The 60,948-nt window shown below is 43.4% G+C and overlaps 1 protein-coding gene across 1 annotated transcript; it reads left to right on the plus strand.

The window, feature by feature from the left end:
- The first annotated feature begins 5,877 nt into the window (after window positions 1-5,877).
- Window positions 5,878-60,566, plus strand: sema6cb (semaphorin 6Cb). The gene is made up of 18 exons (XM_070911332.1): window positions 5,878-6,019; window positions 9,506-9,620; window positions 10,665-10,722; window positions 14,194-14,250; window positions 14,675-14,776; window positions 19,427-19,517; window positions 20,433-20,555; window positions 21,774-21,862; window positions 22,062-22,279; window positions 23,254-23,385; window positions 23,657-23,812; window positions 25,942-26,118; window positions 26,602-26,739; window positions 33,661-33,738; window positions 43,878-43,936; window positions 44,432-44,482; window positions 47,628-47,783; window positions 58,838-60,566. Exons 1-18 carry the CDS (start codon window positions 5,878-5,880, stop codon window positions 60,157-60,159), a joined length of 3,264 nt encoding a protein of 1,087 aa, XP_070767433.1. The 3' UTR covers window positions 60,160-60,566.
- The last annotated feature ends 382 nt before the right edge of the window (window positions 60,567-60,948 follow it).

The following is a 60,948-nucleotide window of genomic DNA, read 5'->3' on the forward strand; positions in this document are numbered from 1 at the left end:
ACATTATACTGACACCAGGCAGTTGACATACTAATCCACGAACTAAAGGACTGCGGGGACCATTGATTTTCTATTCTTGGTAAAAGGCAAGAAGCCAGCCATCACTCCTCTTTGACCAGGGATGCTAATGGACTTTTTAGAATGTTGCCACGGAGATCCCCTGGAGCCATTCTGTTTTTGCCACTGCAAGGCCTTTGAAATATACCGAAATCCCCAGCTCCTTTTATCTGACATGTTTGTATTCAACAGCCCAGCTTAGATGTCTCGGCTATGTCAAGTGTTTATACACAGCATCTGCCTGGTCAGTGACAGGTAACACTGGAAGTCTAAACTCTGACATCTGATTTAAGAATGAAAGTAGAGTGATGAATAATGGTATAAAGTATAGGTATATCAGTGTTGAACTCCCATTTTGGAGTTTATCAGTTACCATTTATTTGTGTCAAACCTTTTAGTGTCCATACACACAAGTAATGGTTGTTTTCAATATCTTTTTTTTTGTTGAAATCATCGTCCGAACCCTCAGAAAAGGTTTGAAGCAGTGCTTTGAAAGACCATTTAATAAAGTTCTTGTTCTAAACGTTTAACCCCTTTAATTTCAGCGCCACAGGCTACACATCTTGATAAACTGTAGTGATCTTTTAACAATGCTTTTAAAATCATTCTCAATTGGAGCTAAGTTGTAACTACACTAGAATGAACTCGCATGTAACCCCTGTCCAAAAACTGGCCCATACAATCCCCCTCTGTGTCCTGTGGGGGGGGGGGGGGGGGGGGTTGTGCTCTCAATTATTGCCCAATGCTACTTGATCCCAATTCCAATTTGCCTCGATGCTGTCTACGTGGTCGGAAATCTAATTTGTAAAGTTTCTCCTGTCAGAGAGGAGTTGAGTGCAGAGTTGAAATGACTGCCGGGTAAAATATTGATGGTCAGTATTCACTAACTACTGAGGTACATCCCTCAGGATATTTCGTTTTTTACATCATCTGTTATGTTTGAATGTCAGCTCCGACCGTGCAGATGTCAACTCGTGGAAGGATGTGAGCACTAAGAGAAAAACAGCTCTGTGCAGACGGTGATGTGCTGTGTGATTCGTGTCATGGGACTGCAATGAGATTGGTGGTCTGATGAACCTTCCAAAAGGGGTTTGCAGAGGGACAATATGGCGCAGGCCTCAACAATGAAATGTTTGTCTCACAACGCACCGTTCATATCATGTGCTGTTTTTCCTCCTGTCACATTAAAATTCCCATGTGCTTATTTTCACAACAACAACAAAATAATCATCAGACAGATTTGTATGTACTGGTCTGGAAAACCAAGGAAAGCTAGACAACTTGACACCCCGTTATTATTCCCTAATGCTAATGGAAAATACATTTGTAGGCATCGGAAGTCTTTCTCTTTTCTTCATTATTTCATTTTTCAATATGTGGTGTTATACAGGGCAGCTTTAGCTTTAGCTTTCACTGTAAAGATGTCTTTAGTGATGTAAACTGTATGTGACCATTTGGTGATTTGTATGAATTATATAGCATCATTACCCTTCCAGTATATTCTACAACCAGGGTATGTCTTTTTTTGTCCCCTTTTTGCTTATGTTGCTGTCTCTGTTGCTTTAATACAATTATAAAACCGAAATATTGTGTCCTCCAACATACTTTACACTTGACTTATCATCCGGTTGCCATATTCATGGTGTTGTTATAGCACCACCGCCTGCTGAGAGAAGAGGCTAATTTGGCTAATTGTGTCTGAAATTATCAAGGAGACCAGGGATATGGTCACTCATTATGCTGGCCAGTGTGTACCACAACTATGTCAGAGTGGGGGATAGTGGGGCTTTAAAACATTTCACAGCCGAGGGGCTGAGGGATTTTCAAGTGCACAGAGGTGTGAGGCGAAAGGTATATTCTATTCTGTAGCTATCAAAAGCGAGTAGATTAGCCTCACCACCACTGAAGCCCTGGTGAGGTCAGGGAATATTAGAGGGTGATTCTGCATCAGGATTATGCTCCACTGTTTAGTTGTGTGCAGCAGGTGTTGGCAGAAAAGAGACCTCCCGAGAGTGGACAGGTGCATACTGTGCAATGCAGTTGATTGAGGATAAAACTGGAATTTGGAATTTTAAGTGTGACTTTTTATGGGGCCCTTATTCCCAGCCAGGCGGGGGCTGTGGAACATATTTACTTGCAAGAGTTTATGTATGAATTCAAATGACTCCATGGACTCATCCATGCCAACAAATAAAGACCAAGATTCTCTTGTTATTTAAGTCTCGTTTCCGCATTAATGCAGTTGAAGGCCTTGAGACTCCAAAATTCTATGCGGATACATCTTATCAATCCGCAGACGCAGCGCCGTTAATCCAAATGAATGTCAGATAATCAATGGCGATCCCCAGCGTCCCTGAAACCCCTTTCCCCCAAAGAGGCCCAACTGCCAATGTCTCCCAGATGGCTTAACAAGTCCAGTTCATTAAAAACAAAATGATCCGAGCCCTCCCGACCAAGAACACAGAACACAGAGGGCAAACATAAGATGGGATAAGCGGTGGCTTATTTCCCTTCGACAGCTGTCAGCTCATCAGCCGTCCACTCCCTCCTCAGCCTGCACAGAAAGTCATTAACTGATTAGACTTTGTGTTAGGTTAAATTAAGAAAGTTCAGAATTCCAGAGGGGAGATGCATTGTTGACGCATTTACATGGGAGGTAAACACGGGAGCTTGGCGACAGCAGGTGTGTTTCTGCCGTGTCCATTTGTGTCGAAAAGGTCAAGTGGGATAAGAAGCCATTTCGCTCCAGTTGTGCTCTCAGGACGATGCCAGCGCTGGAACAGAACCAAATCAGAACCTTAACCTTTGATATGGGCATCGTTCAGCTGTTTGTTGCATATTTCAGTCGAATTAAAATGTCAAGATTTTGCTGAATATAGTCATTTACCAGCAGGTCACTAAAATATAACAACATATAGGACGCATTAACTAGGGCTCGGTGTCTATAAGATGCTTTTTTTCAATACCTTACTGCATATGAACATATTTTTCTCCCTGCAGTTTTTTTATCATATAAGATAATCCAAATTCTGCACATATTTTCAATGTTATGTTTTACTGTCATGACACAACTAATTAGATTGTGTTAAACTAACGAGATTATGATTTAAAGTAGCAAGTGTCTTACAAGCCAAGTACATGAGCCACAACTACGCAACTTAAAAGCAAGTCTGATGTAGTGTTTCATATGCGGTGTGATTAACAAGCGTGGTACATATGGAGCAGAAATGTGCTGTATGCTGTGGGCTTCAGGTGCAAGACTTTTCTGGTGAGCAACAGGATTCATTGATGAGTTTTTTTCTGGGTCTTATTTAGTACCCTATAACCCTCAACAACAAACTGTAAAGTGTTTGTTAGTGTGGCTGACACAGCATTTCTCTTCATTGTGAAAGGAGTTGACTGAGGGCTCATGAATTTGTTTTTACATCATCACAGACCTTTACTCTTACTTGGCCAGCTCCCTCTGTGACTGGTTCCCCTCTGGAAAATGGCTGAAGGCCACGGCAGTTTAGACTAACCGGTTCTACAGCGACCGGCAGCCGAAGGAGGAGGTCGTTTTTGTTTATCACATTGTGTCAGTGTCGGCGTCTACGTCTGTCTGTCTGCTGCTTACTGACACAGTTTTCTAGGTGCTGTAATGAGATGGCAATCAATTCTTTCATCCTGAATGTGATATGGCCTCCCGTCTTGTCGTCATGCATTTCCTTGTAGCTTAAGTGAACTCTGTTACTTTAACGCAGTAAAGCTTGCTCAGGATAATGACAAAGCCATCAAGAGACTGCATGGCATGGTGTGTCTTGGCTTGTAGTAGAAGTGTTAGCTTGAGTTTCAGTGTATACGACTGGTCTTGCATAAGCTCTTGTACTCACCATGGTTGTCTTGTTTTGCATGCATCATCATCACACTGTGCTGGCAGCCTTCCTTTAGCTAAGTGCCCAGGTTGTCAATAAATTATCTCTGCCTTCCTTCCTCACAAGGATATAATGTTCCCTTGATGAGCTGCTTATATTGTTCGGTGGCTGTCTATACATATTCATGTCAGAAGTGAACTAGTAATGTAGATTATTTGGTGTTTGGGACTCTTTGCACGGTGTTTAACAGCTGTTTTATGGGTTATTTAAGCATTCACATGACCAAAGTTCTTTCAGCTATTTTTTCTGCCCTGAATATTTTTGACATTTTAAGGGATTTGTCTCTTGCAGCAATGTCACTATAACATAATCTGTTCAAATGGCTGTCCTCCGCGGCAGGAAAAAAACCCATCCAAATCATGGCATATGAGGCTAATCCATCAGGTATATTGTCCTCATATATCGCCTAAGGCAGGCCACACAAGCTGTTGTATTTCACAAAGTAAACACAAGCAGACACCCGCCCACTCCCCTCGATTTATGGCATTGTGATCATCGCTTGACCTCATTGCTAAATGCAGCTTTCTCCTCTGCATTTAAATGAAGCAGACTATTATCAATATTGATGACAGTTCATGTCTCTGTTGACTTAATTTTCTGCTCCCACTTAAAACCATGTGGCCCAAGTCTCATTGCCAAGCGACACTTGGGAAGGCTTGTAAGAACCCCCGTGGAGGACACATTGCCCTTAATAAGTTGGCGGTGAGCACAGGACATGGCAGTTCGAAGTTTGTTTCGACAAATCCCTCTGCCATCCATCTGTCACTGTCAGATTTCAAACAGAGGTGGAAATGAACGTTTGTGCAAGCTGTTAATTATTCCCACATAGACACTCAACGGCAACTTTTATCTAAACTTTGTTTTGGGAGAGCCATTCTGAGGACCCTTTCGTCAAGCAAGGTATTGAAAATGGTAATATGAGCCTTGAATTGATGCAGGTGGACGAGGTTGCAACATCTTTTCGTGCTGTCGTTGCTGTTTTCTGTTCCACGTTTCTGAGATCACTCGCCAGAAACTGTTCTATCTTTATCTTTGACTATTTTACTTTTTTTAATGTAAGGGTCTGATCCCAGCATGTATTGAGCGAGAGGCCCAGCACACCTTGGATACCTCAGGGCTTACACATGTAGACAACCAGCCACATTCGCACTACCGTTTGGAGTTTTCCGTGTTTCTTTTGACTGTGATAGGAAATTCACACAGAAAGGATTAAGCTAACCAACGGATTCAAACCCAAGACCTTCATGTAGGTGTTTTAAAGATGCTGTTTGAATACGCACATACAGACCTTGTAACCGGAGTAGTAAACGCTACTGCCAGGGCCTGGTGTCATGTCGGCTGGTGCGACGTGTTCTCTGTGTAGGCGAAGGTTTAATTGTGCCAAGTCACCCATGAAAGACATGGCGGCAAATTAGGCCGTTGTCCCGGTGGTCAGGGCCCCAGCAGCCCGCCTCCTCTCCTGGCTGCTTCCTTCCCTGTGTCTGGTTCTGTCTCAGACTCCTTCTACCTCCTTTTTTTTTATGTGTGTGTGCACTCTCGCATCTCGGTGATTCAGCGGACACTCAATCACATCGCCGCATTGACACAAGGCATTGCATGCTAATAAGAACTTAGCTGCCACCTTTAAGCATTGCTGCTGTCATTGTTCAATCACGCAGTTTAATCTTTACCGTGATGTAGAAGTATCTTGATATACTGACCCAATGCAATGTAAGGGTTAGGAGTTCTGTAATATACTCCAACTTCTAGTATTGGCTCCAGCAGTATGTATTCACTGTGTGATTGTTAAAGCACAGAGGTGGCTCAGATATGCTAACCGTCCTAACCCTGATAACCTTGTTTCATTCTAGGTGGGAGGTGAATCTGCTGTGGGCCATGTGTTTCTGGTGAGGTCTCATCTTCTGCCAAAATGAGGCTGATGCCCGGCTCGCCTCGACCCGTCCTGCCAGCCGTCCTGGCTCTCACATTAGCCACCTTCTTACCTCAGCTGTCCTCAGCAGCCACGCCGTTCCCCCAAGACCTGGAACCAATCAGCATTGTGGGCAGAGAATGTAAGTTCAAAATCTGTTGTGTTGCCATGGTGATCCTTGTTGCAGGAGTAGATGTAAAAGTAAACCGAGGGTCACTAAGGTATTATATCTCATCACTGGGGAACACTGCTTAGAGAGGTGGATGTGTTTTAAGGGCATGTTTGCTGCAAGTAAATTTGCAGAGGTTTATTTGGCTGCTGGCATATTCATTCCTTTAGTTCTGTTTTGTTCGCTTGGTGTGGAAAAAAAGGCCATTTCAACTCAGGAAGCAACACCGGCATCATTCTTAGTCAAAGCTGAGATATGGTTTTGTAAGGAGCGAGGGTCTAATCCTAAACTGTTCTTGGATATGAACCTTATGTGCAAGTTTTTATGCTTCAAGAAGAAGGATTTTGACATGTTAATGCTAGCTGAGACTCTTTCAACATCTGCATCACTTTTCGTTACACCATAAGTATCTGGAGCGGACCGGACCGTCACCAGAGTTTGATTTTCCTCTGCAGGTCAGTGTAGCCCTGATGATGCACAATGACAGTCACCAAATCAATGCGTTAGCTGTCCGTCCATATGACTTTCTATTTGCACCTGTTGTTTAGTTTGTGATGACTCTGTGTGAACACAACACAGACCAGAACTAAAAGGGCATCAATGGATCATTTTTTCCCTTCGGTTCACACCAACTAGGCCAAACTACAGGTGTGTAAAAGACCTCACATATTGATATAGACCAAATTAAATCACATACAAAACAACATTTAAAAACTAAAATGTCTAACAAATTCTGGTTTTAATTTTGACAAAATCATTTTGCATAACAATAACACAACAATCACAATGCAATTAAAATTACCATGAAGACTAATATTGAGCTATCGTCCAGTCCTCCTGTGACTGCTGCTTAAGAAAGTAAAACCTCAGCACCAGCAGTTAAGATAAGATTTTCACTGAGGACGATCTTAGACATCTATGACACTCTCAAGACACTGCTTCATCGGACCACCCTGGGGACCCATCAATGGCACCCAATCACTGGGGAGATCCACGGAAAAGGTCCTGGCTACTAAATGTAATGGCCCATAATTGATTTAAGAGGTGGCTGAGACCATGGCCCACACACTGTAATTGATCTATCTGGAAGAGAGTAACGCAACCATTAGCAGAAATAGCTGCGCTAATAGTGCTATATGTGGAGCTCCGTCCCAGGTGTAATGAGAGCAATTTGTTACCTCTGGTTCCAGCAGGTGACAGTGTGACACAAGGTCCCTCACAACTCTGTGAGACGTCCATTATGAATTGTAGTACTTCATCAGACTGAAGTCTATGAAATTATACCTGAGTCACTACTTCTTTTGGAACGTGGGCAGAGACACACACTTTAACACACGATGGTCCATCTCATCTACCGCTCATGAGATGCCAGAGCGCAATACAGTGGTTTAAAATACTATGAGAAAAGGATGCACAAGTCTGGAAAGTTACCAAGATGGCAGTCATGTCATCTCTTCTCTGTCTGGCAAGATAGATTATTGGCCAACAAAGTGCTGTTTATTAAGGCCTGCAACGAATGCTGCGATGAATCTTCTGATAATTCTCTTGATAAAAAGCTGCCTCCTGGGCTCAGCACCACCCAATTGTGATTGGTTTAAAGAAAAACAAACAAGCCAGAGTGTTTTTTTCCCCCCATCCCCGAACGACGATGGGTTGAGCTAATAATAACTAATAATTGCAAAGCGTTGTTGCAAATGAGGAGCTCGGTTAAACTTTCTGGCCGGATTCAGGTTGCACCTTGTGCCAACGCAGTGGTCTCAATGAGATGAATGAAGAGCCTCAACTTTTAATGCAGTGCCAATGTCTGAATGCAACCTCCGGATGTAGGATTCTGGCTTGATTCAGTCTTTGGCCAGCAGCGTACATGTTCTTCCGGAGGCAGTTGTCTTAAATAACTCTGGGCGCCTTCACCTGCTCTTGGATTTTGCCCTGAGCAGTGTCCCAGCTGCCCCCCCCCCCCCCCCCCCCCAAACTTTAGAGGATTTGAAAGTGCTGAAGAGTAATTAGAAATCCTGATTTGCCAGGGGGAGGATAGCGGGGCAGGCCGTCGAGCCGCTGGGAGTCTCTTCACTAGACAGCACAGCAAGGTCCACTGCTCAGCCAGACATTACGCGTTTAAATCTTTAAACAGTCGATTCAAGACCAGTGGTTAGGGAAACGAACAGCTCCCTGTAGAGAGACTAATTTCAGATTGTGGTGTATTTCTAGCGGGGATTGCTAATTCAACAGCAGACCAGGTCAGATGGGAGGCTGGAGGGCACTTAATACAGTACTTTACTGATCCAGAGCACCATGGCCTTGAGCTGAATCGCTGCTTGGTAAAAATAAATAAATAAGGAAACAGCAGGGGAAGTCTCTGTGATGTGAAAGACAGCCTGGTGTCAGTATTGAGCTGGCCAATTTTATTTCTGCCTGGAGCATCCTTTTTTTCTTTTTTTCTTTTTTAATCGAACGTTTGCAAGGCATGTCCATCTACTGACTGGCTGTCATTCTGTTATTTAAGTAGTGGACAACATCTCCCTTTGTTTAAATTAATATCTCCCTCCAGAGAGTTAGACTGTTTGAGTAGAAAAGGGCAAGATGGAATTAAAATGCAGAGGATGAAGAATTAAAAATTAAAATGAGCCACGGTGCAACGTAGGTTCATATTATATCACTGTCTTCTCTTCAAACCACATCCCTCAGTTCATCGTATCTCCGTTTTTTTTTGCTGCACACACATCTTTCCTCTGAATCGTGTACTTAATGTATACTGCCTGCAGTCATGTTTTGTCTTTTTTAACCACCAGATATCATTTGTGATCGAGGTTTTCAGGGCGGTTTGGTCACAAACTTTTTTAACGAATTCACGACAACAATAAGCTGAACTTATTGACCTCAGAGACAGACGAGTGCTATCTAAATTTGGGTTAATCAGACGGACAGGTTTTCCATTGAGATGGTTTTGATTTGTTTCCTTGTCTTCACTTGGCACGGCCCCCAGATGTGTTCAGATATGTTTACCAGGAGCCATTTATGTAAATCAGACTGACTTCTCTGACACAACCAGCTAATTTGCAACTTTGGATGCTTTTTTTTCCCTCTGCTCATCCACCTCCACAAGTGCACATTAGCATACAGTGTATGTTCAGTGTAGTTTTCAACACAATAGGCCAAATTGTAATCTTGGTTTAGTGTTTCTTAAACTGCAAAGGTGTAATTTTGTTTTTTTTAAGCTGCTGATTTGTGTGGATAAATGTTGAGCCTTTGTTTTCCTACTGTCTCTTTACAAACGTGAAACTGACAAACAAAGAGAGCTGGCCTGCGCTGTAAACAGTTCGCTCATATTTTTATTATTTGTCATTAAGTTAAGACCTCAAAGTGAAATAATGTGTTTGTGTTTGCCGAGAAGGTAAGCTGGTATCTTTTGATATCATTGGATCATTTTCTTTTTCCCTCTTCGTCTCTTTACCCCCGCAGCCTCCTACCTCTACCCCAGCTTCCAGGGACTCATGTCGGACAATGACACCGTCCGCCTGGGCCTGGACTTCCAGAGGATGCTGAGGATCAACCACATGCTCTACATCGCTGCCCGGTCAGTCAGCACTGCTCACCTGCTAGTTCAACGTTTCAAAGGATTTGATGTAGCTCTGTTTCAGTCTTTACTGAGGGTGAAAATCTGACTGGGATTTCAGAGAAACTCTTCATGTACCTACGCAATTATTTTAGCTGTCAATATTACAAACATTTGTATACTCATTTCTTTCTTAGTTATTCAATCCATTAATGCAAAAGATTATTATCATGAGTTACCAGCACCCACAACTTTATCCATTGAGTTCTTATAAGCTTCATCAGCAGTCAAGCAGTAAGAAGAATAACAACAAGTAGAATGTGATAAAAACATGAGAAATTAGTGGATATTTTACTGAGAAACCTTCGTATTAGTGATAGGGCCTTGAAGGCAGAGAGAGTTTTAGCACTTCCAGGGCTCAACAACAAACTCTAATACTGTTGTGAGCAATGGTCAACCTTCAATGTACCCAAACTTGTTGTTACAGTGTAAGCTATCCCAGGAAGCAACTCCACACCAAACTGCATTTTCTAGTTTTTCTAGTTCATCTTTCAGCCTAATTGCACGTTGCTCCCCTCTCGATCAAGATGTCGAAGGTTAATTATCTCAAAACTACAAGGTTGCACCTCCTCTGCCTGTTTTCATTGTGCAAAATAAATTCTGCTCCAGTATTTGGCTCTGTCTCAAACTGCAGTGCTCTCGCTGCCAAGAGCCCCGTCCAAAAGGTATGGAGATTCTTAATGTACCTAAATGGACTTAATGTTTTCCACAGCTGCATACAACAAAGTGCATGCCTCACTTCACAAAGTGATTCATATGAGTTGTGGCGATAGTTGGGAAACTTTTGGTGTTGGAAAACTTTTGTGAGGTTCTGAAGTCTTAATCCACCTTCCTCCCTCCTGTTGTCGAACAGCTTTGATCAACCCTTTCTGGTGAAAAAGCCGGTTTTGGTGAAATGGTTGGATCAAAGGCTTATGGAGCTTTGCATTCAAAAAGCGTCAAGGCTGACAAAAAGCATGTGGAGATGGTCCCACTAATGGTGTCTTGACTCTCTATCTCTTGCAGGGACCACGTGTTTGCCATCAATCTTGCCGCTTCATCTGAGCAGATAATCCCTCAGCAGGTAGGAAAGTCCGTCCACAGTCGTGACTGACAGTGTTCTGGTCTTCACTGTTGCCATTCTCAGTCACCTCTGTGTTTAATGTTTGGGTCCAACATATAACCTCGATATCCACGTATATACTGTGTTTAATGTGTAGCTCGTACATGCCACCTGCTTTCTAAACCTGACCTTCTCCTCAATGCAAAAACTCAAATCCAAGATGGATTCTTGGCTCTGACATTCGGGGACTGTTTGATACGTCTTGATCCTTCAGTTTAAATATCCAATTCAATTACCAGTAGAGATTTTGAATGACTTGACATTTTTCTGCCGTTAATGAAATAAAATAAAATTGGTTGTAGGATTCTGTGGCCATTAAATGAACGATAAGAGTAAAGAAAATCTTTCACATGAAGGCTGCTTGTCAATAGTGATATTTTGGATGACATATAGACCTATACCTGTTCTAAAGAAGGAGTTTAATGCAAGGCAGTGCTCCTTAGACTTTAGACAGCTTTTCTGTTCTTGTTTTTCTGAGCCACACTCTGTTTTTCCAGAAAAAAAAACTCCTTGTAATGTTTGTATCTCATTGTTTTCCTTGCTACCCTTTGCCTGCCTTTTCACTCAAGTATTAAGCAATCTCTCTTCAGACATATATCCAAGACAAGTGGAGCGGGGCTCTTCTGGCTTTTGAAGTGCTGTGCTCCCTCCTATCTGAATCCCATTTGTCAAACATGATTGCACTTAAATAAAAGCCCTCCTAGGCCTGGACTTTTGTTTGCTTGTATTTAGATTAGCCCTAAACCCGGATATTCATTCTGATAAGGCCACCGCTCCATGTCAAGGAGATCTAAACTATTGATTTGGGTGTAGACTGTGGCACAAAAAAATGGGAACTTCTGAGCGCTACAGTGTTAGTCCATCTTTCTTCAGTTATGTTATATGAGAACATAAATATTGAATGTTTTTTGTATGATACATTTTTTAGCCGTTCACTCAAACGTCTCCCGCCTCCAGTGTGACAGCAGGAACTGAGTGGAAAATGACCCACTCTCGCTCCTATTCCTCGTATCCATCTGAGCTCAGTCGTTAGTCTGACTGACTCATATCACCAGAAAATGGCGCGTCCTCTTCATTACAGATCCATTCCTTCACTCTGGCTCATTTTTATACTAGCTCTTCATTTTTCACGTTGGGTGCTCATTCACATTCTCCCCTTCACTGATCTCCCCGGGCCTGGGTGGCCATAAGTAATTATTAGTAAACCAAATTGAGCGTGGACAAGGCAGGGCCTATTTCCATAATGCTGACTCCTCCTGAATCGTGTCAGATCTTCACAAAGTCGTGCCCGAGATGTTCCACGCGTGGACCTGTAGGGAAGAGTGCTGGCTTTAAAGAGAAGTCTCACATATGCTGCTCACAAAATGATTGATACGTTAGTCCTCACTGTTCTGACTGAGCTTATTGATTGTAATATTTTGTGGCTAGAATTTCTTGTGTTTTACCAAAAATGAAACCGATGAAAGATGTGCAACAGCATGCATTGCTAAGGGCATCTGTCCTTGAAGGATAAAGCTGGCAGCATTCTATATTTTTCTTGTCCACTTAAAAAACAATGAACTGATCCCACTAACAGGTATTGCCACTGTTGCAGTGGTTGACAGGTTCCTTCATTACCACATACACTGTCCTGCTGATGTAAAAAACGAATTAATGAAAATAGTCCCCAACAAATGCACTATCTACTCCTTTTTGAATAACGTTCATTAGAAACTGCAGCGCCCAGGTGTTTTAGGAAATTACTGAGCCTTTTTAAAAAATGAAACTACATATTTAAGACCTATTACCAAAGAGGTATGTCTGCAGAAAGAACCAATAGGCTTGGGGCTAAGTGCTACAGGAACAATTGGGAAGTCAGAAAATATTGAGAGAATGATTAAGGCAATGTTGGTTTTGGCCTTTTCAAGGAATTTGTTGATAACAATTAGAAAAATATAGAATAACACCAGCCATATCCCTTAATGCATCCATCATAAAGTGCACAGTGGAAATGAAACAATGTTGGTTTAGTTCGAAGGTGTAAACCAGGAAGTCCTCCACCATTAAAGTGTTTCCCTGTTTTCCTGCCAGTTATATTGCATTCATCTGTTCGGAGTAGTTTCTGATTTGACTGCTGGACTGAAAGCTATCTGACAAAATGGAAAATCAGCCCTGAGAACAGGAGAATAAGATGGCCTGTGGGACAAATTGTGTTTCAGGGACTTACGGTCCAAGCGGAGTGACCCCTCTGCTCCAATATGGCATCAAAATTGATTATACCACAGGGTGACTTATTGTGAGGTTGTAGTTGAGAACACCTTGAGTCGAATATAAGACCTAAACAGCAATCTAAGGCATAGGACTTGGACCATCCTTGATGCATGATATTTTCGTCTTTTTTTTCATACAGAGGAGGCACGTTGAGCAATAAAATATCATGTATTCACATCAAAACATTTGGAATCCCCTTGGTCTTACAGCTAGCGTTAGCAAAACTACAGACTCGAGGAAGTAATTAAAAATATGCATATGTGTAAAGGTTTGAGGATAATTACCTATTATACATTTAAAATAATTATAGTGCTTGTGAGAGAACAAAGGTGGGCCATCTGAAGAAAAGTGTACAGGTGAGCCAACATTCAAAAGTGGCTGAAAACCGAGACCTGTTGGAGTCACTATTGGCATTGAACCCTCGTCTGAAGCATCAGAGGAGTGGCCTTAAGCTCCGACTCGAGAGCAGATCCCAGTCATGCTGCCCTGCTGCTGCTTGGAGAGTCCATCCCATAATGCCCAAGTGCTGATATGTCACCGAGTGAGACGTCAAGCTGCTCAAATACTGCGAGGAGCTGTTGGCAAAAGAATCTTCTGAATGACTTGGAACTGAAACTGAAGTGTACACAACCACCAGCATCCTCAGTGGTATTTATGAGCTCTGAGAAAATTCTGGTCCGTAAATTATCCGACTGTGGAAGGGAGCACATTAAACCTTCAACTGGCAGAGCTTGTTAACAAGTTGATGGATCTTTTTCTACAGCAGCCCACTGGACGACTAGCACTGATACAGGAGGTGTGTGTGAAGACTAAGGGCAGGGCTTTCGGCCAGCAGGTTAATTGGAGCTAATTGGCTGCTGCTCATATGGACAGTGAAGTGATGCAAACGTCCTTTGCAGATTCCCTCGTGTGTGTCCTCAGATCCAGAGTTATCCTGCAGAGTGATTTTTATCACTGAGCAAACACAATGTTTCGCTGCCCATCGACACGCCGCGTACGCCGCCGCAGGCATTCCCGATATTTGTGTTTGTTTTTCTTCGCGACAGTTTATTGAAGTTAATGAGATTTTCATCACAGCTGTCTCGTAATAGCACTTGAACGATTGGGAGCAACAAAAGCTGGGATGGTGAGAAACAGCTTGTCTTTGAGCTGACAGTTGGCTGTCTGTTCATTTTTTTTCAGAAGCTGACTTGGAAGACGAAGGATGTGGAGAAGTGCACTGTGAGAGGGAAAAACAGCGTGAGTATTATCTTCCAGTCGCACACACATCTTCCTCCCTCTCTGTTTTTGCTTGCGGTTTTATTTCTCACTCCTTTCGCTCCTTTGCTTTGCCTTCGTTTCCAGCACAGTGAAGTTTTGTAATATGCAAAGGTGTGCAGGTAGCTTATCAGGATCAGCAGCCCATCCATCAGGAGGCAGACTGGGACTTTCAGCATAGCATTTTCTCCCCAGAGCAACAATGAAACCACAAGAATCAGCCTGGGGATTACGATAATGACTGTAAAACAGAGAGAAGGTTGTGTGTATGTGTGTCAGCCAGTAAAATGCTGTAAAATGTCTACCTGCTGCAAGTCCTGCTTTCACTCTGGCGTTGGCGTGCCAGGAGCCGACATGGACCTGGTCCCGAATGTACAATAACATCAAGCTGTTTTCCTCCTGACAGGACGAATGTTACAACTATATCAAAGTGCTGGTGCCGCGCAATGACGAGACGCTTTTCGCCTGCGGCACTAATGCCTTCAACCCCACCTGCCGTAACTATAAGGTGAGATAGCGTGCTGCTGTGTGCTGCCTCCTCGCCTCGAGGGATCATATTACAGCTGTTAATGACATGTGTTTGCTTCTGTGCTTGTAAGCTGTTTTAGTCGTATCCTGTTATTTAAGTTGCTAATGTGAATGACAATCTGCCAACTAAACTGGCATCACATTAGCGCACCGCTGGCTTTTTGAGAAAGTGTCATTGTCAGGGATATCATGTCATAAACACACACATGAACACTGGTCACGGAGGCTCACACGCAGCAGATGTGTTATACATCAGTGAAAACGGCAAAATCCTGCATGAAGCCACAGTTTTACACACATTGCAAGACATGCAACCTACAGGGCGCTAGACAGCAGAGCCTGAGTGATAAAGGAACTTTAAGGTCAATATTGTTATTTGAGAATAACAAACATCTGATATAATTATTAATATTTGTGTTTGAATTAATTATTATACATAGCTATAAATAAAAACAAGTCAAATAGATCAGATAAATAAAAGAAAAGTTAACGTCAGATATAAAACACTGTGAGGTTGTGCACATCTACCAGTAAGAGCAATACACTGATAAACAACTAGAGCCCGAACAATAGGTAAAATACTGTTACCACTTGGAAAAGGACACCTACACAAACGCTGCTATGAAGACGGGTCATACCAGGTTGAATGCAGCATTTATCAGCTATAAAAGAAGTCTGGCAGTCTGACGATATAACAAACTGCTGAGAGCTCAAACCGCAGGCGCATATGTGGAAATAACTGGAAAATGATTAAATGTAGGTCTCAACAATCATCACAACATTTGCAAAACGCAGACGTTGCTACGCTGGCAAAGAGGAACAGTGGTCACGAGTTGAAACTAACAGTCACATACTTGTCGACATATATATCGTGCTCTGCCATCAGATGTGGACTAAACAGTAAGCAGCCATCAAAACAGTCAGATATCAGCAGCAGATCTCTTCACTGTCATTGTTGCCATAGTTGCGTTTTTTCACTTGGCCAGGTGACTTCAAACGCTTAATGTTGTTGGAATAATTTGTTGGCTCAACAAGACGCACGGAGCCGTCTATTGACAGAACACACGATATGCTCATGATGGCAATAATACAACAGCTTCCTTCCCACCTCTGAAACAACACAGCTGAGGGAGGAGGTGAGATGAGAGGAAGAAAGTGAGGAGTGGGAAGACGAGCGGGAAAAAGAGAGCAGGGTCAGTTGTCGAGGGTCTCGGCTGCACCTCGTCTCTATGGATCTTCCATCGCTTCAGTGACAAATAACAGAGCAGAGAGCTTCGGGATAAGTGAAAACACTATACTCTAGAAACAGATGCCATTTGTTTAAAGACAATGCGAAAGTAAAGCTCCTCCAGTTTGAGGCCTGTTGAATAAAACCCAACATGACATTGTGGTGGAGCCTCAGAGGTGACATCACAGGTTTGGACTGTGATTCACAGCAGGCCATTAGAGGAGGAGGGAGTACAAGCCCTACAGCACAGACTGTAAATCTAACAGTGTGTGTGTGGGGGGGGGGCTGAAATCCAACGGGGAGATGAACAACTCAAGACTCTACGTTTCGCTAGGTTTTTTTCGAGTGCGCTGACCTGTGAACCTGTCTGTTGTTTCTTATAAAGAATCATTTAAAGGGTTGCATAGTGAAAAGGGATTAACGAGCACGCTGTTCCCACTGTGGATAGCCCAACAAAGAAGAGGCGATAGTATAGATGTTGTGTCATTTTGTTGGCTCTCTATACGGGGATACTTGACAGACTTGAGAGTTACGCTGCTAAGATGTTATTGGGCAGTCGCTGTTTGGGGGAGGGGTTTTAGCGTATATGCTCAATTAAACCAAAATTGATTTGATAATATTGAATTATTGCCCAGTCTAGTCTGGGGGCTCATGAACCTACACCTAAATACTTTCCAGGATCAAATCATGTCTCGTGATGTCGTAAAGGACCTGCAGAGTCTCATCTCGCAGCTACAGAGTGTGTCCAAAGGTTAATACACAGGAGTGAGATTGATGTAAAATGTCTCCCTGCCACAGACTCCCTTTAGTAAAGAGCGGCTGATTTACACAAAACACATCTTCAGATTCTTTCTCTCTGCAAACCCCCCAGCTGCCCCCCCCCCCCTCTCGTCTTTTCCCCAAGTCTGGAAAAAAAGTACAAGAGATGACTATCCAGACAGCTGGGGAGAGAGGGAGGAAGTGTAAATCATATCAAGGAATCTGTCTCTGGGACTCCACGAAGAATCTGTGGAGGACAAGCGGGGATTGTGTGTGTGAGTGTGTGTGTGTGTGTGTGTGTGGGGGTGGGGGTGGGTGGGTGTGTGTGTGTGTGTGTGTTGGTCAAAGACGAATGGATGCCCAGCTATGAACATGCAGCTTCACTGACCAGACTGCTGAGACAGCTGGTCTGTAGACAACAGAGAGGCTGTCTTCAACATGCGTTTGTGATACAACAAAACCTTTAAAGCGTCAAATCCATCTGTCTTCATCTGCCCACTGGGGTAACGATCCTGCTTTGTTGAATCCTGACTTCTCTCCCACTTCTGAAGTCTGTTTCTTGTGATTAACAAGCTGCTGTTTCATTTCAAATCGTGTCACTCCGCAGGAGAGACGCCTGGTCAATACTGTTGATTTCAAATCAGGTTTAAAACAGAATTTCATTTCATTTGAAAAGTCTTCTCATTACTGATCAGAGACTGAATGGTACTTCTACCACGGTTATCTCTGTTTCTGTGACCACAGTCCTGCTGATACGTCTTTTTTTCCTCATTTATCACTTTAATACATTTTTATTGATGTCTTTATGACTTGTTTTGGTAACTCTCCTGGGTCCAAGCTGGAGTTTATTTTGGAGAAATACGCAGGTAAATAGGGTTGGTTGCAGAATACAATAAGCCCCTTGCAAATATTTGTTCTTTCCCTTTTGTAGGCATTTGTCAAAGAAAACAGCCACACATGACTACCATGTCAAAATTGATGTCCCATTGATCATAAAATGCACATGTAAGACCCTGTGAGTGAGTCTCCTGCTGTCATGTGTTCTCTTGGTCATGTTTCTTTCTTGCTTCTCCTCATGTGTCTGCTTCCTGTTGTAAAAGCCAGCTGGAAAACTTTGCCACTTTCTGAACTCCACCGGTGTGTTTTTATTCAGGTCTTTGTGAAAAGCACTTTTCACCAAATCCAACCAAAGTGCAACTATGATGCTGTACAGGTCGGAGATCCAATAAATGCAGCACCTCTGCAAAATAATGCAACACAAAGTGGAGACTCAATAAATGAACACATGAAGCTTCACAGAAGAGATATTTAGGGCAGAGCGGTTGTGTGGGATTGCATCAGGTTCAGAGGTGTAAACACAAACCCCTTTTAAGAATCTGAAGTGTGTTTTGTGCAGATGTCTGGGGGCATTTATGCAGAGTTTAAAAAAAGGCGAAGTTCTATTACAAAGTTTTGGGTCGCTTATTTTCCCCTCCACTGGATGACTGTATTGTCACAGCCATGAACCCGCTACCCTCTCGCCTGAGGCGGAAATAAAAATAATAAATCTTCATCTGACATTTTCATGATGTATCAATTAATAATCTCTTCAATAAAGCCCAATGACTGTAACAAGCTATCAGCCCCTTATATGCAGCAGTTTTCCAAATCTTCGTTGTGACATCTCGACTTCTGTGCTGCTGTTGTGCAAATTGTAAAATCCCTCTGAAGGTTTTTACACAGAAACTGGCGTAAACTTATGAACTGCCGGTAGCTCTATTGAACAGTTAGCTTCAGGCTAATTTACATCTGAAGTCTCTTGGCAGGCCATCACAACATAAACACAGTGATGTGTGACAATAAACAAACAAAATGATGCCCAATATAAAGAAAGATAACAATATATATAATCCTTATTTGAGTTCGTCCAGCCTTTAATTTACCGCGATAGCCATCATGGTTGTATAAGTGTTCCCATTATTGTGTCTACTCCACATGTTTGGTCTTTGTATTCCCAGTTTGCAGTTTGAGTTTGTTCACAGAATAATAACAATAGAGCAGCAGTCACATGCACAGAAACAGCATCATATAAACCAGCCATGTGTTAATGTCGTGCGTGCGGCTGTCACCTTGTTGCTACAGAGGGTGTTGAATCCGCTCTGCATGCATTCAGCCTCCACTACACACACACACACACACACACACACACACACACACACACGTCGCTGGGTTGCGCTTGTCCTACCTCAGGTTTACAATCTTGTTAACAGCAGCACAGAAAATAGCAGCTGAATATCTGCGGCTGAGAGATAAACAGTCCTCTCCGCTCGTGACTGCAGGACTTCAAACTTCACACACATCTGTTATGAACGCGACCCACATACAATTCATCAAATAAAACTTTATGTCTTTATGATGCATGTGTTGCCTTTCATAATCGCAGATTGATTTGGTACGCGTCCCTTGCATTCAGCCTCGATTCTCGCTACATTAAAGACTGTTGGATCGATTTTGCAGTCGACGCAGCGGCGACCTCGTGGGTTTACAAGAGTAAACACTAACGCTTTTCCGTGTTTATCACCCTGTTTTTTATGTCCCATTTTTCTATTACAGTTCTGTATATGGCCTTATAAAGTATTCCTTTTGTACTGTGTCCTGACCTAGATGTCGACGCTGGAGCAGGAAGGGGAGGAGGTGGTGGGACAGGCCCGATGCCCCTTCGAGTCCCGCCAGTCCAACGTTGGCCTTTTTGCAGGTGAGTTAGGCAGAGTGACCCGGTGGTTGTAGTTCAGGACTTTTATTGTTGAATTTAAACAGGTGAGGCTGTACCTGACGGAGGCTGACCTGCCTTTAGAGGCTGTTAAGGTGGCGCATCAGTTCAAATGCTGCATGATTTGATATATTTTAATAGCTTAGTGAGGAGAGACAAATTTGAAAATGCAGCAGTCTTGAATTTCACCACTGAATCGAAAGTGTCTTTTTTTAAATTCTGTAAGGGGGGGGGGGATTAATAAAAGACCACACCAGTCTTTCCAAGTTTTATCTCATTAAATAGAAATGATGTATAGTCCCATTTCTGCTGTCTGCATACGTTTTTGTCAGTTTTACATTATTATTATGTGATCCTGCGATTTAAACGCAGACTGATTTGAAAGGTCTGACATTACCTCATAATGATAATGTAACTTTGATTTTCATACTGTCCAAAAACTAATGGAAACCAATGGTTACCCAGAACAGTAGGGCAAATAAATCGGCTTTCTAAAAATCCATCAGCATGATTTGCAGGGTAGTTAACTGTGATGTACAAATGATTTGTACTGAATTTAAAATGTTCTCACAGGTGGAATCTGAATCTGCTGGATTCTGATTCATGGCTAGATTTTCTTTACTAATCGCAGCGATGAAGGAAGCTGATACGCTGTGAACATGTGGGGGTCAGGTTCAGGGAAGAGTGAAGGGGGGGGGAGTCAGACCTGCACTCAATCCTGCCAGGTTTCCACTGACATTTATGCAAAGTTCACATGGGGTGTCATTAAAAGTGACACATTCTCCTACATCTGTTATCCTCTGCCTCTTTTTAAAGGGCGATAAAAGTCACCTGCGACCTAAAAAAGACACTTGACGGTGCATCTCAATTACTTCCCCCCCCCCCCCCTGTTTTTCTCAGGTGGTGATTTCTACTCGGCCACCATGACAGACTTCTTGGCGAGCGATGCAGTGATTTACCGGAGTCTGGGAGAAAGTAGCCCTGTTCTGCGTACAGTCAAGTACGACTCCAAATGGCTGCGAGGTGAGCATATGACATACAGCTGTGGCTCTATGAGGTGTGTTGGTGTTGACACGTGGTGGCTTTATTTCTCTGATGTCAACATCTCAAAGACTAGGGTCGGGTTCTGATAGCTGGTTCCATTTTGGATCCAATTCCAAGTCTGCAAAACTCCGGGACTCGCTGAGCTCCGAGGATAACCGACCTCTTTTCAAATCTCTCTTTGCCCTTTTGCACGAGACATATAGGTAGCAGGCTTCTGATTTTTAACCAGCGTTCACCGCCGCGTATTATATCAGCTGTAAGTGATTAACATTAATTCCATGAGTAACTTGGCTCACGTCTAGTTTCTGTTTTCTGCAAGCTGGTGTCTGCGCTCGGCCAACACTAATCTGTTCGAGAAGGAAACATCACTCTTTAACTCTGCGATGGCGAGGGGACTCTGTGTCTCCCAGTCAAAGTTTTATTTAGGGCTTGATTACTTTCATTATCTATTTTACCAATTATTTTCATTCTTGTGAAGCCTGGTGGAGACTTTTGCTTCCAGCTGAGAATAATAAGCCTTCCAGCTCTGGAACCATCACGTTTGGTATTTTTGCTTGAAAGAAGACAATTAACAGATTATCAGAATTGTTGCTGATTCATTATGTCGATCGATTAATCGTTGCAGCTGTAATTTTATGCACATTATATTAATGCATTAAGCTCATCAACTAATATTTCTGAACAGGGAGCTCCAGTATTTGGAGCAAGTGGCTTTTCAAACGAGAGCAATGCAACATTTCATTTTCAGTTTTCTGACATTACACCAGAAAAGCTGATTACACATCTCAACTGAATCTTTGGGTTTCAGGCGTTTCTAACTTTACTTTTTTATAACTTTCGACACTGTATTCTCATTCCATAAATGCTATTGACCTCCAGCCTTATAAACGTCTGCATTTCTGAGTTGAGCTTGTTTATCAAGGTGTTTTTATCAGCACTGATGCAGCACCAGCTCTGCCATCTCAATACAATGAATGTTATCTCAGCGTTGTAAGTGTGTTTCTCCTTATCCTCCTGTCCTTATATTCAGATTTTCTATTTTACAACACACTCTCCCTGCATTTCTCTTGGACCCATTTTCCAAATTGAGCATCTGTGTTTACCAGCTCTGCTGCTCACAATGCACAATGTCATGTTGGAAATAAGGCATCACTGCCAGCATGCTTGTCACATATCTTTTCTTCTTGTCTCCCACAGAGCCGCATTTCCTCCACGCTATTGAGTACGGGAACTATGTGTACTTTTTCTTCAGCGAGATCGCAGTGGAGTACACCAGTCTTGGCAAGGTGAGGGACTAGTTTCAGACCAACTCATCAGGCTTGTAGTTTGTTGTGTCTGTACTTTCTGAGTGGAATGAAGCCCAACAACATTACTTGCCGTGCAAAACACGTCCCTACAAGATTTTTGCCTGATGTTCAATATTCCACGTTGGCTCAGCCTGAGATTGTTGTGGTGAACATGATTTGTCACCTCCTGTCCCCTCAGGTGGTTTTCTCCAGAGTCGCACGTGTTTGTAAGAATGACAATGGCGGTTCACCGAGGGTGCTGGAACGTTACTGGACGTCGTTCCTCAAAGCCCGGCTGAACTGCTCCGTCCCGGGCGACTCCTTCTTCTACTTCGATGTTCTGCAGTCGCTGACGAACGTGCTGCAGATCAACCACCGGCCGGCCGTGCTCGGCGTCTTCACCACGCAGGCGAACAGGTTGGGATCAATGTTGTCGTCTCTTCACAGGAACCTTTCTTGTTTATTTGTTTTTGGTAAAGATGACGATGCTCTGGATGGTGTCATAATTTGAATTTAAATAACGTAACATTAACATATCAAATCATGTGATATACAAACTGTACCTTTATTTTTTTCCTTAATTGTATTTTAGAGTAACTTAATACCAAACCAACATTTTTGAGTTGGTAAATAGCATGTACAGTCAAGGATAAAAGCTGGAGCTGACATGATCAGTCGATGAATTCATTAGTCGCAACAGAATCAGCAACAGTTTTGATATGTTAATTAAGTGTTATTTCTTCTTTTCTTGGTAGTAATATGATATTAATCTTGATAAACATGGGTGTTGGATTCTTGGTTGGACAAAACAAACCTCTGATAAGTTTTTTTCTGACATTTTATTGACCAAATGATAATTTGATTATTTGAGAAAGCAATTGACATATTGATCTATAACGAAAATGATTGTTTTTGCAGCTTTAGAAAAATCTATGACGTTGGCTGATACTACAACAGTAGTTCTACTACGACTACTACAACCTCAGTGTTAGTCAGTGTTGGGGACACATTTACCTCCCTGCTCTGTCACTCTCATCACTAAGCCAAGTTAACAGGTCACACACATGAATGTCAGCTGAGGTGAAGATTCGGAGGAACTGTAGTCACTATCACTGCTTTCCATGTCAGCCGCTGAATGAGAGGCTTTGGGTTGCTTTTCAGACGAGGTTACAAAGTGCTTTTAAAAGAATGAAAACATTTAAGGTAAACAGTAAGCAAATACGGGCAGGACAAACAAGTCATATATGTAACCCGTCAGTTTGTGCTGAATTCTCCTGCATAAAAAGAAGAGGTTTTTGCCAGACTTGGGCAAGGTGCTGGATTCCAGACCTTCGTCTCTCTCGGTCTTCATCTCGGTGTAATGCCGTCTTCCTTTTTGGCCCCTTCAACAGCATCACCGGCTCAGCTGTCTGTGCTTTCTACATGGACGACATAGAGAAGGCCTTCCGTGGCAAATTCAAAGAGCAGAGGAACAGTGAGTCAGCGTGGACACCTGTTCCAGAGGAGCAGGTCCCAAAACCAAGGTAAGAGACACATCTTTAAATAGCACACTGTCACTTTCCAAGAACATGTTTTTCTGCCTCTGACAATGGAGTTCTTTGCAGCTGCTGCTGTTATTGTTCTGCACAGACATGTCTGAACAAAAAAAACAAGCAGTCACACAAGACACCTGTTTCTTCCTCCTGCTCGTCCCCAAAAACAAACAGCTGCCAGTGTTTTTACATCTGTGCTCGTGGAGCTGAATTCACTGCTGATGTGTTTTTTTTTTTCTCTCTCTTTGCGGCTGTTGCACAGGCCGGGATGCTGCGCCGGTGAAGGCTCAGCGGCTGCCTACAAGTCGTCCACCACCTTCCCTGACGACACCCTGACTTTCATCAAGTCGTACCCGCTGATGGACGAGTCCGTCCCCTCGGTCAACGACAGACCCTACTTCACCCGTACCACCAGCAGGTATGGGATTTGTTTACCGAAAGGACGGATTAAAACGCTCTGCTTCGTCTTATTGACAGAAAAACGTTACATCGTAGGTCTCATGTACTCATTTTATTACCAGCAAGGGAGGAGTCCACCAAGAGGATGCCAGCTCCTCCCAGCATCCACACAAATGAAGGCCAATGAGCAATTCTTTTTCTGATTAACAGCTTAATCATTTGGTCTCTAAAACCTCAGAACAGTTGCGGTTTGAAGTCTTCAAGATATTTAGTTTACGATGATCGATGACCAATTAATGTTTGTTGGTGTTTACGATTAATAGATTATCAAAATGAAGATTCATTTTGTCAAATTTCTGCTAATCATCTTAATAATAACTTTAACACCTCGTGGTAATTCATAACCAGACATCTGTTTGTTTTTCCAGATGTTACTGATGTAAACTAATAAACCGTGTTCCACCTTGTACGCCAAATATCATAAAAATACATGCAGAGTTGTTGTTCAGATGTTCAGTTGGCTCCTTTGAGAACATCTTCATTGAATCAAATGAGAAACACAACCAGTGTTGCTGCTCAGAGCCAGGGTTGTGTCTGTAATGGTTAGCATGCAGGTATTATTTTCTATTTTCAATAGCAACATAATGCTACCGGCAGTGTTTCCACACTCGGTGCTTTGATTGGTATCGATGAGTGAGCTCAGGTGGAACACACAACCGTGTCCCTCATTAAAACCCATCGGATTTGTTCAGCGGTCGATCTCAGCCCACATCAAACACGAGCCGCACGGGGAGGGGGGGCTCTTCCTCGAGCACTGACCGGACCTGCAGCTCGCATCGAAGCGAGGAAGTCACTGGTTGGCTTGTGTGTGTGTGTGTGTGTGTGTGTGGTGACATTTGAGCATCCACTGACATCAGATGATGATGGGGGGGGAGTGTCACAAGTGTTTCAGGCCTCAGACATGGATGTACACACAGCAGATACGCATCACAGATTCAGCCCTTGAGACAGACACGCACACGCAGAGACAGCGTACGGGGGCCTCCTCCATGCCTCCTGAAGCAGAGCCAGGCTGACAGCCAGCCACACACTGCAGCGGCTCCACACTGGGGAAACATGCGCCGCTTCGCATCTGGCGCCAAGAACATCACATCTGCCTCGCCTCTCCCCAGAGAGGAGCTAGATAAATGAAAACTAACCAGAAGCGCATCACGCAATACTACAGAGTCATTGCCGGGACGTGCCAGTCAAGTCCATGTGGGTAAACACACCAGCGTCCCCGACACCATGTGGGAGGGCCTGAGGGAGAGGTGAGGGCGCAGTTGCCGCCGCTGGTGTCCTTTTATAGAAGCATCTAGAAGGGAAGTGATGCCAAAACAATTACTGGGTTTATTAGACGAAGTTTGTTTGTTCAAATCCCAGGGCCGGGGTGGGGGGGGGGGGACGCTGGCAGATAAAATGAATGGGTAAAGCTTATCCCTCAGTCAACAACCGCTGGACTCAAGGTGCCCTTCAGCACGACTCTTAATCCTCAGCTGCTCCAGTGCAGCCAGCAGGAGACGACGGTGGAGATACTGGGCAGCTCCCAGGTGTGGCTGTGTGGAGCTGGATGAATATGAAGCAGGGTGGTGCTCCAAATAAAGAAGCAGGTTTTCTGGACCTCCTACATAAATACAAACAAAAATGAGAAAACTGGGACTCAAAAAGAGACTGCGGTGTGCTGAGGAAAGTTAGTTGGTGCTGAACAATAAGAAGGATGGATCGATTGAGTCGGTGTGGGTGGATGGATGGATAGATGGGGAGATGAATTAATAGGATGAATGGATTAAAGGATGTAGGCGATGGAGGAGGGGAGCGGTGGGTTGGTAGATGAAGTGATTGATTGCACACTGATGCTTTATACAATGAGCTCAGTATTCGCCCACTGTTTGTTTTGTTTACCATGGGAAATCGACTTTGACAAAACAGAACGTTAAGATGCTAACCAGCACTGTCGGCCCCCTCTAATTTCTGTCAGTTTGAAGTGAAGTGACGGCTTCAATTTAGAAGATCTTCACTATAGATGGGTTACTTTAAGTAATATATCCATACATTTAACGTAGTTGCATTCATAATATGTATAATTAGGATTTTTTTTTTTGTATGCAGATTCAAGTTGACCCAGATAGCGGTGGACACGTCCGCGGGGCCGTATAAGAACTACACGGTGGTTTTTCTGGGCTCAGACAACGGCCATGTGCTGAAGATCCTGGCCAGCACCGAGGGAGCCAACGCTTCCTTCAGCACCCATCTCCTGGAGGACATCGACGTCTACAACCCTAACAAGTCAGACAATCTGTCTTTTTTTTTATTTTTTATTTACATGTTGATATTTTTGTGTGTGTTGGTTCTGTTTGTCTCCGTGTTTTTTTTCCTCAATTGTTTTTCGTCTTGTTTTTCTGTCAGTTTCTTTTCTCTCTTTGTCCTTTACTTGGTGTTTTTCTTTCACTTTCTCTCTGATCTTTTCTTTCTCCCCTCTCTGGCTTTCTCTCTTCCTCTCTGTGTTCTGCCTTGATCTGTCCTGCCCACCCACTCTTTGGTCTATTGTAACACTTTGCATTACCCTGAACAGCTAGAGGGGGTGCTTTTTTTTTTCTGTGTCTCTTTTGTTTTCTGACTGCACAGCTTGTGAAGTCGATCTGCATGGAGTTTGATTCACAGCCGACTTTCTGTATAATTTTCAGACCATGCCAGTCGTCTGCAGATTTGAAAATGAAACAAAATCGAAAATGTCTGATCTTGACGGTTGGTGTTTTTCTGTGTTCCTAGATGCAACGTACAGGGGGAGGACAGGAAGGTGCTGGGTCTGGAGTTGGATCGGGATCATCATGCGTTGTTCGTGGCGTTCTCTAGCTGTGTGATCCGTGTGCCGCTGAGCCGCTGCTCTGAATACAGCACCTGCAAGAAGTGAGTCAGCTGTAGAGCAAAGTTTTACTTTAACTGAACACCCAAGTATCTTGGGTTCACGACATATTACATCTTAGGATCCCCCAGGAGGAGCTGGAGGACGTCTGTTACCTTACATAGCTTGCTGCCACTGCAACCCGGTCCCTGATGAACGTCCGTTCCAAGGCTTTGAGAACTTGAAATGGAAGATATTCTCTATTTTCTGACAATTTACAGATTAAACAATTATATTCATAAAAAAAAAAAGATTGATTCCATTTCCAGGAGATTGCCCTGGTCCAGTCGAGTCAGAGCGAAAAATAAGATTCAACCCCGTCAAAACCTGTAAAAATGGATCAGATTCAAGACCACAATGGCACTGAAAGTGCACATATCTTGTCACATGTAAAATTCATGTGTTCATGTCGATTTAGCTGCGTGGGGCTTGTACAAAATAAGCAAAGGTTTCACATTTGGGAAAAAAATCTCAAAACCAGCCTGACGACTGAGACCACACTGCTGCAGCCCAGAAATACTGCGTGAATTTAGGGTTTCCTTTTCGTGTACTGGGAAGAAATGGCACTAACACTGCCAGGTAACTCAAGTAGAGTAGGATCAATTTCCTCTGCAACTACCAATTTAAGAAATGTGTCCACTCATGATGCTGGTAAAGGCTTTTGGACAAAAGCCTTTACCAAATAGCAGATGTTATGCTATTATCTGCCTGGTTCATGGAGTTGGTTGGGCCCACTTTCCCCAAAAAGCACTCGCGGTACTTTGTGGTGTTGGCAGGTAAGTGAGAGTAAGATTAAACTGAGCAGCGGGGAAGTATGGTGTGGCTGCCACGTAAGAAATGCTGTGGTGAGAGGCGAGGCTGGACATTTCTATAAGCTGAGCTTCATGTTCATGTGTGCATGATGCCACGTTCTTATACAGCTGCAAGAAGCATGTTAACTGGAAAGCTTTGGAATTAACAGAGTTGGTTAGCAGTGGAATATTCTTGAATATGTCAAATAGTAAATGCCCCAAATTAGCTGGTTCCTTTTTCTGAAAGAATTAGCTGTTTTTTTTGTTGGCTTTCTGTTATTCAGTATTTTTACATGCACAAAAGAAGCAAGGTTACTCAGAGAAATCAGGTTACACAGGAGAGCAGAGAACACATTCACACGCACTGTAGTGATATGTGCGTATACCTGCAGCAGGTAATCAGATTTCTTACTTTGAAACCATTGTTTACTTATTTCCTGATTTGAGCCTGAACTTTCCTGACAGCAAACATGTCTGAAGTTTGCAAATGGTCAAATGTTGAATGGCAGAAAGCGACTTATTGTTATTGTTGGACTTCAGCTTCGACACTCGCACCACTGTGTGCATTTCATACTTTCCATTCGAAGTCTTTACTGCACATGCGTACATGTCAAAAGACGATTAGAAACCCGGTTACACATATGCATGGCAGGAATAGCTGGGAAATCAGGTCTCTCTGATCCCCTATCCTGATTTGGGGAACCGGGTTTCTTCATTTATAAAATGTAAGAATCAGGTTTCTGCAGAGAGCCGACCCAGTTACTTAATGCAAACACGTTTGTGAATTCAACCCTTTTGGGATTTAGACTGTTGGTCAGATAAAACACACATTTGAATTTGTCTCTTTGGCCATTTTTCTCTATTGTTTGACATTTTTTTAGACCAAATAAATAATCAAAAATAGAGAGTCGACCCGATAATGAAAAGAATCATTAGTTGGAGTGATAAAACACTTCTGTCGAGTATAATCCTCAACTTATCGCCCCATAAACACATTTGCCGTAGATCGCTGTCTGGTGTTAACTCTGTAAACGGTACAACAAGAAGCTTGAACGTGATGCTGTCAAGAGGCTGACGTTGCTTTTAGAACAAGTTTAGGAGCTGAGCACAGCAGAGCCTTCAAGCGTCGCTCTTTGTCTGCAGCCTTTTGTTTTGTCAGGCGTTGTTTTAGCCCCACTTAATGTACTTGCTCCCCAGCGTCGGGATCTATTTTTGGGGCTGTGAGGAATGCTGGCCCCGTGCATCTCCCCCCTTTTCTCGACCCAGAGGAAGGATTTCTCCTCAGCTCCACCGGGGAATACATATACCCCCATAGCATGCTAACCCCTCATTGCAAAGGCCTGGAGAAGCTCTCCACATCGTTTAGCCATAAATTGGATCCAGCTGATTGGCCGGGAGCCAGCGATGGTGGCCGCCATGTTTTTCCTGAAGCTGGAGGAGAGAGAAGAGGAAAAGAAGGAATGGGAGAAAACGGATAGGGCCCGTCTTACTTAAGCTTATGGGCCGGCTGCATCCCCAGATCCCTTTTAGAGACTAGAGCTACAGCACACCTCATCCTGGGATTAGGGGCCTCATAAGCCTCATCAGCACTGGCCAGGAGGTCAGGTTTCAGCCGCCATATCCTCCTTTACCACACCAATGAATCTGTCTCCCTCCAGATGAGATTTACCCCTTCTCTCTGTTTTCTGCCTCCATTTTCTCTCCGCCTCTGCTTTTTCTCTCTCTCGTTCTCCCTCACTGTAGTCTGCATCGTCAGGTTTCTTTTTTCACTCCAGGCCCTGCTGCCAATATTAGGTTTCAGAAAATGCTCCTTTTTTCAGCAGCGGCTAGAAGCTGTGTGAAATGGGAGTTTTAATAAAAAAATATAATAAAAGGGCAAAAGAGGCCCCAAACCCTGAAAGTCTGTTGCATCCAAGGATTTTCAACTCCAGTGGATACTTCCTGTTTTATATGAACAGTTTCAACTTATTGACTGCTGATAGATAAAAAAAAATATATATATATATATTTATTTTATGCCTTGTGTGCTTATTGAGGAGCGGCTGTGGCTCAGGGCGCCTTGCATCAGTGTGTGACACACTGCATTTCTTGGTTAGCTTCTTTGTGTTTAGTTTTAGTTCACCAGCAGTCATATTAAACCATCTCCAGTTATTCCCAGGATGTTGGGCTAAATGACAGCTGGAAGTTATGAGCCTCAGCCTCAGTGGCTGGATAAATCCCTTCTCCTCTCAGCAGCTAATGGATGTTCCTTACACTCTGTGGCTGCAGGCGAACATACACACCTATCTGTTCATCATAGCATGACAGAATATGAGCAAGAGGGCGGAAGAGACGTCTGAAGTTTTAAAGAGTGACGAGGGACACACACAAACGCATGTCGTATATAAACTGCAAATATGAGAACAGCGTCAAAGAACAAATGACTTCGCTTCACGTCTCTTATCGACACCACAGCTGGACACGACTGGCCTCTTTTCCCATAGTGCTTTAGTGTGGAGGTTCATTCCTGTCGTGTAACTGTAGAGGAAGGCATTGATGGAGAGGAGAAGAGAGGCAGAGAAATGCACATATACCTTATGGCTAATGTATGAATAATTCATTAAAGCTGCACTATGCAATGTGACATATTGGCAGCCACACGGAGGCGAGAGTCATTTTAGGATCTCGATACCCAGAGGTGTTCTGTCAGTCTGTGAAGCTGTGAGAGAAGTATGAAAAAAATATATACAGTTCAGGGTTTTTTTGGGCAGAAAGTTATTGTCGCTGATGAAAAGTTTCTATTTCAATCTGAAGTTTAGAATTTCCACTTCCTGTGCATGTTGAGGTGTCAATACAGAAAATACCAGCAAAATACAGTGGGGGAAACCTCACAAACACTATTTACTACAGTAGTTCAGCTGTAAAAGCCAGTTAAGTGAAGCTCAGTGTTTAGTTTTCAATCGACTGTTAGAAGTATCGATTCAACTCAGCAGTGATTGTAAAAGCCTTTGTTTTTATTGTTGTTGGGTAGATATCCCACTAAGTGTCTTGTACCTTGCTGCGTTACAGAATGTGTAGCGACACTACAGACTTTTACAGATGTTGCCCAGGTGTGGGTGTGTCAGGTGTGACTTGAATTTTTGAATTAGTTTTTAATGTGTACATTGTTTTCTGTGCCCTCACAGCCAATCAGTTACACTTTGGGATGATAAAGCTCATCTATAAATGATTCTGTCGACACTTTGGTGTAACAATTGGTGGAAATGTTTCTTCACCAGGATGCACGTCACAACAAAATCCTCCCCAACACAGACGTAAAGACTTGCATGATGTTTCAGGAGCCACAAAGCCACAGTTGAGTTGACAGACTCAACAAAAAAACGAACTTTATGAGCATCACTAAATCTGCATCCACTGCATTACTATAGAGACTGTCCTCCCACGAAACACAACAGCATCAATTGTTTGTTAAAATGCTTAAAGTGACCTCTGTACGCTAACGTCTGTTTGACAAGGCGTGTGATTCATAGCTCTTGTCTGTTGGAAGAAAGGCAGAAGTACTTTGACGTTGTTGTAGAAGGCCGCATGGGGAGGAAGTCGGGGTGTCTAGATCGATGGAGGGTCAACAAAATATCAGACCTTGAAGCAAAACCGCGGTTTTAGAAAATGCAGGCGAACAATGTGTTTTTCCTTTTTTGGAGGAAGTGTTGTTATAATCAGATTTGTTCTTTCATTTTGTGCACCCCTGTAAGTTTGCCCGAGTTGGTTGCATATCTCTGTGGCATCTCCAGATCGGGTGTTGGTGGGTGTTCTTATTATTGTTTTTCTTGTTTCCATAAAAAAAACTATTGAAAAGAGTACTTGCATACGTGCAGTGTGTGCGTAATAGTTTGAGGACACGCACAAAAGCATGCATTTATACTCGGTTCCCGGCTGCAGGCACAGCACAGGGAATAGTTCCTATGTTGGTTTCTCTCTGTTCTGTAAGAGGGACACACTGATGTGCTCTCAGCGGGATTTCTCTGTAATGTTTAGGGTGAAGGTGGTGTAACACCTGCGCGCTCAGTTTAAATAGTTGTAGATCATTTTAGATATTTAAAAGGGGTCACAGGAGTCCTCATTAAAACTCATTAAAACTTGTTCCTTGTTGACATGACGCTGCACCCAGCAGCACCCCCAGCAATCTGCAGACATTTTTTTGTTTGTTTACTTTTACCTCTGATGGCGTTATTCAGCACAACAGTCTAAAAACATCTCTAAAGTGACTGTCGATTGGCAGCAGGTAAACATTGCTGTCGTTTGTTGTCAGTCTTTTGTCGCTGTGTACTTTATGCTCATTATGTTGCCGCTGCTGGGTGAATACCACCGACCCGCAAAGAGGAAGTGGAAAAAAAATCCCGTTAATTCACAGACACCCAGTGTTGTTTTGCAATTATACAGTGGCAGGATAAAGACCAGACGGATCATGCAGCTCATTCCAGAGTGCAGGATTAAAAACCGCCGACTTAAATCAAACATGAAGCAGAAGGACTGACAGCAGATCAGTGGAAGAGTTTAATCAACAAAACTGACACGTGTGGTTCTCAAAGTGGAGGAAAAGTAGTGACTGTTGTGGTTCCGCTGGGGTTTTATAGTGTTGGGATTGTGACTAACTGCTGCTGATGGTGGTTAATACTGACTGCCTTAAATACAGGAAATAAAAGTCCGCCCAGCATGTCATTAACTAAATCACAAAACAGACGTGCAGTACTTTAAGTAGGAGCTGGTGATTGACTCGTCTGCTGACTGCTAACATGAGACTGGAACAACGCTGGCTTTTCACTCAGAATAAGGTCATTCAGCTCGTCAGTATGACTGCTAATGGTGGCCTGAGTGACCTGCTGTGGCCCTGCATTAAAGGTACTGTCCAAATGTAAACCAACGCAAAACCAGAAGTCAAAACACAATTTGGAAAACTATCAAAATGATTGGCAGATGTTTTAACACCAGTCAACATATAAGGAGACGTTATTATAGATAAGTTATACATTAAGAGCAACTTGACCTAATCTGTTCCAGCTTGAACTCATGTTCAATTAATGCATTTTACACCCAGATCCCCCATTTTCATTCCTGTTTTATACTGGATGTCTTGATGGGGGGGGGGGCATTGCTCAGATAGTGAAAATGACATTCTCTTGTACTTTGAGTACAAAGCAAAAAATCACATAGATTTCAGTTTCTTTTTTGTTTGTTTGGTTTTGTTTGGACTAAAAGGCAGAATAAATCGACTGTCTCTTGAAAAGACCTCCTGTTGCGTTGATCACTTTATACCAGGACCAGAATCTATTGATATTATATGATAAGTTTTAAGCAACTCTTTAATTTTTTCTGAAGGTTTGCTTTTGTAAACACAAAACGCAGGCCTGTTTTTTTTCTATTACGATCAGTTGGGAAACATTTCCAATTATGTGGGAGTAAATACTAAAACAAGCTGTTTCTGTTCCCTTTAATTCAGTAAGTCCACAGTCCTAACTCTAATCAAAACCAATGTGATTGCAGCGTCTCTGTCACGGGGGATGTTGTTTGCAACTGAGTGTTAACAAACAGCTAGTTGCGTATTTTATTCACACATAAAAGCACCGTGGATACTATGATGTGCTCGTTGTGAAACGCCTGCCATGTTATCGTGCAGTCTATACTGCATTTAAACACCACACACATCTCTGTGTATCGGCCGACTTTTTAAACAAATCGGCGTATTTGCATAAAAACAAGATTATGGCAGCTGCATGAAGAGTCACCGTTAGGATGTCAAGATTTATGCTGCAATTTCAGAGTTCACAATAATGGCGCTTTTGTTTTGTCAATTAGAGATGCTTCGTAGATGATGAACTATTTGTGCAACTTTTTTGCGTGCTTAATGAAAATGAAAATGCTGCAATTTCATCCTCAATTTAATGTTTTTTTTTTTCTTGGCTGTTTGTTTGACGTATCTGTGTCTCATGGGACATTTTCACATGAAGCTTGTTTCTCCACCGTGTGTTAAGGCAGAGTTGAGGAATGTGATGGCTGTTGTTAGGCAGGAGGCAGTGTTGTGCCTCGTCACCCGGCTACTGCTCTTCACACATGCTGCCCTCCACCATCACTAACTGTCTGTCTGTCTCTGTTGTGCAGAAGCTGTCTGTCTTCACGGGACCCTTATTGCATCTGGCTCAAGTCAGGCAGCTGTGCGACCATCTCACCTGGCTTCAAGTAAGTCTCACACACACACAGAGAGTCGGTAATAACACCCAGTTTATACTTATTATAGGGGAGAGCGTACAAATGTAACCACAACCATCATTACAGCCGATCGATGCTGACTGAATGTTGACTTTGAAGTCGGTAGAAGCTGCTTCACTGCCGTGTTGTTTGGATCTTGTTCTTTGTAAGTGCATGTTCAAACGTTGCCAGTCGCATCCATTCATCCTAATGTGGTACACAGAAGCACTGATATGTGTTACGACTCAAGCATTCAATGAAAACTCCGCGATCATATGTGGTTTTATTTCTATACATTGTAGAATTGTCAAACATAATTCAAAGAAGTATGCTAGTGTCTGCAGCTCGTGGCTGCACTGCAGTTTGTTTCAGCACAGTTATTGTTTACAATTGTGTACATCGGGGACAATAACAACGTTTTACAGCCACTATTTCTCCTGCTTCTGTGGAGCCGACAGCAAAACAGCACGACATGTTGATGGTGTTTTAAGGTTCAGTGAAAGGTAATGAAGCTCAAATAAAGTCGGAAATAGTATCTGACAGCAATATATCTATATAGATACAATAGCATCTACATTCCCACTTGGCTGAGTCAGGAGATATAGGAGATCGTTGTTGGGCCTTTAGTGAGGGAGCTGTGGGCTAACGCACATAAAGAAAGTCTAACATGGACAAACTTCAGGTGCAAAGAACGACTGCAGTTATAAATATAAATAAAAAGAATTTTAGACATGGTAACTGAAAATGGGGACCTGTATTTAAATGGTAAAGTGGTGTTTATATTTAGGGTTTAGTTTAGGGATGATTCAGTTCAGCTGTGAATTTGTTTGGGAGGTAAAACGCTCGACTGATCTGATGGTAGGTCAGTCCTCATAAAGTCACGCTGTACAGCCAAATATTGTTCAATTCCACAAAACTTTATTTCAAATTCTTGTACAGATGCCAAAGTCTCAAAACCGCTAATCAACACGTAACCACAGAGGTCTGTTGCTGCACTAAACGTTTTCATCACTGGTGGGGGTGGAACCAGAGGTGCAGCATGCTTCAAACTCTCAGCCCATTAACGTTGCTGCAGCAATTTTCTGCCGGATGTGATTCATTGTTGATTCCCTCTCTTACGGAGAGCTCTCCAATCATGAGCCACCGAAAGGACAAAAGTGTGCAGATTTGCTTTCTAATCAAACACTCCAGCAGGAGGTTTCAGCTGTTAATTATTCTCTGGACGAAGTTGTACTAATTAGTGAGATCAGCCACTGTGGTGTTTGGTCAGTCTGAAAGCACATGGGTGAACGCAGCTATATAAAAACATTATTAGTTCTCTAACTCAGTCACAGCGGACAGATTTGTAACTTAGTCAATAATGTGAAGGCAAGCAGCTGCAGAAGCAATCATTTTCACATCTCCTCGAGTGAGTCATTCAGCACAGTGCACATCAGCTGGACCTGCATGCACTGCTCGTGATGATAAATCGCTAATGTGGAATTAGACAAGTGGTCAACGTCAACATGATGAATATCTGACCAGCTGTTTAATAAAACACTTCGCTGGTCCCTTTTGAGACCCACAACATGTATCCATCTTGTTTATTCACGAGTGGCCGACGTGTGTTACGCATAAGAAAATTAAACCCTTATCCCTATTGGATGAGAGAGGATGTCAGGGGAGGGGGGGGGGGGTGGGGGTGGAGGAGGCGGGAGGCAGTCAATCACAAAAATAAGACATAATTCACTTATCTATTCTTGTGGACTGGAAGGGAGCCACTTGACACTGGAAGGTATTGACCTGCATCCTGTGGTGGCAAATGCAGGGTTATATCTGTGTGTGTGTGTGTGTGTGTGTGTGTGTGTGTGTGTGTGTTGAAGTCCAACTGAAACCACGAAAGTCTTCCTTTCAGCCTTCAAAAATCATCTCAATGTGCTTTTTTTAAACCTATATTGTTAATATTATGTTAAAAAGGTCTTTGGAGATCAGGATGCTCCTTTAGCCTCTGAATGGGCGGGCCAGTGTATGTGTTTGATTGACAGCCAATCCAGACAATTGTAAGCAAACTGTAGCTCAAAAGCGAAGGACATTTGTCCTGTCTTGACATTTGTCTTGACAAGTTTTATGCTGTGTAATGTCCTGCAGTTGGCAAGCTAATTAGCTTCTGTATCAAGCCTGTAAACTGACACTATCAGTGGACTTTTCACCGCCGGATGTTTGTTTGGTCGCTGATTCGGCAAGCCGAGGTGCGGTGCGAGACGTGTCCACGCTTGTAGATAAGGAGACATTATCTGAAAAGCTAATGTGGGTTACAGTTCGAACTCTGAGGCTGTTTTTGTTTAACGTCTTTGCTGTTAGAGTCAGCTAAAGATAGAACGGGGAGAGAGAGAGTAACATTGCCCGTCATGAAACCTAAATTCTTCTTAAAAGAGAGCACAGTTCACAGTGCAGGCCACTGTAAAAATGTAATATAATCTCAGTTGGACGTTAATGTGCCAGAAACAGGCCAGTTATTCTCTACTTTTTCTTTGTAGACTTTTTCTACATCCTCCTCCACACTCTCTCTCTCTCTCTCTCTCTCTCTCTCTCTCTCCTTCAGCCCGTGTCATAAAATCAAAAGCGATGTTTGGCTGCATGTGTTTCAATCACGCAGCGGTGTACCACGCTGTCTGGCAAAATGGGGAAGGAAGATGGATTTGTGGTTGGATGGGCAGATGGATGGATGGATAGGTGGACAGATAGATGGATGCAGTAAAGGGTAAAGGAGGAGGAGGCGGAGTAGCAGCAGTTAAAGGTACTATTTTCTCCTCCTGTGTGCCTCCTGACAGTCAAGGACTTTTCGTGTCCCCGTGTGGTTGATGTACAACCTGTTCCTAAATCACCACGCTGGATGGTGGGTTTTTTCTTTTCTCTCTCTTACTCTCTATGTATATTAGCTGTAAACGGTGTGTGTGGAGTTTTCTGTAGACTGCCACTACACTTACCTTTCCCCCCCCCCCATCTCACACACAAAGAGCACCACTTCCACTCCCGACTGGCTTCCAATAGATTATTTTGACGGCTGAAAATGTGCAGACCTGGAATTATTGCATATCCTCTGCTTGGCCACACAGACGTATTACTTTCCCTGCCCTCGTACGGACAGAGGCTAATGGGATTTTTTTTTTTTCTTTTAGATGCATGTTTCTGTGTGCCCTCTTATATTTGTGTATTTGACAGTATGGTATTTGGGTTCTTGTACTTAGAGAGTGAGGATATTTTAAAGGAGTAGTTCCACATTTTGGGGAATGCACTTGTCGGTTTCTTGGCTGGACACACGGACTTCCTCGAGTCTCGTCCTGCCAGACAACCTGCTGGTTAACTTATCTTAGTATAAAGTCTGGAAACAGCTGGTTGGCAGTCTCACCATGACAACAAGACTCCATGAAAATAATAAATAATCGAGGTATAATATGTTAATGAGTGAGCTTGAGATGATTTCGTTACCTTCATACAGAGCCAGGCTAGCTGTTTCCTCCTGCTTCCAGTCTTTGTGCTACGCTAACATCATTTAAGCTTAATATTTACCGTACAAACACGAGAGAGGTACTCATCTTCTCATCTATCGGCAGGAAAGCAAATAAGCATATTCTCAATGAAACTGTAAAATCTATCTTTTGAGTATCAAACTCTCAAATATAATCTCAGTTGGACTCAGTTAGGTGAGAAGATTAATAGCACTCTCATATCTGTCCATTACAAACACTCACTAATTCACACTTTTGTTTGTTTCATTTGTACAAAAGCTGACCAAGAGTAACTGGCTTCTGGCTGCAGCTTAAGAGTGTTTCCCAAAACTGTTCCTTCTTGTTGAAATGCAATATTGTGAAGAGAGGTCATTTAATTAGTTCAAAACAAGCAGGATATCCAGTAGTAAGAGACTTTAATTTGTTGGAAGCGCCGTTGTTCGGCTTTAATCTGTGAAAGTTTTGTTGGTTGAAACTTTTGTTTATGCCTCCCGGTACACATGAGATAATCACTGAAGATGCGCTGCTTTTGAGGAAGTGAAAGTAATGAGATTTTGATAGAATATATGTTTTGGTTTATTAAAAATGTGTGTGTAATAAGATATGAAGAGTTGGCAAGCAAGATGAAAAAGCAGTTTTTAATTTTGTTGTGACTTTAAGGAGTGAGTCTTAGGATTTGAATTAAGTTACAGGTTAGGGTTGTAATTAAGATTAGGTTTAGGTATGTGGTTTGAGGTTAGGAGTTAATAGCTGTCACTGGAAGGTCCTCACAAGTACAGTGAGTTGTGTTTGCAACAGAGAGAGAGGAAGTGCCGACGTGGCTTCACGCTGGTAAAGTGCTCCGAGCTGCTCGCTGAGGTTTGATTTATGAGTCGGTGTTTAGCGTGCAGGACGGAGCCGCACTGGAAACCAATGGACCAGAACGTGAGAGAGATCGGCCAAAATATCCCGTCCAGACTCAACTATCAGCCCCCTGCCAGAGAGACAGAAGTATGGACAGACAGAAGAACAAAGGAAACAAGAGGAGAGAAGGAAAGAAGAAGGAATGGAGGAGAGAAAAGAGAGACGATGACAAAAAGATGGAAACTGGGAGAGATGAGGAGGCTGAAGAGCAAGAAATAAAAGGAGGAGAGCGATGGTTGACAAACAAGAAATGTATGAAATGTATCAGTCCGTTTCCAAAGTGCAGCACGTCTGTTTTTCATTTAGGTTTCACAGCAACTGCTCAGGCTGTCCGTGTGTCCCTAAAGTAACAGGAGGTTTTAAACCTGCTTTAAGTGAAAGCTTTAAATATCACTGAAAGGTGAGGTGAGGGGTGGATGGTGAAAGGGCAGAGAGGGAATGAGGATGATAAAGGGATGGTGATGGAGGGACGAGAGGAATCAGGCAGCAGAAAGAGCCTGACCAGAGTTTGAGATGAAGCAGCTCAAAAGTCATCCTCCTCCCGGGACTCCCTCCTCTCTCCGTCTGTCTGTCTCCTCTCTCACATCACTCTCTCACGGACTATCAGTCGTCCTTTCTCATCCAGAGGTGGCATAAATTTGAATGGCTGATTCATGGCTGATCCAGAGGAGAGGATTCACAGCCTTCTTTCTGTCACTTCGTCTCACACATTGAAAGATTGTGTGGCTGGACGGCTCAACTTCTTACTGTTCCTGGGTGTTTTAGTTTACATGTCATCCATTATGCATTTGACATAACCACTCTCGCCAAAGCACAATGCCAAAACAAAAGACGGCCAAGGACAGAGGATGGATAAAGATCCTGGAACAGGATCCGCTGTGCAGTGCAGGTTAAAGGATGATATTTTCTGCAAACCTCAGATCTTCAGGCAGGTAGTTTCAGAGCCGGGGCTGATTTGAACAATAAGACTCGCAATATTCTATATTTTTGTCAGAAAATCCCATGAAAAGACCAAAACCAACAATGTCTTCTTGCTTCTCTCAATGCTTCCTGCCTTGCCTGCCCCGTCTGTGACCCCAAAGACATTTGTTGCTGAAGACTTAAACCTTTCAAAGCAGCTTACACACACATATAGTTTAAGTTCTTTCTCTGAAACAGCTGAGCTTCAGGTTTTAGCAAATGTTGCTCAAACAGGAACAATAGTGCATTTGTTGGAGACCATTATCAGCCTTAGATTAGGTGTGATGGCATTAGGACAGCGTTAATTGAAAATAAACTACTGTGTGTGTGTGTGTGTGTTCATGGTAATGAAGAAACATTAGTGTGTTTTTAATAGATTTTGGACAACAATGGAGAAGAAATATAAGGCTTCGGGTACACACACAGTACTTGTTTGGATCCGTTCATTGTTGGTTTTGGTCTTTTTTTTGATGGGATTTGTTGATGATAAGAATACATACAGAGGAGGGGGAGTAGTCAAGGTTCAGTAGCCGAGAAAGAATCAACACATCCATCGAATGATGGACTAATGTGATAAAATGGCTGCCTTTCTGCCAGCTGAGGGGAGCAGAGCAATAGGACGCACGTCAGCCTGCAGAGATGCGTGACGTCAAACACCAACATCTTTATCCTTTAAAGGTGTAGCCCATATCGCAGGACTGATGGTAACACACTGGGCGACCGGGACTATGACTGGAGTTGTCACCAGGCAACCCCTACACTCCCGTGTGTTGTGTAATGTCAGCTGGAAAGACGAGGACAACACGAGCTGTGAACTCTGCAGAGAGAGCTGGAGGTGAATGAACTTCAGCTGATTTGTGACACCTGGGGAGTCCCTCTCTCTCGCAGCGCAGAGGATCTTACCCTCCGCTGGCCGTAACTGGTAGTTTTGTAAAGTTTCTCCAGCTGTGTAGTTTGGTTTGGATTCCAGTCGCAAATATTAAACATGTATTAAATCATTTTAATGGGAAGGACGGACTGTGACATGTTCAGAAAGCAAACGATAGCAATCCATTAAACACCACATGTCGTATGAGTTTATGTCCTGACTGCCAACATCAACTTCTGTCTGATGCGTCACGATGCCAAATCATAATTGTAATCGGCCCGAGAATCATAACGCGTCCTTGTCCTTATGAATAATATAATAAAACAGCTGAATGTCTTGTGGGAGCACTTTGCTACATAAATACATGTATGACCATCATGTTTTGTTCATGTTTATAATTAAAGAGGGTCAGGTGGGATATTGATTTCATTCAGCAGATCAGAGACAAGACATTTCTAGCCGTCTGTATTCATGTAATTCCTCATGTTTTAATGTGGGCTACTTGTGAAATCACTATTTAGAGCCTGCATTTCATCTCGTTTACAGACTCTCATCTGCTGGTGTTCATTTGTTGTGTAGTGAATATATATATGTGGCTACGTGTTTAAGGTTGAGTCAACACTGCATTCGTTAAGATGAAAGGCCTGCCAGACAAATCTTTTTTCTGATTTTCTAAATGAAATCGTGCAAAGCTCTTTTATTATCGGTGCAAAAATATACTCTAAAACTACCAAAGCAGGTGGAAAGACATTCAGTTTGGTGTGAGAACGAGGCCTTTACATCATGGCGACTGTACATTCAGCTTCCAAATCATGGTGTGATGCAGTTTGCTCAGAGTGTAACCGAGCCAGCTTCAGGACGTGAACCCAGACTGAAAGGGTTTGTGGGTAAAAACGGACAGATGTTGATATCTGACAGCCAGCAGCTCCTCGTGTTTGGAAAGCCGAGCAGAACAAAATGAATTCTTGCCTGATGGTTGTGTTCAACTGTTTATTCATGTGCATGAACACCAGAGAAGGTCAATTATGGTGAAGGGTGCCAACATGTCTGGTGTGCTTTTTCAAACGTAAAGGTGACCTGTCATCCTGCTGGTTAACAAAACTCTGTTTACAAGCTTTAGTTGAAAAGATTATGTTTTGCATCGTTGATCTGAGAGTAGGTCCACGTTAGGCAGACGCCACTGAGCGTGCTCGGGCTCATACCTCAGGGTTTACAGTACTTACTACAGTACTACAGAGGAATAAACTACAATCTCTGTGTTGATTGCAATGAACATTTCTTTTCAAATGTTGTAGAATTTCTGCGTGTCCGGATCAACTACCACTTAGTGACTATATTGGAAAGGACGTGCTACGATCACATGATTCATCGAGCACCAGGAACTCTGATGCATCTTTGCGTTGCTGCTTTCCAACTCGGATGGCTTTTGTGTTTTTTTTTTAATTGTTTTTTGATGAATGAAGTTGTCTCTTCTGATCCTCGTGGACTCTCGTGGTCGTTATGGTGATGGTCACTCTGGTGGACGGAAGCATATCTACAGAGACTTTATTCATACTTTTGTTTTGACACATTTTGTGTCTCCAACCTGGGGTCGGCTCATGTTTTATTTTCTTCAAGCTTTCGTCTGATCTTTTATTTTGTGTGTGAGCAGATCGTTTTAGGTTGAACTGGTCTCAACCTTAATACTTGCAACTGTGACTGTGATGGTCGCAAGCAGACAAAGCTTTGTTTTAAGGGCTGACGAGCCAAAAAGGTTTTGAACCACTGCTTTAAACTTTCAAAATCTCAAAATATAAACTTAAGAAAACACTTTCACTGTGATTCATACCGAAGAACACAAACTATGCTGTAGATATCATCACACCGTTTATGGTGTGACGTCGAACTCCAGCTGCTCCCAGGCTGTAAAAATACATCCTCTTAAGATATGTTCATTTTTTAAAGTTTGCTCTCTGCCAGACTTCTTCATTCTTCACACGAACACTGAGCATCAGCCTGGCGTTCTTTGATTTGATAATCACCTCCTGTCTTCCACCGAATCCCTGCTTCCTCAGGAAACATAAAGGAACTTCCTTTAAGCGAGCCGGGGTTTTAACTGAGTAAGAGAGGGTGTAATTTAGTGCGCCGGGTGTGTATCTGTGCGCTAAGCAGCCTCCTCGCAGCAGGTTTTACAAACACACATCCCTAAAGCTGACAGTTGACGGCAGAGTTGCTGCTTTAACGCACACTGAAGAAATTGAGGTGATTAATTCTTTGAGGTGATTTTTCTCCTTCCAGCTGAGTTCGGTGTTCTCGCTCTTTGGCTGTTCACCGACTCCTGCCTCCTATTTAGACATCTGTTGTTTCTTTCAGCATGTTTTGGAATGGAGTGGAAAATTTTGTGCAAGATCATGTGTCTGTTCAAAGTTTGTTTGCTAATTATAGATAGGAGCTGGAAGACTGCGTGTTTGCATATAATCTGTGAGATGTAGGTTTGTGTTTAGGTTATATAAGGAAGTAATTGGTTTGCTATGGAGTAGGCGTGCATGCATGCTTGTACAAAATGTCTCTGCGTGAATACCGGATCATTACGCTTGTGCTTGTGCAGCATATGAGCCCGTGTCTATTTATTTTTTTTTGGTTCATTACAACGTGTGGGAAGATTGTTGGCGTCGATGTGAAGCTCCGCTCGGGTGGAAGAAGGGCTTCCGCTCCAACGTGCGTCGGCTCAATCTCATTTCTCAGCCGGCGAACGTGTGCGTCTGGATGAGACGTTGTTTTCTGATTGACTCGGAGGTGAAAGATGGTGCGTCAGTTGGAGGGAGAACAGCGTATCAGTCGTAGACACATTTTCATCAGAGCAGCAGAAAATCAATAATGATCAGATCGGGGTTTGTTGTCAGTTCGGAGGAGTCGTTCAAAAGGCGGATTCAGAGGATTTTAAGGTTGCACAGCAGCAAGTTCAGAATGGCATAGTAAAATCATTTTTGAAGGATTTCTTAGGCATGATTGAGCTTTTCTTTACCTTTTTTGCTCAAATGTGCCTCAGTTTTCAAGTTAATTTAATTAGAAGTACAATGTAGTTACCTAAAATCAAGGACAGACAGTGAAAAGTGTTTTCAACAAGAGCGTGTATTCCTTTCTTGGATCACCTTTTCCTTCTTCTTCCCGCACAAAAACGCCTGAACGGCTTCTTTCTGACAGTAACACTTTCATTTCAGGTTCATGTTTTCAGTGTGTTTTTCTTATTCCTGCAGAAAACTGGCCAAAATACAGATGTTGTGTGAATATATTTCGCATTCTGTTAGTAATGCAGAGGTTTCACCAGCAGAAATATGAAGTGGTAAATGACAGGTTTTGGTGTCCCTCTGAATCAACACACTTCCCTGCAGACTATTTTTCTCTGACATTCAACAATCAGACAGTGAGACATTCATTGCAGAGGTACCAATTTCACCAGCCGTAACCTCAGTGGACTAAAATACAGTGCAGCTACAGAAAGTGTGTATGACGAGAGAAATGTAGGAAATGACTAACTGAAGGAGGCAGGTTGAGAGAAATTGAGGACACTCAGAAGTAAATTACAAACTAACTTGTGGAATCTGCTGAACACCACAACATTGATGATGCACAACCTTGTAAGAAGATCCAAGGGTGCATTTTCCCTTCAGGTCCAGCCACCACTGTGTCCCAGCTACAAATGCGACACAGACACTCTGACCTCAGCCAGACACAAAACAAATTAAATTTTGTTACGGAGCACTTACCTCCCCGTCTCCAAGCAGTCCTCATCAACAAAACCAATTTTAGAAAGACTCAACGAGGTGCTTTGTTAGAAATGGACAATCAGGGAAATGGATTGATGCAAATTTACTGATGTGTCTCTGTCTTGCTGTGTGTGTGTGTGTGTGTGTGTGTTTCTTCCTCTTCAGAGGCGGGTTTGAACAGGATGTGGAGAACGGTTACCATCAACACCCAGATACCTGCCACGGTGAGCTGGAAACATTTATTTATTCTCAGAGATTTACATAAGCAATAAGGAGACGGAGAGAAAAAACAGTGATTGACTGTCATCAGACCTTGATGGCGGAGCGACAGCAGGCGCAGGTGATTGCGGATCTAACGAATTATAATGGAGCATTACACTGTATTTATTCACTGAGGGCAGCTATTCAGTTTATGTTGAAGGCGCTTGAAGAGTAGTTTGTCCGCCCTCGTTCTCAATCCCTGCTGGAATACTGTTCTCAATCTTTCTGTGTTAATTAATCACTTGCTCATAGAAGTGTTTTTATGTAAGACAGAGTGGGTTGTTGTAGCTCTCCTGCATGTGTCTGGGATGTGATCAGAACCACAAACAGGACAAATTCAACAATACTTGTCTCCCATTACAAATAAATTAATTGTAGCCCAGAAACCAGAAATCTTGACAAATCATAACCAAACACACTGATGTCATTTTGAATTTCTTTGTGTCTTCTCTCTCCAGATGTCCTGGCGACCACTCGCAAGCAAAACACGGCGCTAGACTCAGCGTACGGTCAGTGGACGCGTCTTTTGTCTTTTCATTTAACTGCCTCAGCTGATCCAGCTGGTCACCACCGAGCGCTAACAGGCTAAAGGCTAGCAAAGTGAACTCAGTAGGCAGTCTTACACCAAAGTAGGATTCAAAGGGAGTTTGAGTTCTGTTTTTTTGCAACCTGGGTCTTGTTTTAGTAGTTTTGGCCGTCTTTCCTATCAGTTATGTTAACAATATTTTTGTCCAAACAGTTTAAGAAAGTACAGATTGTAAACAAAACCAAAGTTTATCTAAAACACCTCGTTGATGGTGAAACTGTAAATGAGCACACCAACAGAATGACAATAGGTCTGTTTTAACCAGCAAGTCCGTCTGCAAAATCTCAATCAAAATGGCCGTTCACCGAGAACAGAATGGGTAAAGCTGGAGGTTTGTTTGTCTGATCATCTGATCTTGTATTCCTGCCCTGTTTTGATTCTGTTCTAATGTTGGCGAAGTTGGTGAATAAAACATTACAATAAAAGTGGCGGCCAAGAAAAAAGACCCATAACGTTAAAGACGTGTAATATTTCTTTGAATATCCTTGAACAACACATTGAACTTCGACCTGCTCGCTCACTGTTACTCTATCTGGAGAAGAGCATCAGATTTATTCAGCTATATGCCTACAAAATAAATGTTTCTGCACGTCACAACTTGGGAGGTTACAGAATACTTTATTGAGGCAGCTGAATGGCCGGTGCCACCTCTCCTTCTCAGCCAGTCTGACAGCTTAAACATTGAAGCCATTGTCTGAAGCATCACTCTTTTGATGGACCAGGAGCTCCGCTGGCTAGGCTGCCTAATGCCCTGTATCAAGAAGGATCATCATCCCTGTCACGTCCCATTACTCCCCCGCTGGCCGCACCGCGCAGCCCCTGGCATGGCCGGAATAGAAATAGAAATGCCGCCAAGCTGGCTAGCTCTCAGATAAGATTGAGGAGGTGGTGTTCAGACAATTTTCTAACACTGCAACATTCAAAACCAGTCATTTTCAATCAGATTGCTGTTGGCCAGCCTCATTCGCTTTTATCTGCACAACTAAAGTGCCAGCCCCAACTTTATGAGGAGTTTTTAAGACTTGCTCAAAGTCAGATCCCTTTGTCACTAGACAAATTGGGACACGGGGGAGCTAATGGCAGTGGTTGATCCAACACAGTGATTAGTATCATCACTGAGCCCATCACGCTGGAAGATGTCGGCCATTATGGCTCAGCAGAACCATCCATCCTGCATCTCCCTCAGTCTCTTTCCCAGAACAGAGGCCACTTTGTCTGCCAGAGACCTCGGCCCAGACCTCCACGGTCCCACAGCGCCTCAGTAGTCCGTAAAGCCTCCCTGCTGGAGGAATTGCCACTCAGTCGGTAGCAAGGCTTGATGAGCAACCCTCCTGCTTAATCCTACGGGGCTCTCACCACCCCGATGCTTCACTGCACTGTTTGAAGTTCTCAACACGCAGTCAGATTCTGTCTCTGTTGTTTTTTGGTGTTTATATTTTTTTTTTTCTAGCTGATTCACACAAAAAGCCTTTCAAGTCTCTGCACTGAAGATCAATTATCAGCTTTCCCAGACAATAAAACGCCCCATATGCCGAACAAAGCTGTTGTCACACAGGGGCTCCGTTCCCTGTTCGAAAGCACACCAAAGGCAGGGACGTTTTCTTTCTTCCACCTCCCTGTCACCCAAACAATCGCAGCCAGCAGAGGGAAGGGTGTGAGACAAATGCCCGCCTGTGTAGGTAATCAAATGTTCCTCTGTTGTATAATGTGCTTTTTTCCTTTTTGTACTTTATCAACAGTAAAATGGGACAAACAATGTGATCCTACGTGCACACTCAGAATAACACAATTGTGATAAATTGAAGTAACGATGAAATCCTGGAGCTATTGTCCGAGGTGCCAGGGCCAGACACCCCCCGGTGTACAGTTTTAATTTGCCCGGCGCAGATGGTGAACTGACGGGACACCTCATTCAGAGTGAACGCTGTCAACTGGCTCACAGTGAGAGAGAGAACAGGTCCTTTTTCCTCCAGTCTGGGAGTGAGATCTGCAGAATGCTAACATTATGGCTGGCTTATTAGTGCAGGAGCCCAAGCCAATAGCAGCATGCTGCTCACCGGACCTCAAGGACAACAGAGAGCTAATAATGCAATCAAGATGTGGAGTGTGTCATCAAGATAAATATGTTTGATATTACAAGGCCTGTGGCAGCTAATGCCCAGCGTGTTCCTTGGCATATGTTTGAAATGGTTCCATGATAATGTTTGCTGGTCTGCCTCAAGGTGACAGAGTTTCCTGTGAAACAGTTCAGCTCGGGTGAGGTAGTGGAAAAGAGCTGTGGTGAAGAAAAAAAGCCCTCACCTAGCCAGCCACCAGTATCTATTTCAACTTATCTGTGAAAACACTTAGCGGAGTGGATGCAGAGGAGTTTTAACGGTGGTCGGAGTTCAAGGCCATTCAAATAAAAGGGGGGGGATTTTTCTGTAAAATAAGCTGGAGAACCAGGATTAAATGATTGCTGAGTGGTTTAGTAACAAAAGACTGTGGAAAGCCATAATGACGGTGCATTGAACCAGGAGTTAAATATTATAAAAGTGCCTAAAACCTTTGCTGCAGTTTGTAAAAATTCAAAAGCCATTCAACAATGTTAATATACTTCATTAGTTCACTTTTGCTAAGCTGAGTCTCCTCTGACAAACTGCCAGATAGCTGTGTTAAGTCGTTTAAAGAGTCACTAAATGTGCTGTGAGATATGTTTTTAAAGCATATGAGTAGTTTGAGTGTGATAATAGCAGCGCAGCAAGAAATGTTGTGGAGAATCGTGGATTTGTCATTGCAAATGTTGGAATGTCAAACTCCCCCGGAGAGACTGAACGTGAGTATTAAACTGCAGCACTTGACATCATCGCGAACTGACGGACGAATTAAATTCTGCTCTGTGTGCTCATCATGTTGCTCACGATCATCACTGGGTCTTTATGTTAACGGGTGGCAGTTTTCTTTCCACTCGAGACTCACCCTCATTTCTCTGAAGTTGATTGTCCAGGCTGATTCACATTTCACTAATCACTCACTCTGTTGCCCCCTCCTCCTCCTCCTCCTCCTCCCCCCCTTCGTTACAACCACAGGGAAGACCACACCCACAAGCGCCAGCACAACCTATCATGGGGCGGCATTCCCAAAGGAGGCAGGTGACCCTGAAAGAGGTACAGGTCCTGATGGCCCTCCCCCCGTGGGGGAACAAGGGTCACCTGACTCGGAGCCAATCAGTGTGGAGATGGAGGGTAAGGGGGAGGGATGTCTGTCCTCAGTGAATCTGCAGGGGATTGCACTGCTGGGCCCCGAACGCCTCACCGTACACTTCTAACCAGACTGACCACTAACAACAAATAACAGAAAATATTGTTTCACTCTGGCAGAACCGCCTCCCATACTCAGCGTGCAGTTCAATCATCCGCCCTGCGTTTCCATAGCAATGGTACTCATTTCAACAGCTAATGTAAATTCAAATCAACTCTATTATTTTATATCCTCAAAAAACTGTCTTTGCGATTTCTGATGAATCACTGACTGTTGAATAGTCGCTGAGAGAATGAGTCCTGGCCAGTAAAAGCAGGAAGCATTGAAGAAGTCATGTGATGGTGTGCATGCTCATTTGAGTAAGTGTTCTTCCAGGGTGAAATATCTCTTTCATTAGCTCACTAACACTTAACTCACTAGTCAAACCAATCTCTTAGTGAAAGGCAGAAAGCATCGATTCTTTTCTGATCCGTACACTTCATTTGTCTCAGCGTTACATGACGTGAGCAGCTTCACTTAATGCTTCCTGTGTGGGTAGATGGAAGGCTGCTGAATGATAAGTGTTCGATATCGCTGAATAACGCCGCGCACACATTCACTAAACGGACATAAACATGGCGCAGACGGGGCTTAAAGGTTATTAGAGGAGGATCTTCTTGTCCCTCTGTGTTCAGCCATACATCCTGATGTACTCAACACAGCAGCCATGAATGCGAACGGTTTAATGACTTGAAATAAATACTGCATTGGCTCTAATTAACTCCTCAAATCAAGTAGAGAACCTGAGTCTAAACAACACTGCTCCCGCATGGCCTCTCCTCATCTTTTATTTAGCTCGTCAACACACACAAATATTCCCTCAATGTTTTCAAACACACTGACAAAATTCAGCGCACAAGCCAGGTAGCGTCTCTCGCTCCGTGTGACCATTCATTTACATTTATAATTTCCATTCCCACTTTCCCAGAGAGTCATTTCCTGGTGCAGACTTAAAAGTGTAGAGAGCCAAAGTCCCGGCGTCAACTTCCAGGCGAGCTGCTGTTCCACTGGCTTCGATAACTCAACAGAATCTCTCATTGAGGCTCGCTTTGATCTGTCTCTCTGACAAAGTGAGATAAATGAGTATCTGCTGCTGTGCTTGATATTGGAAATTGAACCATTCTTAATTTGAAGAAAGTTAAACAATTATCCACAAAAAAGGAAAGGATTCTCCCCTGCTTCATTTAAGTACAAAAAAGTGTAAAGGTTTTGGTCAATGTGGCTACTTGACATGAAAACGAGTATCGACTCAGGGTCAATCACAAACTTGTAAATACTGGAAACACAAGAATTACTTGCTTGTGCCGCAACATTCAGCCCTGTCATCACAACTGTAACCTCTCCATAAATGTGTCGATAACGTAATAGTAATGGAAACGCGTATACATATGGATAATTTTAAGCTGTTGTTATTGCAGCGCACGTCAAACACTTCACTGTAACCTCATCCATGATATCCACCCTCACTCCCTTCACTCCTACTGTCACCATACCTGACTTGCTTTATCCGACCAACAGTCTGAAACCCAAATATATTCAATTTACTATAAATGAAGACAAAGAAAAGCAGCAAATCTTCATATTTCAGAAGCTGGAACCATCAACGTTTTGGCATTTTGTCTTGAAGTAATGACTTAAAAGATGAATTTGCTCATCCTTTCGGCTCTAAAGGTTATGTTGTTGGGCTCAATGTTGCTAACTTGTGTAGTAACAGATGTCAGCGTGATTTTGAATGAGGTTTCCTTACTTCTGGAATTGAAAGTTCTGTTTAGCTTTCTATTCACACATTGTTAAAGGCATCCAACCTGCATGTCTTACAGTAACTCAGTTACAGTTACGCCACACCATCCAGCTACCTCAATAAATGACATGACCTATAAAACTCCAACCAATTCTTGAATATTTAATTACATCTTGATCTTTATAGACTTGAGTCTCATTATTTCTTACATTTTTAATATGACAGTGTGAGTGACTCATACTGATTAACATCACAAGCTTTCAAAAGTAGGAAATGTAAGTCGAAGAGCCACATCAACATGACGGGAACAAAACGTCTCTGTGACCCTCAAAAGATCGTGTAAAGAAACCAGAGCAGAAGTGAGAAAGTTTTTCGGGTTTTTCCCCGTCTAAACACTGGAGCATATTCCTGCAAGAAGATATGGTTCATTTGGATGTGATTCAGGGAGGACAGGCGGCATGAAGCAGTTTTTGTGCTCTCTGTGCCGGTTGCTTGCACAGGCACCATGTCAGAAGTCCATAAATCCTCAGCAAGTGAAAGAAGCTTCCATTCACGCAGACAGACTCTCTGGCTGCAGTGATGAGCTACTCAGGCTCAAATGAGAAAAGCCCATAACAAATAAATAACCAGCAGGGGCCTGAGCCAGGGAGTCAGACAACAGGGAGGGAGAGGAGGGGGTGTAGGATGTAATAGAAACAGCAACGCAATCTATTTCAGCCAGAGACTGTGGCGCACCCGGTTCAATCAGAAGAGCAGGGCGAGCGGGTTGATAAGGAAGGAGAGGAGCTGGTGTCGAAGCAACAGCATCACAGTTCCAAGAGGGCCTCCAATCTCTCACTTCCTGTCCGTTCCTCACCACATATCTGCTTTTCTTACCTTCCGTAGAGGCTCTGCAGCTCTGTCACAAATCTCCCAGCAGCCAGAAGGTGGACCAGTAGACAACAGTACACAGATAGTGGCCAAATATAGAACAGCCAATCAAGAGAGACACAGATAGCTGAAGAAAAGTTAAAAAACACTGCAGTTAAATGGATGCATGTGTATATTAGTCGCTGCGACAAAGAAAATTGTCTCGTCTTTACTTTGTTGCTCCAACAAAGAGTTAGCTCGCCAACTAGCCATCGGGCTAAGTAAACATACAGCTGCTAGCCTCAATAAAGGCCCGACCTGTAGGTTTGAGACTTGGACTTGAAAGCAAGTTTTATCAGGTAGAAATGTGGAACAATAAATGAGACAGTGGCAGGCCGGCCTTGCATATTTTGGCACTTTAGGCCTGTTGCTGTGAGAGCGCAGTTTGTTTTCACTGTTATTTGCTGTGGAAGAAGGTTATTATGTGTGACAGTTGAGACGGATACGACAGCTCAGAAAAGTTCCCCTGTCAGCAAACGTCTCTTAAAGATCACAGGCGTAGCAGTAAACCACCTGTAAGTCCACCTCATTCATAAATGTCAGCGAGATATAGATATAGAACTCTTACAGTAAAAATTACAAAGGCAGTCCCTCACTTAACACTCCCGGCCCTGTTAATCCTAACCACAGTTGTTTTTTGTGGCTCAGTCATGGACAGATTAAAACCTGTGAGGTGAAATATTCGCTCAGACGTGGGTAGCTGCGCTACATTATGTAAACACGAGGGAAGAATAAAAGGCAAGGGCAGGAACCCGTCGACCTGCTGCTATTTAGAAAAATGCCAGCAGTCAGGTTGCACTAGAGCTGTTTGTGGCCGGTGAACGCCCACCTCTGCATCGTGTGTGAGCGCACACAAAACTGTGTTAGCAAACCCGTGTTGCACAAGACTCCTGGTTCCACACCTCGGGTTTGTTTTGTTGCCCTCTATTGTGATTTGACCTTTTCCGTGACTCTTCTGCACATTTAGATGAACCAGCGTGGGTTGGACTCAAAAGCCAGGCTAGCAGCTAATTTAGCTGACAAGCACAGGGAGATGGCTCGATAATAGAATCAAGTGAAGCGGGCGTTTTCAAACTCATTAAAACACTACAGGAGGAGAGCAGAGAGTGAACTCGGCCTGAACCTTTCCATAAAGAAGGGCTGCCGTCCTGGGGGGGGGACATCGATGCCAGCTAGTTTTCTAAAGAGTTATTTATACTTCTGAAGACCATGGCAACAGACACCGCCTGTATCATCCAGACACTGATAGGGCTCTGACTGTGTGTCCCCTCTAACCACCGCCACAATATCTGCTCCTCAGAGAGGCTTCCGTCCACATCACTATCAGTATTTTATGATTCATATTTTAATGACTTTACTTCTTAAAAGTAAAAACTAGCCAAAAAGAAACAAATATATAGGGTTTGATATTAAATAGGAACTCTTTCCAGCAATAATCTTTGCAAAGAAACAAGCAAAAATCCAGAAACGTAATAATACGTAATGATAGTGTCAGTAATTAAATAAGTACTCAGTTTCATCATCACTAGTTAAAAAGTAAACGCCATCCACCACCATCCAGCAGTGTTAACGAAATGAACACTTCATCACACTTTTTCCAAAGTTTTACTTTGCAAATGAGCAATAATTCTGAAGGCTGTCACTTCTTCAAATAGCAGACGGTGTGTGAAGTTGGACATTGAAATATTTAACACAGTTTTAGATCTTTAAGGGTCAGATTGTGGCCGCACATCCAGAACACGTTCATTATGCCGGTTAAATAGAACCGCCGGCTGTCGGGTTTCATTCAGCCCATTCGTCTGCGTTGACCCTACTCTTACGTGATTTATCACAAGTCAGGCCTTTACGTGCGCGCACACACACACACACACACACACACTTCAGTTTTTGAAACGTTACTGCCAATTTGGACTCCCTGACTCATAGTCATGGTGTAATGGCACTCATTAAAGGTCACACAGATCTAGGCCATTTTTTCCCTCCGCTCAGCTCACCAGCACTTTACGACGATTATAAGTGACATCATGTTTTTACTACAAAAACACACTCTGCAACGCGCTGTTAAAACAAACCTTAAAGGCATTACACACATCGAATACTTCATTTTCCATAACCGGCACTTTTAATGGCTCTTTATTCCAATGTCGGCTATTAAAGCTCAGCTCAGTGTCAGGATGGAGGGCCGTCAGTTCTGAGCGTCACAGCGATCCACGGGGCCCCACAGTGATCAAATCCACCCACGCAGTTGTCCCGGCTCCTAGCCCTAACCCCTTACCCTTTAATCTGTCTCATTGACCTCTGGGGAGTATTTCTCCCATTTTATGTGCCTGTTTTTCTGTTCTTTTTTTAGTTGGACTAACCCTTTAGCCGTACCTGCCTCCTTTGTTGAATTCTCTCTCACTGACTCTTTTAACCGTCCTTTTATGATCTGCCTTTCCGGTTTTACAGCCGATGGCTGAAACTGCGAGCAGGTGTTTGAGTGGCCTGCGAGCAGTTTCTCCATCTCTTAAAGCAGCAGTTCACTCCAAAGACAGCGCTACGTGACACCGTGATAGATGTGGGTTTTAGCAGAAAGACAGCGCTGTTTCCACTAAATAGCCTTTGTTATTAATGGTCATAGTTTCCTCACCTTTTTGTTTGGTGCATGTTCTTTATACATTGCCAGTTTTTAAGCTAGAACAGACAGATGATTCTAAAAAAAAAAGGAATTATTCACCATATCTGCGGAAACTGACTTTGGTGTGGACTGTCTCTTTAAGTTGATTGCTAAAGCCAAGATTCTTCCAGTGCCGCCTTCCCTCTTGAATGTAGATCATCACAGAAACAGCTGGAAGTTTGCATTGGAACCATTTTGCTTTACCAGCCACTGAATGGCAAATAATCGGCTCTTCTTTTTTAAGTTTCTGATGCAACTGCATGTAAAAAGGAAGGAAAGGAAAAGGACATCACGCTGTGCATGTGCTCTGCCTGGTTTAATGGCCACTTTGAGGGGTCGGTTCACCCAAATTACGAAATAACATTTTCTTATTTAACCCCAGTGGTATCTAGCCATGCAGTTTACTTTAGACTTTTTATTTCCTGCCTCAGGAAATTTTGCCTCAACCCCAGTACAATAAAGGTGACTTGGACTTGGTTTGTGCTGGTAAAAACAGTGAGAAGTTTAAAAAAATAAACTGCAGTGTGACTTTCCATTGATGAATTTAATTGGGACCGTTAGTTCTGTAGAAAGTAGTTCCAATGAAAAGTATTTATAGTGAGGTCTGTGGATTTATTTCTGGACAGAATCAGTTCAAACGGAACTTCTTTCACCTCCAGATGTACTGTACTGGCATCTGAGAAGTGAGAAAATATGTTTGTTTTTGTAATTTGAATGAACCACCCCTTTAAACAACCACTATCTGTTGTTTGAGTGTTTGAGACAAAATGTATACTGCTGCTTAAAACCTTGACTTTCCCCTCAAAGTACAGGTGCAAATATTGAAGGACTTCATACAGACAGTGTGGTTCTGATTGCCAGATGCCACAGCACGCCCAATTTACCAGTATTCAATCAAAATTGTAATGAAATCTATGCTCTCTATGCATCAGCACACCTGGAATGAAATGCAGTGCTCATTACCACTACTTTTCAATTGGAATGGATCTGTTACATTACACCATATCACCTTAGCTCGTGTGCATATATTAAACCGCATCCAATTGGCTGAGCACTGAGGTGGAATATTATGCAAATTCCTAATAACAAGTGTACATGATTGAATTCACTCAGTCAACAGCCAGAACCCTGCACACACACAGCACATATACCCAGTGTGTGTGTGTGTGTGTGTGTGTGTGTGTGTGTGTGTGTGACGCACACGATCATGCTCTGTTTGCTAACCATGTCTGTCCATTGACAGACATTAAGTATTAAAAATGACAAATTACTAAAGCTCACAGCAACAGGGCAGAGCTGCACTGCTTTTCACCCGGATTTGAAAAAGGAAATTATTTCATTTGTTCCCATCTTCAACCTCAGGGTGTCTTTCAGGAGTTAAATTGTTATTTTTAGTGTGGAAGAAATAAATCTCCAGCATTAGCAGGAGGAAGGGGGGAGGGGTAATGCTTTCCTATGAAGCCCGGGGCCATTTTTTCTTGTTGGCTTCTCATTGGGATGGAGTAGCCATTAAGGGAACAATTACATGCACTTGTAAGCTTGCAGAAGCAGAAACTAATTAGGGCTATTTTGGAATGTCTTCACTTCATGCCGCAAAAATAGAACACAAGTTGTTCTCCAGGTTATTTAAACGCAGCCTGGAGAAAAGCCTGATGCAATGAAAAAGTCAGGTACAAAAGAAAAAGTTGTTCCTGTGTTTAAATGATTTCATATCCGGCATTGAAAGTGCAGCCGTTCCTTCCTGACAATATTTTAAATTCCATTTTTGTAGAGTTGTGATGCTTTAATGTCCTGCAAGAGATGCGAAAATAATTCTTTCACAATTGAAAAAGTATGAAACTTCAAAGTGTTCAGATTATCGGTAATTGGTGTTTTGGAAAAGCTTATGGTTGCTGTATTGTTAATGAAGTCGATTTAAGATGTCTGCGGGAGCTTGCAAAGACAGCAGCCATTTACTTAATCACTCAAACGCTTAGGAGAAGTTGTGGCTTCCATTGTAATTTGTTTTCAGACTCAACTTCATCACCTTCAGGAAAGGAAGAAAAAAAAAGATTCACACATAACAACCGTCAGACCTCCTTACTTTATTTCCCTCATGCAAAAACCATCGCCAATTAGTAAGACGCGGCACAGACACACTGTGTAAAACCTGCCCGTTTACGTAACCTACCGCGCCGTCTATTTTTAACAATATGGATGCAATCACAGAGCCCTTCTCTTCCTACGGTGCTGTGGAGGAGCGCAAGGGTTGTTCTCCAACCATATCACAGCTGCCGCAGAGCACCAGGCTTCAAAACCCAGCAGAGTGACGGTCTGTCACTCACCCCATCACGTCTGTCTCTCTCTCTGTCTCTGTCTCTCTCTCTGCCTCTCTCCCCATCTTCCTCCTCCTCCTTCAAATCTGCTTCTCGCACATACAACCACTTTTTTTTTTTAAAGCTCTCTGGCTTTCATCTCCACTCTTTTCCTTTGCTCTTGCTCCCCTGTCTCTTGGATCTTTGAGTCCTCTCACATTCACTCCCCTCTTCATCACCAGTTTGTCACCAAGGTTGAATTTCATCCCTTCATCTTCATCTTCCTCTTTTTTTTTTTTTTTTTTTCCCCTGGCTGTCACCATCCCTCTCTCCCCTTGCCTCCACTCACGCAGCCCATCTGTCTTTTTACCTTTTGGCAGACTTCGGTATCTCTATATTAAGCCCTCTCTGAGCCGAGGCCATGTTGAGTTGACACAGAAATATAATGTGACAACGTTAGATAGCAACACTGACCCTGAAGCTATGTAATCATTGAAGGGAAGTTGTGAAACGAGCGTAAAGCCGCATTAATTATCGCCTCGCGACGATTTCCCCCCATAAACACTTTTTTTTTAATTTAAAAAAACATTTGTGTAGTTTCAAAACCCATTGATTAGTTTCCAGATGCTCATGAAGCAGTGCAAAGAAAGCCGGTGTGTACAGTTGGCCAGCACCTCCTGTGCGCCACCTAGCTGCTTGCCAGGCTGTCAGTATGATTCACAGGGTATTAATTTCACTGTGACCAGTGGCCCCCATATGTCCCACATATCCAGTGATTGAGTCATCCGGCATGCTCATGAAACATGTTGTGACAAGTCGTTCGTAGGCTCTGGATTTGTTTACCTCAGCTGCGCGATTCACCCCCTGTCGTGGCACTTGACTCATACCCCTCAACCAGGAGGGACCCCTCAATAGGCCTGTAGCCACAGCCAGGGAGGGGGGTGTCACGGTCCAGTGGGAGCGGGTGACTCACAGGTACCGGGAAGCCACAGGGGTGACAGGAGGCAGAGAGCACGCCGAGATGAGAGCAGCCTTTCACCGCTCATTACTGAAGCTGCATGCCGCTGCCGCCGCCGGGACACTGATCGGTTAGACCCACAACCTTGAACCCATGACGATGCTGCACCGCTGATTGGCGGCCTGTGTAATGAGACCAAAAACAAATTGTCCAAGACTAAAAGAAGAGGTATTAACAGGCTCACTCCAACATCACTTTTGATTGCCTCTCCCACTGGGATGCAATTATGATTTATGACTTTTTAATGTGGTCATAAGTCGAGGCAATCAGAAGAATAAATGGCTAAAAATTGAGCATTTTTAATTGGAAGCTCTATTCAAAGCGTTACTTCCAGAAAGATTATAGTGCACCACAGTATCTCTCTGTAGGGAAAATGGTAGCAAAGCACCCCTCGCAAATGAATGTAGTGATACATGAATATGAGATAATAAGCTTCTATAAGCACACCTGCTCAAAAGTCTACCTCCGGATAATGAAGAACAAAGAGAATCGCCCAAGTTTCACAACTTCAACTTCATGACCTAAATGATAAACTCCTTGGGCAGAAACTGTGTACATAGAAATCCGCCATGACGCAAGATAAACCTTGTTTGATTAAAATTTTGCCGCATCCCACCGCATTTCTAATAAGATTCTGTCAAATTAAAGCTGTAATGATGACAGGAGGCAAATGGCTTGTCGTTCCATATAATGCATTGCGTAGTTACCATGGTGTCAGGTGCCTTTTGAGGCTCAAGAAAATTAGTTTAGACTTCAGTCATTTGTGCTTTTGTCTGTTGTGGATTTGTGATGAGATTTGACTGAACACTGGCAGGTCTCTGATCAGGTTTTCCACCTCTGTAGTATCCCCTAATATTTGCCTCTAATCACCCTGGCCTCACTGTCTCAGGAGTTCATGGTGGAAGTTTTACTCACGTCTTCCATTCCACTAAAACGAAAACCTTTTGAAATGTTAGTCTCAGAAGTCTTCATCAGTTTTGTGTTCGTGGCTTCCACGTGAGTTGAAAAATCATGATGCACCCGGCAGAGTCGAGCAACATGAGGATAACTGTGCATACCTTTCAACCAGTAGAGATCTTTCTACACTGTTTCTACTGAGGTAGCTTAAAGTCCCTGAAAGCCCTCTGGTTATATGAGGCCTTTGTGGACAATTTTGCAAATCAGTGAACAATTTTTGTGTCAGTGTGGTGCCTTGATTTTTCCAGTAAACTATCCTAGCCAAAAGACATTTGTAATCAGTATCTCAATTGAGTTTCTGGATCAGGTTTATGCTGCGTTTATCCATATCGCCCACATCATAACTCAATCGGAAGACTTTTCTGGAGCAAAGAGCCTTCATTTTGTCAAGTCTGTGTCACTTCAGAGATTAAAATTCACTCTAATGCAGATCTGATTATCCATTATACTCATCCACCAATCATCATCATCATCATCATCACTCTGAACATCACATAAACTATCATCAAGCCTGATTTAGACATCATTTTCCATTTTCATTCCTCAACGAAGCTTTCAGTGGCTGTTGACTTCAGCTTGTTTGGAACACCTGAATTTTTACCCTCCTCAGTGCAGCTCAGCCGTCCCCTCCGCAGGCTAATCAGTTTCACAGAAACTGCCATTAAGGGCGGAGAGAAGGGTCTGACACCACAGATGGCAGCAGCCTCTTGCAAATGAGCTCTGATTATGAGAGGTGGCAGGTTTCACTCCTTATTCTTATTGCCGTTGCCTTTCACGCCATTAGGCAAAACACAGTGCTAGGGTCACATCACCCAAGGACATTTCCATGGTAGATTTACCTCGACTAAGTAACCTTGTGTTTTTGGTGCACGGTTGCACAGACTGTCCCCTCGGCTTCTTTTTGAAAGAATCTGACAACCTCATTTGAGTCTGTGCTGGCAAAGGCACCAGACTCGGTGAGCTATTGGATAGACCCGTTATTTTTGGCTCATTCATCATACCAGGTGCTCTCGCCCCTGATCCTCGCATTGGAAAGCAGAGTCTGTGAAAATGACATCAGGTTCTTGCCGCTGTGCTCCCATCAATATTTAAAGCTCTAACTCATTTCAGAGTTGATTTCTCACTGACTGGGGAGCTCTTGGCCTCTGCCAGTCTAAGGGGAAAGCATAGGTCCTAAAAAGAAAGGCTGTATTGATCTATTAACAGTGAAAGGAAAGGAAGCCAAGAGCTTAGTACAAACACCTCTCCCATGCTGTTTCCCACATAGTGAAGCCCCTGTAAACACAACCTGTCTGTCCCAGCTGCTACTTGACCTATATTAGCTCTTGAAAATGTGTGTGTGTGGTTTTTTTTTTCTTTTGGCTCAGTCAGAAAAGCTGAAACTAACTGAAATACCCTTTTCTCAATCTTTTTCTGTCTTGAAGGTGTGAGGCGGCCGCCAGAGCTGGAGAAGACCAATCACAGTGTCCATTATACTCTCCTGATCGCTTGTGTTCTGGTGGCCTTCGTCCTTGGCGCCTTTCTCTCTGGCTTCCTGGTCTCCTGTTACTGTAACCACACGGGCCACAAGACCAAGAAGTTGTCGAAAGATCCTGAGGCCCCGATCCCGCACGCCCTGTCCCTCCGCAGTCTGGCCAAGCTCAATGGTCTTCTGGACAGCCAGAGTAAGGACGACAAGCTTGAGGTGTCATCTCCAAAGATCTACAACTCTTTCTTCGCCAGCAGCAAGGAGCATCACCCACCAAGGAGAAACGGCCATCATGGAATGACAATGGGAGACCTGGTCCACCCCCACCATCACCACCACCTCCACCATTCCTCAGAGCTGTCTGGTCTGCCTACACCAGACTCAACCCCAGAACTGCCCATCAAGAGCATGAAAGCCTTCAAAAACCAGTGGGAGAAGAACCAGAATTGCAACAATGCCAAGGAACCAAAGTCCCACAACATTGGCTCCAGGCCCAGCTCAGCTCTGCTTCACCAGCAGGTCTTCCCGTACTCCCATAGCCTGTCCAATGGGCAGCCACTGGTTGGAAGTCACCTCCATCCAGAAGAACGCAAAATTCACAATGTTGAACGTGTGCTATCTCAGCAACCTTACCCTGGTTACTCTCAGAAGGTGATGGAGGTAACCTCGCTGGATGAGCTCCTGAAGCACATTCACGAGGCAAGCAGCAGCAAGAACTCCCAGTTAATGAGCCCATCGGGTCTGATGGCCAGCGGTGGTGGTGGTCAGCTAGCATTCGCCAACCGCATCCAACCTCAGATTCCTGAGACAGAATCAGCCCCCTACTACAGCTCATCCACTTTACCCCGAGACAGCCTCACCCGACGTATGGATGTTCCTCCAGACATTCCCCCGCACCACCAGTCCACCCTGGAGAGGCGGCACTCCTCCCAAAGGCACTCGCTGATCGCTGCAGCCACCAAGATGCCTAATGGAGGCGGAGGAGGAGGCATGATCCCTCGCCAGCACAGCTTCAGCCAACGAAACGGTGTGCCCCACCAGCCGCCTCCCCTCCTGGCACGGATGAACTCGACGGGCAGCGCCTGCGAAGTTCACTACCCCCTCATCCCTAATGGGTACCTGACACGCCAACACAGCTACAATGGAGAGCAGCAGGAGGTCCCACACAGGGGCGCTATTGTCCGCCGGGCCTCCTCTCTCAAACCCGACGTCCCTCCCAAGCCCCTGTTCATACCTGCCACGTCCCCGGTCAACCAACAGGGAAAGTTCAACTACTGAGGAGGTACACTCCTGGACTAGAGAGGGAGTCTCCCTCATTGGGTTTTCTGAAAAGAACTTCCCTTTGAAGAAATGCAGTGGGTTTGAGGTTGCGGACCTTCACAAGAAAACACAACCAATCACGTGGCAGCCAGTGTCACTGTGGACGAAAGCCTCAACCAAACTTGTTTTTTCCCCCACTTTCTTTTTGTCCAACGAATATCTTTGTACCATATTGGTATTGCTCAGCTACTTGCTTATTATAGAACTGCTGACTGGGGTGACGTGACGCCACCTCCTTATGTTAGGCTGCCAATGTCCTCAGTGTGGATTTACAATGCAACTTAGTTTTTGGACGCGTTGATGTTGAAAAACTTTACACATCAGTCATCAAGACTTTAAAGCCGGAGGCTCCTGCAATGCTTAAATTCATGCTTTTGCTTAACCTTTTCTGATGTAGTGTTGGTAACCAGTCCCCACCCACCCCACCCTCGAATGTGTTTATATTATGCATGTGTGTGTATATATATGTGTGTTTATATCCACACCGTATATGTATACATATACATATGCAGTATATGTAACCTGTGGTGAAAAGTCAGCAAATTCCCCTGAAAGTAGTTATGTCTTTGCCTTACTATACTCTTTCATCTTTGGGCATATCAAACGATCCCCCCCACCCCCTGAGAAATATCTTAGGGACACCAAATCATGCACTTCATCAATACAACTCATTCTCAGTTGGCTAAAAACACCGAACCAAATTTGTTCGTGTTGACAAGGGAAAGGAAATACTTACACAAAGCAGCT

The sequence above is a fragment of the Enoplosus armatus genome, chromosome 9 (genome assembly GCF_043641665.1).
Source record: "Enoplosus armatus isolate fEnoArm2 chromosome 9, fEnoArm2.hap1, whole genome shotgun sequence".
Lineage (NCBI taxonomy): Eukaryota > Metazoa > Chordata > Actinopteri > Centrarchiformes > Enoplosidae > Enoplosus > Enoplosus armatus.

What these genes read in the sequence shown, in the direction of transcription:
- sema6cb (XM_070911332.1), top strand. Translation starts at nt 5,878, where the DNA reads ATGAGGCTGATGCCCGGCTCGCCTCGACCCGTCCTGCCAGCCGTCCTG. An exon ending in CTGTGAGAGGGAAAAACAGC is followed by an intron (nt 14,251 to 14,674) that starts GTGAGTATTATC and finishes TCCTCCTGACAG; the next exon opens with GACGAATGTTACAACTATAT. An exon ending in ACCATCTCACCTGGCTTCAA is followed by an intron (nt 33,739 to 43,877) that starts GTAAGTCTCACA and finishes CTTCCTCTTCAG; the next exon opens with AGGCGGGTTTGAACAGGATG.